Source organism: Aplidium turbinatum, chromosome 8 (genome assembly GCF_918807975.1).
Source record: "Aplidium turbinatum chromosome 8, kaAplTurb1.1, whole genome shotgun sequence".
NCBI lineage: Eukaryota > Metazoa > Chordata > Ascidiacea > Aplousobranchia > Polyclinidae > Aplidium > Aplidium turbinatum.
Genome location: NC_137479.1, coordinates 2,692,208 through 2,759,869, shown reverse-complemented (window position 1 = coordinate 2,759,869; position 67,662 = coordinate 2,692,208). Strand labels below are relative to the sequence as shown.

The 67,662-nt window shown below is 39.1% G+C and overlaps 1 protein-coding gene across 2 annotated transcripts; it reads left to right on the top strand.

Annotated features, from left to right (window-relative positions):
* The first annotated feature begins 30,282 nt into the window (after positions 1–30,282).
* LOC145775918 (protein kinase C epsilon type-like) lies at positions 30,283–66,948 on the top strand. Of its 2 annotated transcripts, XM_082587325.1 has the most exons (16): positions 30,283–30,586; positions 31,094–31,225; positions 42,716–42,767; positions 43,829–44,000; positions 44,278–44,312; positions 44,661–44,740; positions 47,848–47,983; positions 48,912–49,039; positions 49,716–49,755; positions 50,573–50,691; positions 51,240–51,407; positions 51,627–51,781; positions 64,773–64,911; positions 65,430–65,618; positions 65,685–65,825; positions 66,044–66,948. In XM_082587325.1, exons 1-16 carry the CDS (start codon positions 30,380–30,382, stop codon positions 66,266–66,268), a joined length of 2,118 nt encoding a protein of 705 aa, XP_082443451.1. In that variant the 5' UTR covers positions 30,283–30,379; the 3' UTR covers positions 66,269–66,948. The 2 variants fall into 2 exon arrangements, with proteins under 2 accessions (XP_082443451.1, XP_082443450.1); XM_082587324.1 differs by lacking the exons at positions 30,283–30,586; positions 42,716–42,767 and having other exon boundaries at positions 31,207–31,225; positions 66,044–66,947.
* Positions 66,949–67,662: the final 714 nt, after the last annotated feature.

Below are 67,662 nucleotides of genomic sequence, written 5' to 3'. Positions count from 1 at the left end.
TTTGATTGATTTGGCGCAAAGGGCTTCCTGATCTATTATGCAGTGAAATTCAACAAAGCTGCGCTTTAACTCCTGTTTTAGTAATTGAATAAATCTAACATGTTTCCCAATCAGTCGTTGCAGATACAATCTTTTCCATATCTATACCTAGCTCAGCAAATTCTTTCTTTAATTCAGCTGTGATACTGATAACGCACTACTACGGCTTTAGTTGTGTCAGACTGCAATATGGCAATTCGGTACGGTACTAGATTAAAATAGGGTGGGGGCTTATTACAAATATTTAGTGAAACATTTATTCTTTGCTGAAATATTTGTTTAAATTTCATCATTTTAAAAAAGACAAGTGGGTCACTGAAAATCTGTGATGGGTCACTTCGTGACCCGTGGGTCAGTGGTTCGCCATCTCTGGACTAGGCTAATTTTGGTAATGAGGCCTATAGGCCACTGAGGTAACGTTGTGCACCCCTGGTTAAGAAATTGAGGGTTAAAGACTTGAGTGACCTAAAAATTCTTGTTACACCATTAATTTAATTTGTTATTGCAATGGAAATATCATAATTTCAGAATCAAAATACTTTATCATCCCTACCGTATCTAAAAACACCATGTCGCTTTTTAAAAAATGGAGCATGGGTCGGGGGAGGGAATAATTGTCTCTGTGTATTTAACTATGTGCCTGTGTTGTCGATTAGAATTTGTTTTGTGGTGTTGTTATTGTGAAAATACACCTTTTCCATCACTTTTGGTGCTAATTCAAACCGGGCCTTATTCACAACACATGCATCTAATAAGGCCCGCTTGAGATTTTTTTTAATATTTTACAACCCCTTTTACTTAGAAACTTGTTTCATAGATATGTTGTTTAGATAGACCCAAAGTATCCTCATTCCAAGTTTCGTTCAAAATTTTGCAGTATTTAGAAAAATATTGAGGTTTGAAGATTAGCGGGCCTTATTAGCTTCAGGTACCTTATTCATTCCTTTTTTTTGTGATTCAGTCTTTCTACTCTTTTTTTGGCTCTTCTATGCTGTGATGAAATTTTCCAACTTCTTAAATGCCTTCTTTCATCCCGTCTTAGCTCGGTTCCGATATGCAAAAATTTCTTGGATCGTGTGCTTGGCTACCTCCCGCTTTGTTTTCTTTTGATCCTTAACTGGTGAATGTACATGACTGTAATCTTTGTGAAAGAACATCATGCACAGATGGAATTTTTGAGCCAGTGAGTTCATTCTTCACTGATCCAACCAAGTAGCCTAGATCTCAGACTGTTTTTTTTGTTTTTTTTGTACTGTAGATTCTGCCATTAGCCTAACTCTGAAAGTTTTGTTTTTTTAAGTTATTGCAATAAGGGAACGTTCAAATATTACGTAACGCCTTCGAGGGGGAGGGGGGGGGTTTATGCAAAGCGTTACGTTAGCGTCACATCGGGGGGAGGGGGTTCAAGCAAAACGTTACGTAACGCTTTGGAGTACGGAATGGTAGTTTTTTGTGCTAAATTCGTAGTGAAAAAGCGTTACATGGGGGAGGAGGGGATTGAAAAAAGCGTTACGTTGGCGTTACATGGGGGAGGGGGGGGGTCAAAAATTCGGAAAAAAAGCGTTACGTAATATTTGAACGTTTCCTAACATGAATTTACTTAGTCATTATATAATTTGAATCTTTAGGTAAACTTTTTGAGCTGTTATGTCAATAAATTATGCTTTAGTAGGCTAATAAGCATTTCCTAGCTCAGAATTATGCTTAGCGAACTTCTTAATCTTAAGCTCGACTGGTTAGGGCGAAATTTATACAAAACGACTGCTTCGCAGCGCCACCACTGGCGAAACTCCATATTTCACTGCTCTGGGACAACTTTGGTGGTGTTACGTCATCGTGGGTGGGCGTCGTTAGTGACGAATAAAACAAATGCTTTCTAGATGTAATTGGTGAATCACAGTTTGGTCGGAGTTAATACAAGCGGTTGCTTTTTTCAAAGATTTTTTGTTTTTTGCAGTTTAATAAAACTGTAGGCCTACTGGATACGTTCCTACAAAACCTAAAATATAGGCTACTTGAAGTGCAAAATGAAGAAATCGTACGAATCATCATTCATATTCACTATTCATAAATAAATAAAAGTTCTCTCTCTCATAATGTGCCTTCAGTTGGCCATTGAAATCTGGTGTAACGGCCATCTGGACTTGAAAAATTGTTTCGGATTCCCCAAACAATGCATGACGGCAGCACAATCCGATTGTTGCTTCCGAGAGCATCACCTTGTAGTATCCACTCCAATACATGCCTGTAAGCGACTAATTACTGAAACTGCCTGCAAGGAAATAAAATCACTTCTTTTAGTGTGCATTCTTTGGCGTTTAGGGTATTTTTAGCCTAATGTAACATCCTTACTCTTTTGATAGATCTCCTTTCGGTTTATTGCTTTTTCTCCAGTTCTTCCTGCTCCTTATAAAAAAAAGTACCCAGAACTAAAGGATGTAATTAAGTGTGCCTCGAAATCGGTCAAATTGGTAACACAGCTAGATGCGTCTTTCTTCAAGAGTTCTTTCGTCTGTGGCACTTCATGGCAACATACACTTTCATTGGGCTGGGGCATAGACTCGCACTTGTGGCAAACGCACCACCTACAGTTCCCAGCACGCCACTCATTGCTGGGAAGATTTAAATCGGGTTGGTGGTGTTAACAAAATCATCTCCAGTGAAGTGAAGAGAACATAGCCTATATGACTAGTTTTGTATGCAAGGCCTATGAGAGGGGGGTACGGCGTACCCTTGAGGGCCCAGGTCTGTGATTGTTGGGGGGCCCGTAAGTTGTGATTTTATAGTCTACGCGCAAACTGTTTGGTTAAAATCATCCTAAACGACTAAATTCAAGCATAAAAGTTGTTATTCTTTAGTCCTGGGGGCTGGGGGGGCCGTAATGTAGCAGAAGGGCCCGAAAAGGTAATTGAGTGCATTGCGGGCAAATTAGAAGCCCAAAGTGATGATTTAATGCTTTACGTGCAAAAATGTTCTGTTAAAAACACTTTAAATTAAATCATAAAACTTGGTTAGCCTATTCTCCCGTCCGGGGGTGGGGAGGCATAGTAGGCTATAGCAAAAGCAGGGTTGAGAAAAACCCGGGATTTTTTAAAAAGCCCAACCAGCTAGGTTTTTTTTAAAGCCCGGGTGTGTTTGGGCTTTTTTGTGTTTTTTAAAAACTATTTGAAAAATGTGGTTTCACGCTTATTTCACTCCAAAATGGATTTCGGAGTTGGAGCCGGAGTCAATACTTTCGGAGCAGGAGCGGAGCCGGAGTGAAAAAAAGTGACTTCGTTCACCTCTGCTAGGCATGTGCTGGGGAATGCAAAAGTTAATGAAGAAATGTTATTGGTCAGATGATTAATTTGATTATGTTTTAACAAGATGTTATGTTTGAGCCTTGGTAGAGAGCTTGACTTGTTATACCAGATCCATATAACACCAGTAACGTTAACGGATTTAACATTTTTTGTTAAACACACAAAAAAAACAAGAAAAAACTACTAAATGTAACGTTTTCGACACGACATACTGTCCTCATCAAGAATTATTATAGGCTACAACTAAGAGAAATAAATAAATGAATTTGAAAATTTTACATTAAAGCTGTAGCCTACAAGCGACACCTCTCAACAGCACCATCAACAACTGACACACGAATTCAATGCAGGATTCACAAATTGGCGAGGGACAGATCACATGATGTGCACAACACAAAACACCAAATAATAGTTTTATTGCAGCCTGATACTATTATTGCGCACAGATGTCCAATTCTGCAGTAAAATGTTGTATGGTGTGCAATAGCCTAAGCAAACATCACACTTTTTGCCCAAGACAAAGGGGGCCCGGAATGACTCTTCAAACCCTTAGTGAAAATTTCTCTCGTAGGCCCTGTTTGTATGGCCTATCTCACTTTCGAACACTTGAAGAAAACTTTGACTATTTTCTTCTCAGCACCTTGTTTTGTTTGAAAGCGCGAACAGATAGCACACGACACTGTCACATAAACAGCAATTTGTAGGCATTACGTCAACCATAACTTAAGGCAGGGCTTCCCAAAGTGGGGGTCGCGACCCCCAGAGGGGTCGCGTAACTAACTTCGGGGGTTGCAGAAAGTATACAAATTTTACACAAAGCACTGCATATTATCACTTATGCAAGATGCTGTGAAAGTTATTAACTATTAACAGTCGTGCACTCAATAGGCTACCCGTATTTTTTAAATTTATATGGCCTAGTGAAATATGAAATAGGAGTTGAAAATCTTCTTTTCTGCATTGTAAACGTGGATTTCAAAACTAAAGCCAATGCTTTAACAAGTTATTAGCGTTAAAAAAATAAGTCGTGAATTTTCCAACGGAAAAAGTGTAGCCTTTGTCCACCGTGTTTGTAGCCTAAAGACGTTTTTGGAAAGGCTTTTCAAATCATGCTATTTGTCAGGTTTGCCTGAAAAAAGGGAACGATTTTAATTTGTCCTTTCAAGGAGAAAACATTTATGTTTTTACATGGAAATCTAAAGTTGGAGCGTTCATCAAAAAATTAAGCATCTAGAAACAAAACATTAAAATGATTTATTTGAAATAATCTCATTTACTGAAAAGTGTTTGGCTAACAATGGCATGGAATCAAACGTTATGTTAAGCCTCTGGTTATCGACACTTGTCAAGACTGTTGAAAGAGCTTAATAGATTGGATCCAAAACCCATTTGGTTGGTTGGTTTTGAATCTTTATCCTGACAAAGCCTTGATAGGTTATTCCTGGTAGTTTCGCATGCTTGTAGAGGCTCTTAACACAGGGCCGGTTACCGAGATTTGCAGAGTGAAGTTTTCCGATTGTTGCCGGGAAATTATTCCATTCACTAGGTGCCGTTGAATGGAGAGCAGTCCTGAAATGTGTTGCTCAAGCGCACACCCCGAGAGTCGAACTTGCGCCGCGTGATCTTGAGCTGGGCGCGTAACCACTGAGCTAACCGGGCGGACCATGCAAAAACAAAATACCGATTACCTCTCTTTCAAATCTCAGAAAAAATTTGCAGATCTATCTTTTAACTAAGTTGTGGCTTGGATTTTCTGGAAAAATTTCACATTTTTTGGCTTAGCCTAACGTTAGACCGGAATATTCACCATTGTAGGCCTATATGGCTTAGCAGTAACCGCACTCCTGCCGTTTGTCTCCACGTATATGTGCGTGTCAGTGTTTTCAAAGTTGATAAAATACCGTTCCAGCGTAAAATACATTGAAGCTGCCTTGAGACCAGCATTGACAAATATCGAGCGACGGCTAGACTTGCTTTGTCGCAAAGAGCAGTCGCACCCATCACAGTGAATAAATGTGTTTACTTTTTGGTTGGTTTTGTTTCCAGCAGGCTACAAGGCCTAGTAAAGTAGTAGGCTTCGAGTACGGAAAGCTTGCTTTTAGTTTTCGTTCAAATTAAACCTTTCAATAAATATCACAAACCTATATTTGGCATTGTCTATCCCTTTAACCGTAAAGGGGGGTCGCGGAAAATTTTAGGAGATTAAAAGGGGTCGCGAGCAAAAAAGTTTGGAAAGCCCTGACTTAAGGTACTGTTTGTGCGATAGGCTACTGCTGTTACACTGCAAATGGCTATAGCCAGATTATGACAAATAAAAAAATTATCAAAATTGTAGCCGTACAAGAGTTTAGAAAAACTGCAATTTCAATTGAATTGAGATGTTGTTTGATAAAAATAAACTCAACCTATTTGATCTAAACCTGATAGTAATAATACGTTGACTTTTTCATTTCGGTAATTCTCATTTTGCACATTCTTTAAACCAACAGAGCCCCACACATTAACGTTTTGCAGTAGTCGTACCATACCTTACCAACTCACCACAGAGAAAGAAAGTATCCTTCCAATCCATGGTGACGTCACAGCTGTGTTGCCGTTTTTATTTTCGCAATTGAATGAGTGCCGGGTTCGCCGAAAGTGAACGAAAGTTTATAAGCGTGTAACTTAGTAGCCTGTTGATATTTTTTACGATTTGCTGGTCAGGGAAGTTTGTTAGTGTCATCTTTTTGGCATCTTAGCTAAATTTAGCGAATTTATTTTCCTGTCAGAGGCACTTTAACATCACAATTCCTAATAATGGCAACTAAAGTAGATTCTAACTAAACTAAATTCTACATCCAAATGTCCCAAAACCAGCAACTGATTATCTGAAACCTTGGCTAGTGCTGTAGCCTAACAAGCAAAATTTAAAAATACACCAACGCTGTAGGGAAAAGTTGTAGGCTATAATCAAAAGAAGCGATAGAGCAAGATCGTTGATCCTGAAGCCTATGACGATGGCATTTTACATCACCATGGACGTGTTAACACGTCTGTAACCATCGCCTGTAGCCAGGGCCGGATTTACCAATAGGCTAGGCAGGCTGAAGCCTAGGGCCTCAACATCCAGGGGCCTCGAAATTCGATTTCAAAGTTTGTAATTCTTTTAAAAACTTGACAAGTTTAAACCCTACCTAAAGTACCTATTAATATCAAGCTTTTCAGAGTAGAAAATTCTATACACAAGTTGCAAACAGTCATTATTACGTCGTTACTCGTTTGCATCATAATAGAGGCAATTATTGCGCGCTTTCTGCTGGAAGCTTCTATGTTAAAGTGCCGCAGTCTTCTCTGCAAAAAACAGTATAAAATAATCTAATAGTTTTCTTGGAGAATCTAGTGGTTTTTTTTTAAATTTTGAGAGTGGCAGCATCAACTTTCCTTCTGTTGTTAACGAAGAAGATTTAGATGATTTGCAGAAAGAATAGGGAGCTTTGCATCAAGCGTGCAATGCTCTGCAATCTGCATTATAGTGATATAACCTTAGCCCACCAGAGTTTTGGCTAAAACTGAAAATGGACAACCAAGATTTAAAACTTTTAAAGGAAGCGTATATGTGCAAGGAAGACTGTTTCTAAGCTTAATGATCACTAACTGCTCAGGAGAGAGATCTTTCTCAAGGCTCAAAAGCATCAAAAATAAACTGAGGTCGACAATGTCTCAAGTTGCATGATTTTGCTTTGACAAAAGCTAGAAAAAAAAATTTGGTAGCCTAGTGTTAGGCTACTCTATTTGAATGCTGTAACTATTTCTTATGTCCTCGTAAACATTGGCGTAGCCAGGGGGGAGGTTGGGGGTTTCAACCCCTCTTTTGGCACGCGTGCGACGTCACGATATTGAGAATGATGCTTTCAGTCTCTTTATGTCTCTAAAACAAAGCTTGCCTAATTTTAAACGAAACTGCATTAAAAGAGCGAGTTTTGCCAATACCAAACATTCAAATATCTCAGCCAGGAAGTAGTAACAAGAAAACATAGAGACTTAGCTTTATTTCCGAAAAATGCCGAAAAAAAACATGATCTTATCCTTTTGCCATGCCACCGGACGGTATCATTTCACAGGAATATTCATACCCACTTTTTTTTTTATTGAAAATGCTCTCAGAATGCACCAAATTCAAAGTAATTTTTCAAAATTTTCTGGGGGAGGCCTCCAGAACCCCGCTGCTGGGTGTCGTTTTAGGCAAATACGCCGTCAAAAAAAAACCCTTTCAAAATTCCTGGCTACGCCACTGCTCGTAAATAAACTTTACAATTATTGTAACGGTTGTTTGATCAGAGAAATTAAAATTAAAAGCAAAACTGCTTTAACTAAATTTTTATTCTTTTAATTAAAAGTTTGCACCCATGAATGTGGAAAATTAAAAGAACGAAGAGTTTAATACACTCATATTTTTAACATTAAGCAATGACATGTAATGTTGTTTAGAGAGAATTTCTGAGCTCAAAATAGGGAAGGGCCTCAAAAATGGAATAGCCTAGGGCCTCTTACGGTCTAAATCCGGCCCTGCCTGTAGCCTACATGTAAGCTACATGACAACAGTGATCACATAGTGGCGTATTCTCCATGCATGCATTGCATGCCTTACAATTCTGGTAGCCACTTTAACAAGTCGAAATTCTGCCACTGCGAATGACTACAATGCAACCGCCAACCAATCAGAACATGTTATAAGAGGCTACCGTCCAATTGTGATCCTTCTAGCACTCATCCAGAGAGTTAATGCTTGTTTTGAACTTTATTTGGTAATTACAGAAGAAAAAGAGCAATAAACTTAGCAGTAGTGGGAATCGAGCCCGCGTCAATAAAATGACTACTTTCTAGCCCTAACCTCTAAGCCAGTGGTTCTCAACGGGGGCGGTACCGCCCCCCGGGGGGGGGGGCGTTTTGATTTTGCAGAGGGGCGGTATGATTACCTCGGCTTAAAGGGGGCGTTTTGATTATTAGAATTACTATTTTATTTTCTATATTAAATTATTAGCATTCTGGTTTAACCCATCTACCGCCCAGCGTAACGATTCAAAGAGCTCGTATCTTCGTGGTAGCATATCCTACCTCATAGGCCTACCTGGTGGAAAAGGGATTCCGCTGTGTAGTTTTGTTACATACCAAACAGCGAAACCCAATTGACATAGGCTATCCATAAGAGGTAATCTTCGAATGTTTCTCACTGGTTTTACACCGGATGTTAAGAAACTGGCACTTTCTCACCAAGCCCAAGGTTCACACTGACTACCAGTAGTAGAAGTAGAATTAGAAGTAAGAAGTAGAATTCTATTTGAATAAGGACCTTCTGATGATCCCCCTTTTAGGGTAAAACAGGTTGTAAGCCAAGGGTTTTAGAGACTGGTAACTAGCCTATATTTGATGTAATTATACCGCTCTGCTTGGCATTGAGCACTTTTTGTGGTATTAATAGTATTTATTCTTTTATATTTGCTTTTCGCAATTAATCGTTTTTGTTTGGGGGCGGTAAAATTTTGCCAGTTTATGAAGGGGGCGTTGAGCCAAAAAAGGTTGAGAAACACTGCTCGAAGCCAACCAGCTGACAAAAAATCCATCACTTAATTTGCTTTCTATCATCTTCTTTTCACCATTTTTTACGTCACTTAAACCGTAGCTTATGATTGATTGGCGGTTTCATTCTAGTCAATTTCAGTGGCAGAATTTCAACTTGTTAAAGTTGTTGGCAACCTACAATTCTGATGAAATCAGAAATCTTTCAGGGACAACGAATTTAGGCGTAGAAATTGAAAAGGTTAATAGTAGAACCTCCTCGCTCTCTTAATTTCAATATTCGAAACAACTGTTCGTTTTCAAAATTTGGCAACTTTGCTGACCCTGGCAACCCTGCATGCTGAGGAGAGCAGCTCAGCATGCGTTGATAAAGCAATTTGCCTATTCGCCACTCTTTTTCCATACTGTGGCGCAAATGCGACCAAGGCATGCAGATTTGAAATTGCATGCAAAACAAAAATCACTATCTGGGGACAAGGTTGCCAGATTGTCCTTTTTAAAGCCAAATTTTAAAAATTTTGCCTTTTTGAAAGTGTTTGACCGGACAATTTTTGTTTGGCCTCTTGACATTTTTTAGTTTCCTAATTGGCATTTTTTGGCCTTCTTTTCTTTTGGTCTTCATAGTTTAAGTTCTTGCGGCTTTCTACTGTAGATACTGTAACGCTATACTGTATCAAAGTTTTCAGTCAGATTTCGGCATACACCGCTGCATAGCGCTTCAAGTCCGCTTTCCTGCAATACAAGCTAAAGATACAAAATTAAGACATTGGATTAATTCATGGTGCGTTCCAAATCTCATTTTTTGCAAAACAGCTCAAACAATTATCAGATCAGTATAATAAAGTACAAGAAAAGTACAGTACAAGTACAAGATCAAAGAAAAGTACAAGATCAGTATTACAAGAAAAGCTATAAAACCTAAGGCAAATTGGCAAAATTTTCCTGGGGGGGCATGCCCTTAGACCACCCTACACTGGATGTGACCCTCCCTCCATAACATGCATACGAAAATCAACCAGGATACGCCACTGTGATCACACCATGTATAAATCATAATTCCTTCCACATAGTGTAGGGCCAGTGGTTCTCAAACTTTTTTTTGTTGCGACGCCTTTGGAAAAGTTTTCTGGACTTGCGACGCACCAGCAAATAAAAGTTAATGAGGAAACTTATTATTAAAGTTTTGTTTGCTGATACAACAACAAAAAGCAATGCATATTATTTAATGTGACGTGTGGGCTTGTTTGTTTTTACAAAGTTCATTAAATCTTGGGAGAATTTTTGAAATTGCCACCCGCATTTTTCTTTCTGTGTTTATTGGTGATCGAAATTTGCTTTTTATCACCGCCAAGGCAGAAAATCCTGCTTCACATAAATATGACGTGACATATGGGATAATAATTCGCAGTGCTTTCTTCACCAAAGCTGGATAATCGCCATTTATTGAAATCCAGAAATTTGCCGGATTTCCTGAATTAAACATCCTTTTCAGGGAATTGTCTCAAGAAAGGTCAATGTAGGCTTCTTTTTCTTCTGCAGTAAAAGACAGTGGAGTAGGTTGGACGAAAGGATCACGAATCCATTCGTAGTTTGATAAATTTTTCGGGAAGTATATTTTGCAAATTTCGACTCGAGCTTGGACAAATGTTGCCCAAATATGCTTCACAAATTTGAAGGCAGCGTCATACTTTTCTTTTCAAGCAAATTGGACAAGAAAGTGAAGTATCGAGAGCTTCCAGACAGGTTTGCTATATCTTCCTTCCACAATAGCAGCTTTTTACCGAATTCTGCAATTTTATCTGAAATGTCATTTTTATTCGGCTCTTGCATAGAAATGTTCAGTTTGGCGAAGATATCACACAAGTAAAGTAAGCCAATTTCAATAAAAAATTGTTCTGAGCTAAACAATCTGCAAGTGGATTATTTTCTTGCTGCAAAAAAGCCTGAAGTTCATCCATCAATTCATAGAAGCGTTCAAAGAATTTTCTAAGCGAAAGCCACTTGGATGAAAATTAAAAGAGCAAACTCCGATGCGCTGCATTCATTTCTTCACAAAGTTTTTTGAAAACTCTTGACTTCAGTGGGCGTGTTTTAATGAAGTTAACAACTTTGATGACAACTGAAACTGCTAATCAAAGGATCAACCTCATCTTTATAAGATATATAAACTGAATTTCGCTACGAAACGAAACTCTTCTGCGACGCCCTTGGAAAATTGAAACGACGCACCAGGGCGCCGCGACGCACAGTTTGAGAACTACTGGTGTAGGCTGTGTTCAAAATCTCATCACAATTTATTTGCTTCTTTTTGTTACTTTTAACACTGTAGGCTACTTAGTGCAGATAGCGTGTCTTAGATATTGTGGACTCCAAAACACTAATTAAAGCTTCCTCTCTGACACTGGCTCCCATCTAATCGGAATGTTATTGCCAACAAAGTTTAATCGCTGCGGTTTAATCGCTGCACAATAGTGTCAAATTGTTTCCGACAAATGGAAGATGGCACCAACCGCTTTCTGTGAGTGCGGCAGGGAGGAAGATAATGCAGACCACACCATCTGCAATTGTGCCAGATGGTGTGCGCAAATGAGATGATCATTAAGCCAAGAACTAGCCGATTAATTGGTTCTACATTTGGAAAACCCATCTGCACTGCTTAGCTTGTACCCTATACAATTTGATAAAGGTCCACAGCTTCTGAGACAAAGACTAACCGTGCTCTTCAGTAAGACGATACGGTAGTTTTGTTTCATGGAGGCTACAAACGCGCCAATTTGTTTATCATCGCCGTATACTTAAAAACAACTCGCGTGACAAAGAAGTGTTCTCCTTCGCGAAATTACCTAATTATCGCCTTATTTTAGTTAACAGATTCGTCGGCTTTTGAGCCCCGAGAGGAGCCCTACGAAACCAAGCACTCATCCGGTCCCCCTCGGTGAGATCAAACTCACGCAGGAGGGCCCGTTTAAGCGTGGTGTAGGAGTTATCAGCGATTTCACGATCAACTACGGCGTCGGCGACCAGATGTAGCTTCTTCTTGGGTGCCGTATTTGGCCCTATTTCTAAAGAAACTCTCGACCAAAACAGCAGGTCTGTCTTGAAGAACTTCAGTGGTGGTGTGCCGCAAAGTCCTAGGGTGTCTGCAGGCACTACAGTCAACCGTCCGGGAAGCGAAATTTTTTTCCCACGAGCTTTCTGTCTCATTGATTCTAGTCACTCTGTCTTGCAGCCGTGGCCGTGGCCGAGGCAGCCGTGGCCGAGGCAGCCGTGGCCGAGGCAGCCGTGGCCGAGTGGTTAGCGCGTTGGGGTCGCAGTCGAGAGCCTGCATGTTCGACTCCAGCCACCGGCACTTGCTGTTGTTTCTCTGGGCAAGAAACTTTACGATAATTGCCTCTACCTAGTGATCGATTTCGAGTAATGGGTAGTACCAAATTTAAGTCATAAGTAAAGTAGACAACCGGAAACAGACATTGCCGTCGGCTGCAGCGTGGGTCGGAAGGCGTACACCGATGCATAGCGCTCAAGTCCGCTTTCCCGCAATGCAGGATAAAGATAAACAAACAAACAAACACTCTAAAAGTAAGATTTTCCGAAAGTGTTTTGAGAGATTGGTTGATTCAGATTGCGAAATAACTATTTTCCAATGATAACAAAATATAAGCTTTCCCTAACCCTACTTTTTTTGAATAGCTCTTGTGCACCGCAAAAATTAATTTAAAGAAAAAAAGAAAATTTGACTTCGACGGGCGTCGTACTCTCGTTCTCACGAACACTAGGAAGAGGATGAAGCCACTGAACCAACCGTGCCAACGAGAAAATGTTGCATTCACACGGTTTTAATACAAACTTTTACCAAAATATGCAAATGAGACAGAAATCTCGTGGGAAAAAAATTTTGCGTCCGGGGTGAGTCATCCAGACATGGACGAAGCACGCCATGACGCCCTAGTCGCGAGCCACGTGTGAGGCAACAATCTAGGACGGCAACTAGCCTACAAGTGATGTGAGTAGGCTAAGTGTAGCGGACGTCGAATAGTTCAGAGCATCCGCTCATAGCTAGCTGTATTTTATTGCTGCAACATACCGAGCACATCAGTGGTGGGGATGGTCCGCGAATGATATCTTGATTTCTATAGGCCTAAGTATGATTTTATTGCAAAAAAACAAATCGTCAGGGCGAGTTAATTCAGAAACGTTACAACCAAAAGATGCCTAGCTAACCGGACGTGATGAACTAATGAAGAGCATGATTCGGAACAATCCCACCACACCTGAACTGGTACCAATACCATGACTTTCAAGAAAAGGAATCCATGGTGAACTGACTAAAAAAATGCACAACCCAATGACAAGGAAAAAAAATAGCTTACTGAATCTGGTTTAACCTTGACGCGTTGGTTTAAGAAAAACCCAATGTGATTGGAATGCTCCAAGCGATGCTTTTAAGCGCAATGTGGTATGCGGCAGATGCAAAACGATAAAAAAGACATAAGACTAGGGACTAGGCCTACGTAAGTAAGACTACGTCTAAGACTAGCATATATATATATATATATATATATTAGGCTGGCGCAAAATCTCGAAAAAAAAATTTTTTTCTTTTAAAATTTTTCGTCAGTTTGGAATGTTGTTCCTTTTGGTAAATGTATCTCCTACACCAAATTTCACAAAAAAATGTTAACGTTTGACCCTGGTTCACCTGGTTTGAATTTTTTCAAAATATCGAGTTTTCGCTTATCCCTGAAACTGCTCACTCGCTATCTTCTAATGCACTCTAGCATTTTAATGGACACAATAAGAGGCAGTAACACAAACTTGTAGCAAGCAAAGTGGTTTAATTAGTAACTTCATGAACACTGACACGTGTATTACTCTCAAAATGTCGAATTCTACCACATTTCAGACATGATTTTCTTTGTGCACCCTTCACGTAGTAAATATCTACTGCTTTCAGTTTCTTGAATCATTTGACGATGTTTATCGATTTTCATAGGCCAACAAAACTTTTTTTTATATAAAGGCAGGACATGTGAGAGTCATTTTAAGGTATTTCGAGGCCCCTGATTCTGAAAATGCACTAATTTTTCTCGAATTGGCTTTAGTTTTTGAGTTACAGCAAAAATATTTTTTTCGCAATTTTGAGCCCCTCTCGATTTAACGTCGTGTCGTTTACTACATAGACAAAACTGGAAGTAATCCCAGGCACATTTCTGAGTTATATAAACGCTATTTGGAACCAATCACGTTGATTACAACCCAAACAAACAGCTATTTAACGTTTACTGGCCTAGTAACAATCAAAATATGATGTGAAGTAAGCCTGAGGATACAAGATGTAGAATATATAACTTGTGTTTTGCATTAATATATTTGTTGACTTCAACAGTCTCAGACTTACTAAGTAAGCTACTAAGTACAAACAAAATGCCTACATTGTTTTGCTTACCGTAACAAACTAGGCAAATAAGCAAAACAAAGCTATCGATGAACAAACGCAACTCTTGGCCTACTGAGCAACACCCATCAAGGTACGAAGGCCATTTATATAATTACAGAATACAAAGTTATGTTCTTCAATAAAGTAGCTGCTTAGAATTTTATCCTTGCTGCGGAAGAACGTAATCTTGGCCTTGGAGTCAAGAATGCCATGTTGATCGAGATGAGGAGCCAAGATTGCAGCTACCACTTTTGATAACTAAATCTTTAACTACTACAGTAGGTGGTAGTAATGGTTTTGAGAAAAAAACTTGACCTTGCTCCAAAACATTACTAAAGGTAGGCTATTGAGGTTACTCTCAGTCATGCCCGTTTTCCTATTGTTTCAAGAAAATCACCACTTGAAACTAGAGAGGGCAAACAAAAAACAGAAACAGCAACGTCCAATCGTCCATGCAATGACTGCCTTGCACACTCCATGTAAACATGATGTTCCAATTTCCTTCGAACATCCTCACCGTGCAGAAGTATCAATTTTCATGGTGATTCCACGGCTCTCTTTATGCCATGGCACTCTGAACTTCTTAGCCTTGAGCCCAGAAACGGGTTTGAGTGCAATGTTTGCATACTTTAGGAGGAACCCAGGACTTATCTTGATCACCCAGCTTCATGTCAAAGTAATAATAATAATGCTTGTTTTTATGTAGCGCTGTATCTATCGCAGAATGCGTTGGTCCTCTGCGTTGCCTCATGCAGCAAAATATATCTGGGTTGTTTGTACAGTATCCTACTTGTCAAAGGCATATTTTATTAGCCTATATGCAATTTATTTAGCTTATAGACCAGAAAAAAACTTCTTGCAGCAAAGACTTGGCCTTAGCAAAGGCTTAATAAAACTTCATTTGTACAAGTATCCAGTTCAGTAGGACAACCTTTTCAATATAAAGCTGCATTCATAAGCACATGACTTTCGGGATATTTTTCTTGTGATGTAGGCCTACTGATTCACAACTGTTTTCATTGTGTATTTATGTCTCCGTTACGTTAAACACAGTTCATTTCAACCTTTGCTTGCGTTTTGAACTTTCGTGCAATATGAACCAATTGAACTAGACAAGTGCAATTATGACATCATAATGGTAAACAGGGCTGAAAATAAGTAATTTGCTAATTGAAAGCTTTTGAGAAACGATTTTAAAAATATTTTCATTGTCGAATATCTCGAAAACTAGAGCCAATTCGAAAAAACTAAGTGCATTTTCGGAATCAGGGGCCCTGAAATACTCTAAAATGACTCTCTTGTTTTGTGCCAAAAGTTTTTTGTTGGTCTATGTTATAGATTCACTGATTGCGAAAAGACTGTAAAATTAACTAAAATGACTCTAAAAGCATGCACTATTAGTGACTCTCAGACTTGGAGTAGGGTGAAGATGTTCCACGTGGAAGTTAACAGAGGAACTGACGTCAAAATCACGTGATCAAATTTTGAGAAATCCTCTCTTCAGATATTGCTAAACCACTTCGAAATTTACTAATTTTTCAGAAAAAGTCAGAATTTCTCCTTGGGTGAACCAGGGTCAAAGGTCAAAACCCAACAAAAATTTTTGGTTTACAAATATCAGTGAGCAAAATGGAACATTATTCCAAACTGACAAAAATTTTAAAGAATATCAAGGAAAATGAGCCACCCTAATATATATATATAAAAAAAAAAACAATGAAAACTATTAATACTACAAAAAGTGCTCAATGCCAAGCAAAAAGGCAAAGCAGAGCGAATTAAATCAAATATAGGCCCAGTTATTACTATCTGAAGCCTTTACAAATTGTTTCACCTAACGGATCATCAGAAGGTCTGAAAAAAACATGCAAACAATAAAGAATCGATAATTCTGAAAAGATATTAAATATTACAACTGTAATTTAATCTGCCAAAAAAATCTCTAAACCTGTACTTCCTGAGAAGATATTAAATATTGCAACTGTAATTTAATCTGCAAAAAAAACCTCTAAACCTGAATTCCTGAAAAGATATTAAATATTATAACCGTAATCCAATCTGCAGAAAAAAAACCTCAGAATCACTAAGGACAACATCCATCCGCCACGACAAAGCTTCAATCAATTTGTCCCAATGGAAACCAAACAACATGATGGCAACATCTATGACATCACAAAGAAGCAAAATGCATATGTGATGATCAGCGCAATCTGTAGTAATCTGAACAAAATGAATAAAAATTGTTTTTAACCCTGTAAAAATTAAATGAGATTTATAACCTGTAAAAATCAAATGAAAATTAATTTTTTTTAAATTATAACCTGTGAAAATCCCAAGGAATTGTGATGATGTAACCTGTAGTAACCCGAACAAATGAAATAAAATCTGTTTATAAACCTGTAAAAATTAAATGAGATTTATAGCCTGCAAAAATCAAATGAAATTTAAAAAAAAAAAAACCTGTGAAAATCAAAAGAAATTTATTTTATTTTGAAGTACTTGAGTTTAAATTTGTTTCTATGACGACATTTGCCGACCAGTTCCGAACGCTTGTTCAAAAGGTGGCCACTATTAGCCTTCAGAATGGCCAGCTTTTCAGCCAAACATAGGCCACAATTGTTACGACCACCTCCACTATAAGGCCGAGCACAGCTGTGGATGGACCAAGTTATTTTAGGGTCAACACCCTTATCCTTAAGGTCCCAAACCGCCTTAGATAGCTCGGTGCTGTTTCGTTTAGAGTAGACCTATCCATGAAGGTACATTTATGGTTGGAAAAACGTTTTTTAAAAGTAGTTTCACAACAACCAATGTAATTGAGAACCTTCGGGCTGTTATCAATAGTAGCTTTGTAAACAACGGCCTTCTGCAAGCATTGCCCATTCAAAGGACAATCTGGCCTCACCCTACAATTGCAATCAGGCTGCGATGGTACATTATCAGCCTGCAATATTGCTTTATTGTGGGAGGATATGACACTTGCAACATTCGGAGTACAACTGTAGCTCAGCTTTTAGGTTTGGTGGCCGTGCTTAATTTACTTTCGTGTACGTAACCTTTAAATTTGCATCGCATGCACGTTTTAAACTTTGTAGTTTTGCCACCTTTTCCTTTTGTTGGTTTTGTTCCCGTTCACTATTTGTAACTTTATCATTGCTGTTGTTTTCCGACAAAGAAAAATAAATTGAATTGAATTGAATTGAATTGAATAATAGTATTACGGTTGAATATTTTGTGCAATCTATGATGGGGTGGAAAGTGTATGGAAACAAGATTGAAAAATTCCTTACCAATATTGCTATCAACCTGCAAGCTGAAAGGAGGGTTAAACCATAAAATTTTCCGGCTCCTTTTCCTAGATGTTCGTAAGTTATTAGCCTATAATTTACAAAATCCAGTCTAAAATCAATCATGTCACCAATTCTGCTGCAGAATTTTGGTCATCTGGCAACTCTGATACCAAAACATTTGATTTTGATGGTAGGCACTTTTACATCACCCACTCGTCGAAGAGCGCCTGCTTTTCAATGTGAAATTGCTTTGTGTTTTGTTTAGTCACAATTTTCCTTATAAACTCCATTGATTGCAGTCATTAAGATCCTTCTTGCACTCAGTTCAGTTGCAGAAGAAAAAATAGCAATAGCAGAGGGTGGGAATCGAACCCATGAAGTCGAAATTACTACTCCTCTGCCCTAACCATTAGGCAACGGTGGTCGTGGCAAAGCATTCAGTTAAATTTCTTTTGTATCTAAATTTTTCGATCAGAATATCACGTGTCGAGTCACATGACTGAAATCAGCTGAATCGCGAGTGAACATGTCACGCATGATTGCTTACCTCTTCGACGAGTGGGTAATGTTAAAGTGCCTACCGATTTTGATAGCAGAAAAGCAAAGTAGAATTTGTCAGTAGTAGTAATTTGACTTTTGTTTTGATTTGGTTTTGAATCTTTATTCTCGGACTGACAAAGCCTTGATAGGTTATTCCTGGTAGTTTCGTATACTTCTAGAGGTTTAAAACATGAAATAATTTCTTATATGCTATAAACGATCAGAGAGAAAACTTTCCAACTGGACATGAAGTGAAATACAGAGTGCTTACTTTTATGTGGAGCTACCAAGCTTAAAAGAAGAATATGAATTAGGTTAGGTTACAGTATAAATAAACGTTGGCAGTGCAGCCGAGTGGTGAAAACTTCTGTGTGATGTGTTTAAAAGAATGCGAGTTCGACAGGATACAACCTAATTCGTACCATGAACAATTCGTACCGACAGTTCGTACCTTGAAAAGATCAAGAAAAAAAATTAAAAAGAGCCGAAGTCGCTGATCGCAGTTTTCGCAAACATTTTAAAATTTTCCGCAAACAAACAAAACTCTTAGGATCATTACCAGAAATTTTAAAATGTTTGCGGAAACTCCAATCAACCCTAACCCTTTTAAAATGCTTGCGGAGACTGCAATCAGCGACTTCGACAAACTCTTAAGATCATTACCGGAAATTTTAAACGACGCAAAAATGTAATGCGTTGTTCGGCAAACACGGTCACATCCTCTTATGACGAACGGAAAATTACCCAGAGAAATTCTCAGATTCCAGAAAATTAAAAACTCTAATTTTATTAGGCTACTCATATTTGAAAAGACCATATTTGAACCATGGCAACAAGCAGCTAGGTGGGCACCCGCTACTTTTAAAGTTGCGCATTACGGTACCCGTTACTGCTACGACTAAAATAGCACGTGCTACCCGATACTAATTTACAAAATTAGCGCGCTACCGCTAGGCTACTTGGACCAAAGAAGCGTGCGCTACTGCTACTTCTTCCGCTACTTTTGTCTAAAATGACAGTAGGAAAGACTGTTTAAGTTCTTAGTGAAGCAAAAATGACCTTAAAAACGAATGTTATCATTTGTTTACACTGTCATTTTAACGTCGTTATAGAAAACACATTCTAAGAGAAATTTAATGTTACGCATCTTTCAAAAACACGATCAAACATTTAAAAATGAGTCACTAAGTCCTGCCTGCTTTGGCTTAAGCACATCTTTTCCAAAAGAGAAAAGTCTGTTCTTAATTTTGGGTCTTTTGTTTAAATGTTTGGGTGGCAGCTGACTTTGGTGACCTTTTGGTCTTTCGCTGCCATCCTTGTTGTGCGAATTATTTGTGTTTATTGTGTTTTTGCTTTTTGTGTCTTTCTTTTTCGCCAACAAAACAAAAAATAAACTGAACTGAACTCTCCACCGCAGCACTGGAAGAAATGGGGGTGTTGTATTTAATGAATATCTATGTTTTAACTTGATATTCAAAAAGCTCAAGGCAAGCCTTAAAGCAGCCGGCGGCCATGGCTGCTAACTAGTGCTTGAATGACCGCCTGTGCTAGCTCCTCCGTCGGCCAAATTTGGCCGCCGATTTCTTCTAGCCAATTATTTAATTTTGCAATAGAATGATTGTGGATTAAATGTCGAAAATATGTAGTATCAAAGAGTGACATAGAATTAGGTCAGCGCATCATAGTCACTACTGTTGTATTGAATATATCCAGCTGCGATCACCAGCGCTGTAAGTCTTGTTTGCAATTCCCGATGTTTATTTTAATGAAGTGTTAATCCGAAGTGCTAATTTACATTGGCTGGCAATATTATTGTTTTTATATCGATTCAATGTTGTCGGACATTGAATCGTTGTTAAAAAGGAGAACTAGGTTAGTTGACATCCGTGGGTAAAACACGTGTCTTCATAGTTGAGAACGCTGTGGGTTAGTGACTTCACACCCTCAATGGGGACATCATAACGGAATAAATGGTCAGGTTTTATGAAAAGCGGTATGCAGTCATAGTCGTCGAAATAGGGTAGGCAGGGTGGGCGACGCCCACCCTGCCGTAAAACGAGGGTGGGCAAAATATGTTTCGCCCACCCTGTTTTCATGACACTTATGAAGTGTTTGTTACAATTATTTCCGTTTTTGTTACATGCTGAATTATCCAACCAACTGCACCGCAACTTCTTGTTTTACGGTATGTCTCTCGCTAGGTATTCGACAGAACAAAGCAATTCCACAACAACGCTGCGTTGAAAAAAATGTACTACTCACTGTAGAGATGTACCGATACCAATATTTTGGCCGATACGGATCCCGATACCGATATCACTTTTTTAGGCCGATACCGATACTGATACCGATATTTTGGCCGATACTTTGGAGTTACAAAAAGAAGCAATTTTGGTATTTGCAAGGAATTATATCAAATGCTAAGTTTTACCTTATTTGCATAAAACTATTAAAAAAGCTTTCAATTGCCTTAATTTATTAAAGATTCAAGAATCCAATCTCAACCACATTGTTGTGTCATAATACTAGTAGGTTTAAGTAATGAAAGGCCACCATAATTGAGGACTGGGGTATGAGGAAAGAAACATTACATCATAATTGGGGTTTCTGAAAAATTAATATAGTGTTTGCGCAAACTCTCCAAATAGGCCATCATAATTGATAATAAGATGTAAAATATAAACCAAGTGATTTGTGTAGTCGTACAAAAACTATTCAACAAGTAATGTGCAACCTAATGGCGCTTGCCGTTCGGTTGAAAAGCTTTTGCCAGGCCAAGACTACCCAGGTAGCAAAAATGTATACTTTTGCATCGTTTCTACGTTGCTAAACAATTAAAAAATCCGTGTAACTTGGTTGTTTTTAGTAAGCTGGTTCTATCAGTTTGTGATTAAATTTCCACCTTTCATTGTAATAAACCCACCAAGCTTAAACAATGTCACGGCAGAAAAGTAGGCTATGCTTAAAATGAAAGCAAACTAAGAATCCTCACTAAACTAATCCAAATGGTCTTGTTGCGCCTAAAATGACCAAGGCCTATGAGAGGGTGGTACGGAAGGTACGGCGTACCCTTGACGGCCCAAGCCTGTGTTTGTTGGGAGGGCCCGAAATTGTGGTTTTATAGTTTACACACAAAAATGTTTGGCTAAAACCATCCTAAACGACTGATTTCAAGCATTAAAGTTGTTATTCTTTAGTCCTGTGGGCCCGTAATCTGGCAAAAGGGCCCAGAAAGGTAATCGAGTGTTTTGCAAGCAAATTATGGGCCCAAAGTGGTAATTTAATGCTTTACATGCAAAATGTTCTGATAAAAGCACCCTAAATTAAATCATAAAAGTTAGTTATTCTGCTGTCCGGGCGTACACTAGCCATTTCAATTCTTGTCGATGTCAATTCTTGCTACAAAATGGCTGCCGAGAAACATATAGTTGATTGGATGGTCTAAATGGCTAGCGTGGAAGCTACACCGTTATGGGTAGCGAATCGCAACAGCTCGCTGTAGTGAGTGCTCAGCCTTGTGCTGATAGCCGGGAAGAACGCTCCTTTCTTCACAATGAGGTTGTCATCTTAGGCGTAACAAGACCATTTATTGATTAGTTTAGTGAGGATTTGTAGTCCCATTGCTTTCATTTTGAGCCTACTTACTCTGCTATGACATTGTTTAAGCTTGGTGAGATCATTACAACGAAAGGTGGAAATTAAACCACAAACTGATAAAACCAGCTTACTAAAAACAACCAAGTTCCATGTTTTTTTTTAAACGTTTAGCAACGTCAAAACGATGCAAAAGTATACTTTTTTGCTACCTGGCTGGTCTTGGCCTGGTTTTATCCTCTGCTGAGAGTAAAAAAGAAACACAAAGAAAAGAATGATGAATATTGGAGAAATTGAGTCTCCTTCACAACTTAAGAATCGAACAACGCAAAACTGCTGAAACAAAACGTTTTGTTTGAGTGAAAGAATCACTGTAAGCAAACAATGCCAAAAGGTGCGCGCATGAAGTCATGGGAGTGTGAGGTATCAAAAATTTGAACAGGTTGTTATTTTTCTACATCAATGTGGTGTTAGTTACTACTTTAAAAAATTTATGTAATATCTTTGCTTCTGCAGAAAATCCGCAGCAAACGCCTTTTTTACATGTTTAGTATCGGCCACATAATCGGCCAAATTTTGCCGATGCCGATACCGATACTCAAAAAATGGCCGATATCACCGATACCGATATATCGGTACATCTCTAACTCACTGCATTGTTGTTGCTACGGCAACTGCCACACGCTGGCAATTCCTGGTGAGAGAAAGCTACGTTTGATCTTTTCTCCGAATGGCCTCACTTTCGTTACGTCACAGTCAAACTTCAGTTCCGGGTCAGCGTAAGGGAATATGAATATGACATCATAATGAACATGACAATAAAATAACCGATACAAACTAAAGACGTACTGAAACAATCGTTTTTTACAAATCTTTGCTTTTTACCAGTGTTGTACGTTGACGGCGTTAACTTTTTGTTGACGCTGAGGCTAGCGCCGTCAGTTTATTTTTTAGTTGACGGAAGTGATAGTGCCGTCAAATATTTTGCCGATTTTAAGCGTCACGCGCTATGCGTCATTTTTTGTTTTCATGGAAAATCTCGTTTCACAATGTATTCTGGCCAGCGCGACTCATCCGAATTACCCGCTTTCGCGTTGGTTGGAATGGTTACCTGGAATACAAGCGGAAGAAGTTCGCCAAATGTTGATCACTCATACCTTGAGCAGTAGGCTATCGAGAACGAGGGATCAGTGAGAGAAAGCGAAAAATCAATGAATGTCATCGCGGAGGTTGAAGATACTTTGTTTGTTCTATGCCCCTAAAAAGAGCGATGCTGGTGCAGTGGACCTCGTTAAAGAATGTATATATGCTAAGCCATCACAGCACGCTTGGAACAGTGATAGGCTACCTTTCCGAGTAAACGTTTTCAAGACTTGTTTTTGAAATACAACACCATCCAGCGCTGCTGTGGAACGCATGTTTTCACTTGGAAAGAACATTATGCGTCCCAAACGCAGCAGATTGTCAGACAAACGTTTTGAAATGCTTGTGTTTCTACAAAGAAATAACTAATAAACTAAGCAGCTAATTACAATACACTATCAAAACATAATACCTGCTCTTTATTTATAGCTATTGTTAGCCTAAACTTGGTTGAAATGCTTCCGGTTTGTGAGACCGTGGCTAAAATAGCGCTGACGCCGTCAATTTCTTTGAGAGCTGACGCAGGACTTTACGCCGTAAAGTTTTTAGGTAATTCGGGCTGACGCTGACAATTTATTTCATTGACGCGTACAACACTGCTTTTTATAAATCAAAATGCAGCAAATCCAAACGCACCACTTTAAGATAACAGGTCACGAGACGCGCTTTTTAGGTCGCAAAGGAAAACATAAAAGAAGTTTGTTTAGTTTAGCAGCGCTAATAAGATCGCAAGGAGCAGGAAAGCAAACATCAAACCTATTATAGCTTAATTGCTGCAGCGACGCTAAACGCAGTCTTTGCAGGGTTCGACCTTAACTTTTTTTTGCATTGGCCAATGGCCAACCGGACCAGTGGCTCACCATTTGCACTGGTCCGCATGAGATCGCACTGGTCCGTCCCGTTTACTGATAAAAACAAGATTGTCATGGGAAGCACGAGGCCAACCCAGAGAAAACCACCTTAAAACGACAATAATGAATGGTTGCAATAACATGGAAATATACAATGGCAATAACAGTCACAACAGTTTATCTAGGCAAGACATTCAATCTACGTTGAGTCTTCAATCTACTTGGGGCTCTTCTTCAATTTCTGAATCCAATGAAGATGATGGCGTATGAGCGATCTTTCCAGGCTAGATTGGAGGACAGGAAATCATCAGCCACTCAGCAGTCTCGTCGTCCAGGACCCTCAGACCATGCGCACCGTGTGGAGGCCGGTGGGTTAGGCAGTGGTAGATGACATGGTCTGCGGTCTGTTCCGTGACACCACACTCGCATTCTGATGAAGGAGCCAGGCCCCACTTGTGCATGTTCGAACGAAAGCGGCCGACGCCAGTTCGCAGGCGGTTAAGCCTGACCCACGCAAGCCTGACCCACGCAAGCCTTGCGAGGGACATCCCTGGTGGACGGGGATCGGCGTCGGGTATGAAGTCACAGAGCGTGGAGGTGTGATTTTGCCGCTCTGTTTTCCACATGTGGTTCGTCCAGTGTGCCGCACTTAAACCAAGTTCTTCTGCGTTCTTAAGTAGTTGTTGTGCGGCAGGCACAAAGGGGCGTCTTGATTTCAGCCGCTGCTTTACATGTGGTGGTCGCTTGAATGTTGCATCTGAATCCGATGATGGGTCATAATCGGAATCTGATGACGGGACGATCACGGGGTTATAATCAGAATCCGATGTGTGTTTGTCTGGCCTTGTAAACACATAGCCAGTGTCGGGCCTTCTTGACCTCACAGATGAATCGTTTGCCAGCCATTGATGTATGGCAGGTTTGGGGTCGAAACTAGGCTACCAGAGCTCACGGTACACGACAACTGGGCGAGACAAAGTGGGCGATACCCACTTGGGCGAGACCAGGTGGGCGACGGAATCGAAAGTTTAGCCGTTCGGAAAAAATATGACTTTTAATTTTTACTTTAAAATACAATGATTGATTTGTGGAAGGGAGGCAATGAGAGTTCTCACGCTGAGTTTCACGAAGCATTAGAAGCAACATTTTCATTATTTTTTGTAGCCTAGTAATACTAATAGCGCTTGCTGTTTGATGTTAATTTGCATTGTGACATCATCTTGACACATTATTTTGCAATTTGCGGCGTCAGGGTTTATCGTGATTATTTTGCAATTTGCGGCGTCAGGGTTTATCGTGAAGCTTAAGAGAAACCCCTCAGAAAAGAAACAAACGAAAGGTCAAAGAGTGGTAGTAAGAGTAGCCTAATTGTAATCAAAGAGTTAGAAAGGAAAATGCCGCAGAGAGTTGTTGCAGCAAAATTTGATGTGGCACAGGCGCAAATTTCACGGATATGGAAGGCACGGGAAAAGCTCTTGAACAACCATCGAAACAACAACATCGACAAAGCTCATCTTAAGCAAGTAGAAGTTGTGTTTTATTTCCAGCAAACACAACTTCTTCTGTCCATCTTTCAGACCAAGGTATCATCAAGAATTTCAAACATCATTATCGATGGAGTATGTTGCAAAAACTTCCGGTCACCATCGATGCTATTAAAAACGCTGCAGCCACCAACATAGCACGCGCAATCTGTTTGTTTTTTTTTCGCTGAGACTTTTCGGTCATTTGTCCGAATTGACTTGTAAAAATTTGGTCATTTTTTATTTATTTCGGTCATTTTTTCTGATGAAAATATTTCCTTTCAAGTAGCTGATACAAACCAAAATTTGCACTTTCTGACTCGCTACAACATTAGCCTAAGTTTCGCTGAGAAACGTTGTCGTGTTTTACCTGAGAAAAGTTGGAACAGACAAATGTTTCTTCAACGTTCATCAGCGAAACTCAACCTTGCAACACTTGGCCGAATTGACTATATATTTGTTTGCACATTTTGACCGAATTGGCTAGGCTATATTTTTTTCGGACATTTTTCTAAAAAATCGGTCAATGACCGAAAAAAAAACAGCGCACAATTAGTGTTCTTGACGCTATAAATCGTAGTGCGCGGAAAATCCAATGTCTCATAGAGACTTGCCATTAACTTACATTTACAATGTTGTATGTGAAAGTACCAATAAAACTTTAATCCGAATGCTCTAGTCTAGACGCTGCGTAGCCGCATCAGCAGTTTACAGAACACATTGTGACTGACAGTCATTACTAGGGCCATTTTGTTTATGACCTAAAAATTGAAAAATATGACTTTAGTTTTAGATATTCTGTCAAAAATTTTATTTTAAATGATTATTTTTAGAGCATCAAATTTATGCTAATCTCCGTAGTTAATGATTCGTATGTAAGTTTTTACATGTATTTTAAACAATGACACACTCGAACAACTAACAAAAACTTCTGTTTCGCTTAAAAATCACTACAAACATTCAATTGTCTAATGCATGTACCTACCAAACCAGCTACTTAGTAGTTAAGATCTCACCACTGGCTGACCTAGTGACCTACCGCAAGTGTTTATAATATTCAGAGACTGGATTGTGTGTTGCAAAATAATGTGTCAAGATGATGTCACAATGCAAATTAACATCAAACAGCAAGCGCTATTAGTATTACTAGGCTACAAAAAATAATGAAAATGTTGCTTCCAATGTTTCGTGAAACTCAGCGTGAGAACTCTCATTGCCTCCCTTCCACAAATCAACCATTGTATTTTAAAGTAAAAATTAAAAGTTATATTTTATACTGACAAGCTTTGATAACGGTTAGAGAACGTTCATAACTGACTTCAACCACTCTTTGGCCATTCGTTTGTCTCTTTCCTGAGAGGTTTCTCTTAAAGGGCGGGGAAACCCAAATTAACTTTACGAGTTTTTTTGTTTCAGCGTGATGTCATTGTGTACAACATGAGTTTTAGCAATAAAAAAATCCAAACTTTGTTGCCCTCGTCTCGCTAAGGCTGCTTTTGTTTGATACCCGTTTGCGAAGTATCGTTGCGCATCAAGCTGTGATTCTGTTCGCTGTGACGTCACAAGGTACATATAGTTGTGGCCAAAAGTGTAAGACCATACTTGATTTATGACGATTTTTGCATTACTTCAAAATACTGCGTCAGATATAAGATGATGCAACTGAAACAATATATGATGCAGTATTTTGAAGTAATGCAAAAATCGTCATAAATCAAGTCTGGTCTTAAACTTTTGGCCACAACTATATGTACCTTGTGACGTCACAGCGAACAGAATCACAGCTTGATGCGCGCGAGACCTCGCAAACGGGTATCAAACAAAAGCGGCCTTAGCGAGACGAGGGCAACAAAATTTGGATTTTTTTTTGCTAAAACGCATGTTGTACACAATGACATCACGCTGAAACAAAAAACTCGCAAAAAGTGAATTTGGGTTTCCCCGCCCTTTAAGCTTCACGATAAACCCTGACGCCGCAAATTGCAAAATAATGTGACAAGATGATGTCACAATGCAAAGCGCTATTACACAAAAAATAATGAAAATGTTGCTTCTGATGCTTCGTGAAACTCAGCGTGAGAACTCTCATGGCTTCCCTTCTACAAATCAACCATTGTATTTTAAAGTAAAAATTAAAAGTCATATTTTTTCCGAACGGCTAAACTTTCGATTCCGTCGCCCACTTTGGCCGTCGCCCACTAGGCTCGTCGCCCACTTGGTCCGTCGCCCACTTGGCTCGTCGCCCACTTGACTCGTCGCCCACCTGGTCTCGCCCAAGTGGGTATCGCCCACTTTGTCTCGCCCAGTTGTCGTGTACCGAGAGCTCACGTGTTGTTGTAATTACCCCTTTTCTTACGATTTAACACCGTCACGTGATGTTGCGATTGCTTTCTTCTTACGATTTAACACGTGATGTTGCAATTGTCTTTTTCTTACGTGTTTTGTTGTTTGAAGAGAAGCGCAAACGAGAACCACGCATTCTAAACGATCAAACAACATAATACAATGATATTTTCGCACTGGACAATCGGACCAGTGCGAAACGATTTGTACTGGTCCGCGGGGAACTCGCACTAGACATTGGCCAGAGGACCAGTGCTAAGATCGAACCCTGTTCTAAGTCCGTGCGCGGACATTTTGCCGAAAGGACATTTTGCCGAAAGACATTTTGCCGAAGCTCATTTTGCCAAAAGGACTAATTGTTTGTGAATGATATTTATGTTGCATTAGGTTATGTTAATACGTATAGTATGTTTGTATAATTTCGGCAATTAGTCTTTTAGGCAAAATGAGTTTCGGCAAAATGTCCTTTCGGCAAAATGTCTTTCGGCAAAATGTCCTTCGGCAAAATGTCCTTTTGGCAAAATGTCCGGGTACCTCTAAGTCAGTGGTTCTCAACCTTTTTGTCTTGGTGGACCTCTTTTGGTGTCTTCGAAGCGGTCGCGGACCCCTAAAAATTTCAATTTGAAATTTTGGTATATCGCGTTTTCTTATGGAATCATAATTATGTTACATAAGTTTCAAAGCAACACACTTGAAAGAATTTGCTGAATTCGCAACGCACTTGACGATTGATGAGATTGACGAAATTATGTTATGACTTATGAGCTATATGTTGGCACACAGGATCAAACATCGGTAAGCTATATGCTCATTTGATGTTTTTCTATAACTTTTATCAAAAGTTAATAGAATACTTGCGACTGTTACAAAGAATTTCTCCCTTTTTTCATTTGAAATCAATATTAATTCGTTATAATCACAGTCAATGCAAAACTGTGAGTGGTGATAGACTGCTGACTAACGTTTGTATTTCTAAATTAATCATTGATCAACAATCTGTTGTTATAAAAGAATTTAGTTGAACATAGCCAACATAGCCTTATTAAAAGGTTTAAGTAATTTATATGGTATTTTAGTTAAGAAACCAAACCTTTGTGCAATGTCCTTTGCAATTTCAAACGACGCACCAGTGCGTTGCGACTTACAGTTTAAGAATCACTGTAGGCTAATACATAAACAAAGCACAAACAATTTTTAAATTTCTTAATTTATCCGTCATGTTGAAACTCGGAAACTTTTGCGGACCCCCGGCAATCGCTTCACGGACCCCTTGGGGTCCGCGGACCTCCGGTTGAAAACCACTGTTCAAAGTTTACATGCAGACGGCGACGCAGGAAACATTAACAGTTCAAAAATAAATTGAGCAAACAGTTCAATTTAATAGTTCAACCATTTTTTGCTAAATTTCATTTCAATTTGTTTTTCTTGTAAATACAAAATTCTCTAAATAAACTGAAGACGTCCTTGGATTTACAGAAGGATTTTGTTGGATTACAGAAGGATTATCGTTTGATTTTCAAAAAATTGCTGAATACGAACTAACCGATATAGACTGCAGCCGAATAGGGAACTAGCCCAATCGGACTAGCCGAATCGGGCTGTAGCCGAAAAGGATAATAGCCGAATCGGACTAGCCGAATCGGACTAGCCTAATTGGACTAGCCCTATCGGACTAGCCGAAACGGGCCATCCCGCAAAAACGAGTAGGCTCTGCTTTCTCGGTGTATTGCGGATGGCCTTTTATGACTAGCTAATCCATCATAGAAGGCCATTTGTAACAACAATGTGTACGTCACAATGTGTACGTCACAATGTGTTCGTCACAATGTGACCGTCACAATGTGACCAGTTATTGTTAATCGGTCAGTTATGCCATTTGTGAAAAGCGTTTTGCAGAGTAGCCTACTTCTCAAATTAGCAAAATTTTATGTTGTATAATGGCTTCTGGAAAGAAAAGAAAGATTGGTGATTGAAGGCAGAATGTTCCAGAAAGATTGGACAAAATTTTGAAATTTTTAGTGGCACGCCAGTGTTATTTCTCATTTTTTGTGGCCCGCAATACTAAAAAGGTTCCCCACCCCTGGTGTAGAAGTACCGTAACTCCCATTGATTCTTAGCGAAAAAATTCACCTTTGTTACGCTGTTTCAATGTCATCAATCGTTGAAGCAATGTAAAAATCGAAAGTTTTCCTGCTTGAATGGAAGTTACAGGATACAGTATTTACATTTTCTAGATACGCGCTAGAATGCGCGGGAAATCATATTCTCGCAACAATTGTTTGCGCTATGCAATGACAATTTGTATCACTAGTTCCTGTGTTATTTCTCGGCGGACAAATATGACCGATCTAGAATCTAGATGGTACTTCCCGCGGACACCACATGCTGTGACGGCGGACATGCCGGACATGTCCGCCGTGAATTTCTAGGCCTGTATTCTTTTATATCTTTTATATTATTTATTTCTTTTTTTAAAGAATATCTTTGAACTTCAGTATCTTTTACTAGATTTAAATTTACTATCATTTGGGATGAGCGATCCAAGGTATTTGAAAGAGTTGGCTTGTTTATTGAGTTTGTTTGAAATCAATGTATTGAAAGTAGCTTGTAAACGGTAATTTGATTGAATAATATGATTGATACGCTAATAATGTTTGCAGGTTTGTGCATCATTGTCATTCATCATGTTCTGTTAAGTATGTTGAAAACAGAAATTCAAGTTTATTTAAGCAACTTAGACATTACATAAGAATATTTTGCAATGTCTGAATTTACTGGATGTGCACGCATTCGAATTCTGGAAGCCATTGATTTGAAGCCAACAGCTTTTTCAAAGCGATTACCAGGAAGTAATATCTCAACCTTGGATACATACGTTGAAGTTAGCATAGATGGCCACATTCTTGGCAAGACACCAGTTAAATCAAAAACATTATCACCAATTTGGAAAGAAGAGTTTTCTGATAACGTAAGTCATTTGTTTCTGTGCTATATATTTTACAACAGCGTTTGAAAAGCATTTGGAAGCCTGCTAGTGCTAAATCGTGAAATACACTGCTTTTTGGCAACAATTTTTGAAATAATTGTTTGGTGAAGGTATGGAAGGCTGTTAATTTTCATTCATCTGCTTCTATTGATGTGTCTGTTCATGCGACGCCGAGTTGTTTGTTGTCTATGCCTAGCTGTTGCCATTGCCAATATTCATAGATTGTGTTCATATATATACATTATATATACAATGCACTAACTAAGTATATACTTGGAATTTCCAATGTGATGTGTATTGCTTTTGTATTGTTTACATATAAATTGCCCATTGATTAGTCGTTTAAGAACTTGTTGTTTGCGGTATGACTTTCAGTCACTGAAAAGAAAATTCAAGAAACGTAATAATGGTAAGTTTACTCAGTTGTGGCACTTTAAGTTTTACTGCATTAGTCCGTTGATTGTTCTGCTAATATGCAAAAATGTTTAGGTTCGCAATGGACAACTTATTGGCCTTCGAATATTTCATGTTGCATCAGTGGAAGATGATTTTGTGGCTGATTGCCAAATAACTTTCAAGCACCTGTCTGAAAAAGGAACAGACCAATTCAATGAACTTTGGGTAAATCGAATGTCTCATTGCTTACCTGCGTTATGTCAACACACACGCACTGAAGGAGAGCTCAGCCTTTTGCTAATTATGCTCTGCTGCTTTACTTAGACACCAGTAGTTGATTAACTTACTTTCACAAACGGAAGTAACTGGTCGTAAATAGTGGTGTATATATAACAGAAGCTGAATACAATAAGTTAAATGCCCATGCAGTATTATCATCATGTGCCTTCTCTGAGACGGGTCTGCTACTATTTGGTAAGTCCGATTCGGTGAGAGCCTTTTTCGGTAAGAGCCCTATTCGGTGATTTTTTTGAAAATTATCGGGTACCGTTGCCTAATTATCAATTTAGGGATGTGCCGATTACAGAATTTTTGCCGATGCCGATTCCGATGCCGATTCTTAAATATTTGCCGATTCCGATGCCGATACCGATTCCGATGCCGATTCTTTGGTTAAATGATTAAAGCTGCTTTTAGTTGGCGCTTTACAAGTGGTTGCGATTTTGTTACAAGTTGCTGCCTTTGAAGTGTCTAAAAGCGTTCACTTTGTCGCCTGCTCTAGACAGCGTGATTTTTACGGTACCGTAGTTCTTTACTTCTTGCGCGCTACAAAGTGTTGATAGACACGCGTTTTATTTGTCGCGGAAATCAGTCAAAAGAGAAAAATCGCCATCGCTCACAGAGTGCAAAATAAACGTAGCTTAACGCAGTGTGCAAAATATTATCTTGTGCGGTTTGCAGTATTTTTCTCGCAGAATTCAAGAAGGTGCCAGAAACAAGAAGAAAAAAAGACCAGAGTGTAAAAGAAAATGAACGCAGCGGTATTGAATACACAAAAATCTTTAAAAAAGTAACACACCAGCCTTGCATTCAAAGTGCATCAATAGGCGAAAAAGAAAAACATCTTGTGAAGAAATTAGTATTGTTTTCGAATGCAGAGTTGCAGCCAATCTTGTTGCTTAGCAAACACGTGAAGATTACCGGGTAGCTGGTTTGATTACGTTTGCGCAATCACACGATTGTTTGTTGAACGCATTAAGCGTTATAGGCCTATATAATATACTTGGAGTTCACTTCTCTCTGCTTAGTAACTTAACATTAAGCAACTTTCAGTGACTACGAATTTTACAACGATTAAACAATAATTTCAAAGAACATTTCCGCTTTTTAATATTCAAAATTAAAGACACGTAAATTAAAATGCAATAACATCAACTTTTCTCCAGTTGCTGCAGTAAGTCTGGTCCGTTGAGGCGTAAAAATGTTGCCACCTGTGCTAAAAGTTCGTTCGCTTTCGATCGACGATGGTGGTGACGAAAGCAATTTATTTGCAATTTTTAACAATGATGGATTTATGTAGCCAGTGCGGGGATGACGAAATAAATTAAGAATTCCCTTCCGTTACAGAACTTAAAGCAGGTGATTGATACAGGAGAAAATAATCGCACAAGAACATAATAAATTGACGTCTACAATGTTTAAAAACAATGACAACTTCTAACTGTACACGATGTCATTTCTCTTTTTGCTGCGCTAAAAATGTGTGCATTAAGGTATATTCTACAGATCAAAGAAAACTCCCTAATTTTGCCGAATGCCGACTAGAGCTAGGACAGCATTTGGCTGTAACATAGTCCGTTTCATGGGTTGAACAAACAATCGAGTGATTATTGCGCAAACGAGGTAATCTTTTTTCACGTGTTTATTAAGTGACAAGATTAATTCACTGCAATTCAGCGTCTGAAAAGATATAACTTGCAACTTCACACGTTGTTTTCCATTGACGCCCTTTGTTTTTTTCTAAAGCGTTTTGAATCTTTCAGACAGTTGCTCTCATTTTCTTAGCAGTTTATACTCCCTCGCTTTTTCTCTTCTTGCTTTTAGCGCCTCGCATACTGCAAGATAATAACTATTACGTAATAATCTATTTCTCCTGTAACTTCTAACCGTTGTGTAATCATTCAACTTTTATATTTTATCTGGTCTGATTTTCTCTTTGAACGTTTTTCGTCATTTCAAAGAAAGAAAGTATTTTGATCTCGTGCCTACTAAACGAAAGTTTACAAAATGGCGTACAATCGTCATAATTTAGACTACCGCTCTCCGAATGCTAGTTGAGGCTGATGCGGTTGTTCAAAGAAGCCGTTCTTTGATCGGTATTTCCCCGCGCTCGCGCTACTTTTGATTAGGAAACTTTGATAAAGAATCGGCAATTTTTTTCCGATTCCGATTCCGATGCCGATTCTCCAAAAATTGCCGATACCTGCCGATTCCGATGCCGATTAATCGGCACATCCTTAATTATCATTGCTGCTTTTACATCGTTTTAACGTCGCTAAACATTGAAATAAGCCCGTAACCCCTAACCCTATAACGGCAATGATAATTAGGCTATGGTACCCAATAATTTAAAAAAAAAATCACTGAATAGGGCTCTCACCACGTTCGATAAGTTGCATTTTTAAGATTATGCATTTTTAAGATAATGTGTTGCATCAATGTACAAATGAACTGTTAGGCTAACTGGGTTCTTGGAACAAATCGAAGGGCTTCTGTGAATGTTTCCCAGTTTCAACGTATCCTACTCCTAGTCAGCAAAGTTCTCTTTTTACACAATTTCAACGTTTAGCGATGTTAAAACGATGTAAAAACGGCAATTTCTGCTGGTTGGGATAACTAGGCTACGGTACTATATACCCAATAATTTTCTTTCAATCCAAGCTGTAGGCCACACATTTGGTTAGCCTTTTCATTCTGTTACTACAATGTAAAAAGGAACTGTTAGGCTAACTGGGTTCTTGGAACTAATTTTTGCTGGTAGGGATAACCGTGACCCGACAGTTTATCGAAAGACAATTTATCGAACGACAGTTCATCGAACGACAGTTCATCGAACGACAGTTCATCGAACGACAGTTCATCGAACGACAGTTCATCGAACGACAGTTTATCGAACGACAATTCATCGAAACGACAGTTTATCGAAACGACAGTTCATCAAAACGACAGTTCATCGAACGACAATTCATCGAATGGGCTAGAGGCTAGGAGTTAGGGGCTAGAGGTTAAGAGTTAAGGTTAGAATTAGGGGTTAGTGGTTGGGAGTTGGAGTTTAAGGGTTAGGGGTTAAGGGTAGGGGTTAAGGGTAGGGTTGGGGGTTAAGGGGTAGGGTTAAGGTTAGGGGTTAGGGGTCCAGTGGTTAGTGGTTAGGAGTTAGGGGTTGGGGGTTAAGGGTTAGGGTTAGGGGTTAGTGGTTAGGGGTTGGGGATTAGGGGTTAGGGTTAGGTTTTAGGGGTTAGGTTTTCGACTAACTGTTGTTCCAGGCCCCTAGCCAGCAGGGAGCCAGGGAGGCCTCGCCCCCCTTAAAAACAAATCCGCCCCCCCTAGCAAAATCCAAACATTCAAGAGCAACAGCTACATTTATAATGATTTTGCCCATTTAAATTTTTTCGGCCCCCCTTAAAAAAAGTTGGCCCCCCTTGCTTTGCGGTCTGGCTACGGCCCTGTGTCGTTCGATAAATTGTCGTTCGATAAACTGTCGTTCGATAAACTGTCGTTTCGATAAACTGTAGTTTCAATAAACTGTCGTTCGATGAATTGTCGTTCGATGAATTGTCGTTCGATAAACTGTCGTTTCGATAAACTGTCGTTCGATGAACTGTCGTTCGATAAACTGTCGTAGTACCAGGGATAACTAGGCTACGGTACCCGATAATTTCCTTTTAATCCAAGCTGTAGGCCACACATTTGTTGATCCAAACTAATCATTTTAACTATTCAGAAGTATTAACTTAGAGATATAAACATGATTTTTTTTTTAACATTTTAATTTTTTTATTTTCCCTTCATATCTTAAATTTTTCTGAAGGTGTTGCGACCGTGCCAAATTTCTTTCAACTCAATAACTTACTTTGGTCACAAGAACGTTTTAACGTTCACGTTTTGTCGCTTCTACCTTTTTCTACACCTTTGCTGTGTTAACGTGTATTGTTTTTGATATCGTGATCAGAAATAAAAACAACTGAACTGACATGACAAATTCAAGCACGTTTTAACGTTCGCATTTTGTCGCTTCTACCTTTGCTATGTTGACGTGTATTGTTTTTCATATGATAGTCAGAAATAAAAACAACTCAACTGAGCTGACATAACGAATTTTAATTTAATAGTTCAAACATTTTATTTTTATTCCTTTTTTGCACGATTTTAACGTTTAGCGATGCTAAAACGATGTAAAAACGGCAATTATAATTAAGCTACGGTACCCGATAATTTCCTTTCAAAAATTTCAAAAACTTGCCAAATAGGGCACTCGCCGAAAAAGGCTCTTGCCGAATAGGGAACTCACCGAATCGGACTAGCCGAGTAGTAGCAGACCCCACCGAAACGGGCCATTCCGTCTGAGACAAAGGTTGGTTGTCAATTGTTTTCACACGTCACTTTCTTCCACTTCGCTTTTTGCTTCTCTGATGCTTCATTAGTCAGCTGACTGTTTTTTCATCATCTCCCCAAGTTCGTCTCCTTCCTCTGCACCTCTTAATCTTTCCTTCCACCATACCCTCTAATAATGGGAGCAGGTCTTTTAGGCGCAGACAGTTAGGCGGCATTGGCGCGCACACTGTGGCGTCAGGCCAGCGTTTTTTTTTTCGGTTATTTATCGGTCTTTGACCGATTTTTTAGAAAAATGTCCGAAAAAAAATATAGTCAATTCGGTCATAAATGTCCGAAAAAAATATATGTTGTATAAGCTACTTGAAAAGAACATACAACCGAAATAAATCAAAAATGACCGAGTTTTTTCAAGTCATTTCGGACAAATGACCGAAGAGTCTCAGCGAAAAAAAACCCAGGCGTCACTGTCAGGATATTTAGGTGCGAAGCACTGTGGCGCCCGTTCATTTAGGTGCTATTCTAGTAAAGTCTGCACTCTGCAGATTGTATCTGCAGAGTCTGCAAAGATCTGCAAGATCTGCAGATCTTGCACTCTGCAGATCTGCAGATCTTACACTCTGCAGATCTGCTTAGCAGGTAGGGTAACGCTTTTCACACAAAATGTTATATTAAACAGAAAAAATATGTTGTTTTGTTAATGCATGTGCTTTTATTTGTTGTCAGTCATGGCTTCAGTGAGTGAAGCTGCTTTATCCGGCAATGCTTTTCACACAAAATGTTATATATATTGAACAGAAAAATATAATGTTTTTTTAATGCGCATGTTCGGCATTAGAAAAACAAATGTTGTTGATTGTAGGGACCCTTGATGAATATTCATTGCTTGTAATCTTGTGCAAAATTGATTTATTTGTTGTTAGTCTAGGTTTGCGTCGGCGAAAGCTTTATCAATAAATTTATCAAGTTTCCGAACATGACTGAGTTCACTTTTATTTAAGTCAAATATTAACTACACTAAACATCAGTAAAAAATATACTGCAGCCTATATTCAAGCGGTAGCCTATATAGGCTTGAGTGAAATATACCGTAGCGTAGAAAATATACCGTAGCCTATATCGTTGAGGTAAAACCAAACCGGGTTATGTCCACTTTTAGTTTTTTTTGTTTTATTGCAGTTTCTCGGTTTTTGAACATAGCTCTTTTCAGCACTCCGGGTTTGCCTTGTATGTAATCAAATTCAAGGTGAAGCTATGGACGTACTCCCAAATATCTCGCATACTTTGAAAGCAAAACTGGGCTATGTGCAATTCTGTGGACATAGCCCTTTTCTAGCTTGATAGCATAAATAGGTCTATGTCTAATGCTACCATAAATTATGGACATAATCCCCTTATTGTGGAATCGTGCCAAGGATCTATGTTCAATTTTCCATTCAGGTCATGATGCAAATTCAAAAAAAAAATGCAAAAGATTCTAGAATTGTAACATATTTGAATTGCCAAACAACATTCGTGTGAAACTAACTTGTGCAGTGCACCTGAATTAATATGGTATGATAACTGGTGTATCATCGTGCATTCATGTTATTGTTAATCCTTCCTTTTCTGGTCAGGTGGTTAATGACCAGTCTGGTTGACAGTCACTATACTGATATTCCTGCGCTCATGGTTCGCTTCTTGCTCAAGTCACACTTGTGGTAGAGTGACAAAAAACCTATTGCTACATTAAGACCTTAGCTGATACAAAGCGACATTTAATATAACTTATCAAACAGTTTTTTCTTTGTCAATTGTGAAATGGTATTGACACTAAAAACTTCACTTGTCCCAGATGGCAATTTAGGTATTAATAGAAGCTGCATTTCTCCTTGATAAGAAGGTAGTACAGCAAGGCATTTGACACTTTTTTTTCGAAGTGTCTTACTGTCTATGAACAAGCGCCACTCTTGAGCTCTATATTGTGGTACTTCCATTTTTAGCAGAAGCCCTTTGATGTCTTTGCAGTAAACAAATTCATCTTGTTGGCAAAAATATGGAAGCAATTCGTTTTCTCTAGCACGGTAAAATGTTATGGAAGCTCCGATTCCAAGACAGTTTTTGTCTTAAAGTCGACATGCCAACATTTCTGCTGCTTCTTTGGATAGGCTAAGATCCCTGATGAGATCACTCAGCTCCTCCCTGTCTGAATGTCTCTGAAAATAGCTGAACTACACGCTTCCACCGCTGTTACTTGCAGAACTTTCTACCTCTTCATGAAACTCATTATACTCCATGGCCATGCACTTCCTCACAGTGAGGAACAGGTCATTGAGCAGATTCTAAATCTAGGTAATTCGAACTGCTTTTCTTGTGACGATTAAACCCCTGTATGTCTACCAAACAGAAGTACCGTAGCAGTCATTGAAATGGCTTTTTGGTTCTCTCCGAACCATTGGTACACCAAAATTAAAATTTTTAAGTGTACCTTTAGTCCACTTTCTCAGGCTTTCTACACATGCTTTGCAGACAATATGAGGTGCCCATGGCCTATCTTGGTCACCAAGTTTCACTTTAAAACTTAGCAAACGTTAAACTTAGCTAATTTTCTCCAGCCAAAATTTGAAAATATTGATATCTCAAAAACTGGAGCCAATTAAAAGAAACAGATGTTAATTTTAAATTCAGAGGCAAAAATTGCCCAGAAACCGTTAAAATATCTTCGGCACTCGAAAAAAAAATTTTTGTTGGCCAGTGCAATTTAAACACTGTAAAAGTAATATCACTATATCATTTATCCAATGCAAAACAAAGCATAGTTATTGCAATCTGCCCAGGATTACACTTACGAAGTGATATGCTACCATACAGTATATTTCTGTTTGAAGGCACCAGCTCTTCACCACAAACACAAATTGTTGAAATAGGCTACAAAACTCCATTTGCAGATGGCTACATGATTGCAAACAATGCCATGCTCTTTCAAAAGCACCACATCAAATCCAATCCTGGCAGTGTAATGGGCTATGTCCAGTTTTTGTCTTACAACCGGTTGTTACTTTGAGAACCTCACTGGGCTATGTCCAAAAAAGGGGTGTAAAAAAATGGGGGGTGGCACACAATTTTGAAAAACATCTAGTTGTGTGCAAACCAAGGAGAGCATGGTATGGTTGTAAGTATGTGGCACTGGTGTTTGATCCATTTGAGATATCAAAAATATTCAAAAAAATAAATGTTTTTTTGCGTTTATCTCAGTTTGATGATTTTGGACATAACACCATTTGGTTTTACGTCAACGACATAGGCTTGAGTGAAGAAAAACTTAGTTTTCCGTCAAAACCCGGACTAGGTTTTGCCAAAGTTGAGCTGATACAATCTGCAGACTTTACTAGGAATAGCACCTAAATGAATGGGCGCCACGGTGCTCCGCACCTCAATATCTGAACGCCACCGTGTGCGCGCCTATTTGACCGGCGCCTAACTGTCTGCGCCTGAAAGACGTGGACCCCAAATAATCCTCAATAACCAATTGATTCCGTCTTGCCGATCCTCTCAAAATTTGTCCCACAAAATTAATCTTTTGTTTTGCTAAGTCGTTTGCCCATCTATCTTGCACTCCTAATCTTTTTCTATTTGCTTCGTTATTAATAAGTTTTTTATATGATAATTTTAATATTGTTCTGTAGCACCAGAGTAGAAAACTGTTAGTTTTTTTTGTGAATTTTTTTCTTGTAGGTCCAACTGTCACTTCCATGTAAATGACATAACTCATGATAACTGGTTGGATATAATAAGATAATAGTTTCAGTATTAATTGCAAGTCTATATCTCTTGTATGGTATGTGTAGGTAGTAGCCTGTTCCAATTGTTTCCCTGCCAGCTTAATTTTTTATTTCCATCGCTGTTTTTCTATCAACACTGTTTTTGTTTTCTTTAAATTTAGTTTCATTCTGTACTTTTTTGCTGATTTCATTGGTTTAGTTCATCCTTTCCTGCAAATTTGCCTCTGTATCAGCCAGAATGACAGTGTCATCTGCATATCTTATGTTGCTCACTATTTGTCCATTAAATCTGACTCCGTTTCTGTCCACTGTTGTTATTGATTTTTTGATTTTTGCTTCGCCATATGAATTAAATAATGTTGGTGAGAGTATGCACCCCTGTCGAACTCTGTGGGATTGCTTCTACCACTTTGATTTGCTGCTGTTATATGTTTTTTATAAGTCTTCTTTGGACATTAAATTTTTCAAGCAATTGTAGTAATTTGGTGTGTTTTATCCTGTCAAATGCTTTATTTACTGTAATCGATATATAATATGCAATATAAGTGTAGTTTCCTTTTTCTATTCTACGTTCTCTAATTGTTCCAAGGGGGAAGATTCCACTTCTTGTTCCGGATTCTCTTTTAATCCTCCCGATTTTCATCTGTTTGTTGTTGTATTATTTAGGTTATTCTTTTTTGATAATATGTAGCAGAATTTTTCTGGCGTGTGATATTAGACTTACGGTATAGTCCTGTGTTCCTCACATTTCATTGTTTTGTTACTTTTCGTCTTGGGATTAAGATACTATAGTGAAGTCATCCGGAATTTCACCACTGTTGTATATCTTGCTTATTAGCTTCATGTTCTGCAATCCCCCTTCTTCCAATTGTTTGAGAAGTTCGGCAGGAATTTCATCTATCTCACTTGATTTTCCATCTTGGGAGGCTTGCTATGACATCTCTAATTTCATTTTCCATGAGTTTTGTAGTTTTAGTTTTTGCTGATGATATTTGTTCATCATCATATATTATAGTTTACATATTCTTGCCATCTGTTGCTTATTCCTTCTTGAGTTTGAATTACTTGTCCATCTTTATCAATCAGCCTCATTTTTGCAGTTGGAAGTTAACCTTTCATTTCTTTTAGTTTGGTGTACACTGTACAGTTTCGGCGATCCCATATCATCTAGATTCTAGATGCTCTAACTCTCTATAATTTTTTCCAGTATTCTTCTTTTGCTTTTCTACACATTTGTCAGATCTTCTTGTTTAGTTTTTTGTACAAAAGTGTATTTTTTACAGGTAATGGTCCTTTCAGATTTTGTCTTTTTTCGTTTTGTTTAGTATCCACTGTTGCTTTTCCTCTTAACAATTTCCTCCGCATATATTTTTAGCGACTTCTTTTATACAATTTTTTATCTTATTTCTATCTGTATCTAGACCAGGGGTCACCAACCTTTTTTGCATGCGGGCCACTTTGGCACTAAGGAGAGCTGTGGCGGGCCGCACTAATAAAATTTTAGGTAGGTTGACTCTTATGCTAGAAATGAACGCATTTCGTACCCAGTATTCAGTGTTGCATGTTGTTACTATTTATCTTAGAATACCGCAGCAACAAAATTAGTCGAACAACGCTACTGCCAGATTAAGCTCCTTTAACAACACTTTTGACTTCTTCAACAATGTTTAATAAACGAGGCCACTTGTTTTGCGCACTTGTAGCGAGGCGAACCGTTTCATTAGAATATTCATCGCCAAGCAAGAGTGATGTTGTCACTTAGCTTCACAAAAGATATCTTGCAATTAACAGTTTCAGTAACCAAAGAAATGTTTGACACATCGCGATACAGGCAACAACAGTGACCTGCAAACATATCAGCGAAAAATAGGCTCCAATGACAGGGAGAAAGAAACCAGGCACCATGAAACAAACGCTTGTAGAAATCACCAAAAAAACGTTTCTATCGTAACTCATGAACGGTGTTCTCTCTAAAAAACAATGAGTTGGTTTTTCATCTTTTTGTGAGAGTCTATAAAACCGTTTTTCTTGATTATTAGACAACTGTCACTTGCGGTGCTTATCAGCATGACAAGAATTGTCGATTAACAACATTTTGCAGTACCAAACTAAATATTTTCGTAATAGCCTACAACCAGAAGTTGTCTTATGAAAATACAACCATAATACAACCAGAAGTAATACAACCAACACCTGTCAGAAGATATTTCATTTTCTTGATACAACCAGAAAATGTCTTAAAATTTATATATAATATTTTGCTAATTTATTATAAATTTAGTTGGCACACCGGCCTATTTTGCTAACAAAAACTTGCTTAACGGGAACACTGCTCGTGAAACACAATAACGGTGAAACGCACACTAGTGTTTACATGACATTTACAAACTTAAAATATGCAACCCTATGTTCACAGTCAGGGCCGTTGACAGGATTTCTCGTGCCCGGTACTAATTTATTTTCGGGCCCCCTTCATCTACAAAGTTATGAATGTAAAGGTTGTGTACAAACTTTTATTGATGTGTTGTTAAAATGAGGATGACATATGTGTTGTTAAAATGAGGATGACGTATGCAAAGCGAAAATATGCTTCCCGGAAAGTATTTTTTACCTTCATGCTCATTGACTCCTCAAGAAAGGTATTTTGGGTTATACTTGTACGCTGATACCTTCCGCGGCCGCAGCGATACAGCGTGGCGGGCCGCCATTGGGTGACCCCTGATCTAGACATTTCTTTGCAAGTATATTCCAGTTCTTCTTTAAAGTTTTTCCATTGTCTTCCAGCTTGTTAGTGCCCCACAATGAACGTTTCTTTGTTTTTTTCAATGCTTTCAAATTGTTTTTTATTTTGCACACCACCACGTTAGCATCAGAATCGCAGTCTGCACTTGTTCGTACCTTTGCATTGATCATCCCAATCATGTGTCGTAACATACTCATTAAAATGTAGTCTATTTGATTTTTTGTGCTTTTATCTGGCGATCTCCACGTATGCCTTGAGTTTGCTTTTTGTATATCTTGTTGAAGTCCATGCAGTATCCACCTTTCAATGTGCAGATGAGATGTACCCAGTGGTGAGATGTCCTTGCGACAGGTCGGCCGTGACAGGATGTCTGTTCCTGGTGGGAGACTGTAATAACTCTTTACCCGAATGCTGTTGTTGGTTATTTCTTGTGTCTGTTGTTGAGGTTACGCTTCTCAGAGATGTCGCTTGCAATGCTGGGATAGCTATTTATAAAACTCTTAGGATTGAAGTCGTTGCGGCTCGTGTCAAACCTTGGCACTGGCCTCTGCTGTACGCCAACGTACTTGTTAACTGGGAAGTTATTCTCAAATTGCTTTTCAGCTTGATTTGGAGCCAACAGGAAGGATGAAGATAGCCGTGCAGTTGCTCCCTGGTCAGTAAGCAATTAACACCACTTCTTTCTGCAATAGATAAGATTGTATCAATCAAATTAGTTTTATGAGTAAACAATTTAAATAACGCTCGTTCAATTGATCCCCTGTGTCTTGGCTTTTCCACCGCACGAAACATAGGGGTGTTGTTTATCTTGGTCAAACATTTACCATCACCATGGAACCGATTCACTGAAAATTTTACCTGGACGCCGAAGTTGTTCAGATCCACCTGCACGTTTAAATTGGGGCGACTGACATCGCTCTGTCTTGGCTGGAGTGTCGCGAGTTATTTTAACATCACATTAATAACTTTATACCAACTTTGAACGTTATGATATTATATTGCGATACCTAATACTTTGTGAGTTTGTGGTTCTCTATAACACGATCTGCTCACATCTCATTACTTAGTGTTTATATTGCGACATTTCAAAGAAAATTGTTGTCACTGATTCTATCGTTGCCTGACTGCGCTGGGACAATTTGATGATGTATAGTTTCCTGTGAAATAGCCTGTTGTCTTGACAAACATTACATAGTCTTGTAGGATTGCAGCACTGTAGTACCGGTAGCTGATTCATTAAACGATCAGCGAAACACTTACTGACTTATCTTTCTTGGCTTTTTATTAACCATTACTATGTAATGTGATAAAAATAGTTCACTAGTGAATGTAACATATATTTGAAAATTTTTTTCTTGTTTTTTAATCGCTTGAGTTGAAACTGTGTTTCGTATGAGTCAGGAGATAAATTGCAAATACTCGGAACTAGCGCATGAAACTGTTTAAAACCAGCGCGTGTCGTACCTGTGAAGCAAAAATTATGCCTCGTATGTATTGCTCGATGTTGTGGTATATATACAACAAGTTATGGTGTATGTCTAGTGTACAGCTGGTGGGGCCACGGGAAAAATACCTTCTTGTTCTGGAAACCAAGCTCCTGACTCTACTGCGGCCAACAGGTCGGCGATCTGACAATAAAATTTAACCTGTTTTTTATTTTGCGGAGTGACGGAAATTCTAAAAATGTTTTCAAATATTCAGTTATTCAATTCTCAGAACCGGATATCCGAAACGAACATCTGACCAATCAACGGTTCCGGACAAAAGAACGCAAGCGCGGTCGCAGGAACGCGATGCGGAGGCGAATCCACAGAGTGAGCGGCCACAAGTTTCTCGCCACCTACCTCAGGCAACCCACCTTCTGTTCCCACTGTAAAGAATTTATTTGGTAAAAAAATATGTCATAGAGGGATGTTGAATCCACCCTTGTGCTCCTCGAAGTTTGCTTGCGTAACATGGCAGAATAATCCAAGCTTGATTGTACTCTGAAAACTGCAATAACGAAGCACAGTATAGCACTAACTGCTTTCTACTGTCTTTGCTACGTTGCTTTTCACGCTCTGTGTGTAACATGGTGAAGCTAAACATGTCAGCAAACATTCTTACTCGAAAAGTTGCGTTATGATCAATAACTTAGCCGGGTGGTAACCTGTGTGGTCTTGCAGGGGTTTGGTCGGCAAGCAAGGATACCAATGTCAAGGTGAGGTTGTGCATCTAAATTTATTCAACAAACAACGTCATCTCATCTTTTGGTGGGCTGCCCCAAGAATCCAGTGACTCGCTAGTTTTCCAGGAACCATCACATGCACTTTATGCAACTGTCTGTGTGACAAAGTTTGATTGTTTTAAAGAGTCCTTGCGTACGGTGATGTCATTGTTGATCAAATGTGAAAGGAATGTTATGTACCTGGCACTGTGCTAGATGTAGTGGACTGCTCATGATCTATCGTGATGTCTTTAACGTAAACTGTTGCCGCGACCAACCATGCACTTTGTAAAACGCTGCACCTGTACTTGTCATGGTTCTACAACGAGTGTAAATTTGCAGCTTGCACCTGCGTTGTCCACAAACGATGTCATTTGTCGGTGATCAAAAAGTGTCCAGGGACGAAGACAGAAGACATACCGGTAAAGAATTTTGTTTTCTTTTTTAATGGGATTTCGCAGTCGTTCATGCGTGTCTGCCCACAAACCCGTTAACCAAAATACTGAATCTTATATCCAAAGTCAATATGGGAAGAAAGCATCAGGTGCTGTGGGCTTGTTAGGTTACGTCATATATACCTGCAGTTGACACGACTTTGCTGCGGTCAACGAAGCATATTGTGTAGCTAAAAGTAATGCTACCTCCACAAAAAGTATGGTTTTATCTTCGTGCAGAGGAAGGTTCTTTTGACGCATCAATAACCCACAGATCAGTTGCGCTCATCGGATACACACTTTTCTTAGTGGGGGTGGCTTGAGCTGTGCGCAAAACATGAGGCTATTTATGACGGTTTTTTAGAACCTGACTGTACACTAGGGTGTTTCAAAAACTTTGACATCATTGTACACTGTACAGTTTTGTAACTTTGCCAATTATCGTTTATACTATCTCAAATTTTAACAGTATAGAGTATACATAAAATTGTATCTTTTTTCAGGCGTTTTTAGATGTAGAAATGCCATACAATGGCGTAGAAAAAGCATTCTGTGTACTGGATTATGCTAGAAAACAGTCGAATAAGACAGTGCAGCGTGCATTTGCGGAACGATTTGGCAGAAATGGGCCAGATCCGTTTATTCTGCACAAGCAACCTTCTTTTTCGAACTTTTTATGCCATGTCCAAATCTGCTTTTCATCTGGCCCTTTTCTTCCAAATCGTTGCACAAATGCACGCTGCACAGTCTTATTCGACTGTTTTCTAGCATACTCCAGTACACAAAATGCTTTTTCTACGCTATTGTATGACATTTCTACATCTAAAAAGAAAAACCCCTGAAAATTAAAGATAAAATTTTATGTATACTCGATGCTATACTCTATACCAGTGGTTCCCAACCTTTTTGACCTTGCGGCACCCTATCAAAGAGATAAATAGTTTGCGGCACCTAGGGATGGGCAAAATAGAATACCGAATATAGAATAACCGGTTGTAGAGTCTAACCGGTTTCAAAATGCATATGAAATCGGATAATTGAAACCGCTTTAACGATCCACTTCGTAATAGTCCGTTTGATCGCAACGAATTCGCTGCAGCGAAAGTAGAATTGTTTATCGATTCAGTGCGATGCGGCGTCGGAAAACGCACGAGTTTCATTGTTCGCATTAAAGAGATCTTTCTTGTCAAGCGCTTTGTAGTCCTCACAGTCTTGCGGAAGTGTAGTACGAAACAGCTTAATCCGCTTTTTAGGATTTTTCTCTACTTCGGTACCACAAACCTAAGTTGTTTCTGGTACAATACAACAGTTGACTTGCCTTCGCTAACATCGTGGGCTTCCACTCTCGTATGCAGGCAACGTCGACCACAGGGTGTGCGAATTAGCGACCCTCCCTGCTGAAGTACGTACGGGGGCTTTGTCTTAGCTTTTACTGTACTGCCGCAGAGCAAGGGGGGGGGGCAATTTTTTTTAGGGGGGGCCGAAAAAATTTAAATGGACAAGATCATTATAATTGTAGCTGTTGCTCGAGAATGTTGGGATTTTGCCAGGGGGGCAACAATTTTTAGGTGGGGGGGCGAGGCCCCCCGGCTGGCTACGGGCCTGTAATACCGTACATGCCAGTACATTGACATGGACGACTTGTTGAGCTGTGGGATTGAAGATGCTGCTTGCAGTAGTGAAGATGAATCAGCAAATTTGGCTTCCCCTGCTTCAGAAATAGATACATATCTCACGTTGTTGAAAGCATTCACTACATCTCTTCAAAACGCCCTTGTTTGATGGAAAGCAAAACAAAAACCAATTTTCTTGTTTCTGTCAGTTAGTTTCAAAATATTTTTGTGTACCTGCTACATCTGCTTCTTCAGAGAGATGTTTTTCAAGTGCAGGTTTAACTGCCACCAAGTTGAGATCTCGTTTGACTGGTGAAAGTTACACTGCGATAAGCAATTTTTGTGATGTTCATTGTTTTTGTAAAGTCATAAAAATCATTAAAATGTGTCGATGGTAAAAACTGTCAATTATTCTAGAATACATATCTGTATTCTATATTCGGTTTCAGTATTCTAGAATATTCTAGAATAGCTAATTATTCTATTTTGCCCATCCCTAGCGGCACCCTGGCAAAACTGGATCAATTCTATGAGGTTTCTGTATTTCAAACAACTGTATGAAATAACACAGAATGAGTTGTACAGTATAGCGCGCGTAAAATAATGTTGTTATTCAAAAGTCAGTGTGAAATTTGGGCTTGACTTCTTGCACAAAGTCCCTTAATATGTGGGGGCACATTCGACAAAGCCACTCGCATTTCTTCCTCGACTATAAGCAGTCGTTCTCGTTTTTAGTTCGTTACGGAAAATCCACCCTCACATAGGTAGGCTATGGCGTGGAAAACTGCAGCAAAAGCACAATAGCTTTCTTTCCAACGCAAGGATATTCATTTTGAATTTTTATCCAGAAGTCGTGGAGAGGCATCTGCTTGTACATAAGCTTAAAATTTCCATCGTTACGAATGTCAATTAATTCTTCTTCTTCTTTAAGTTTCAAAACAATATGAGAGTCCAGTAAAAATCGATTTCTCGATTTCTTCGCAAAATAAAATCATGAAACCTGGCAATAATGATGCGTTTCAAACGCTTTTATGGAAAGAACAGCAACGAGTCAAAATCTTTTTCACGCTGTTTTTCCTGGACGAGAAAACATTAGGCTACCGCAGACTATCAACTTACCGCCAGCGACTTTCCCACTAAGCGACTCTACATAAAGGAGCCGGGAATAAGTGCGAGACGCGAAACTTAATACGCACTGAAACTCGGTTGGAAATGAATAAATTCCGCACTTAACGGGTTAAAGTTAAAATAAAGAATGGGCCGCAGTATTGCAATATCTCGCGGCACCCTTGAGCATTGCAATTGGCACCCCAGGGTGCCGCGGCACCCCGGTTGGGAACCACTGCTCTATACTGTTAAAATTTGAGATCGTATAAACGATAGTTGGCAAAGTTACAAGACTGTATAGTGTGCACTGATGTCAAATTTATATAGCTCATACTAAACAGACGTGGAAATTTGGTTGGTTGTCATTGTTTGCAGGAGAACTCTCTACTCAGTCGCATCAACTTTAACGTCCCACACCAATTCAGAGCGCATAATTATCAATTCTTTACGTTCTGTGACCACTGCGGCTCGCTTCTCTATGGCCTGTATTCCCAAGGCATGCAATGCAAAGGTAAGACCCCCTATAAATTATTTTCAAGATAAACGCAACGCTTTTAATCATTTTCGACGTATGCAAAAAATACTCTTGCAGACTGCACTTGTCCGCATGTGAGCATCACTGTCGCGTGCACTACTGCACTTCATTGAGCTACAGGCTCCATCGTGATCGACAACAACTCTGCCGTGTTCAGCTTGTTGTGGTAATGTATTCCACCAATGCTTACTCTGTTGTCACTTGGTTGTGTCGTCATACATACAATACTAAGTCATGCATAACCTGTGTGACGCTTTACATCCGGGTTATTGTATTCTTCAAGTATTATTCAGGAGATTGGCGTACGTTGCGTGGGTGGAGCACTTTATGAAATAACCAGGCACTCCTCTACCTTTCATGGCATGTATTGTATAGGCATCTTGTATGAATCACCTGTTGGATGGCTTGACTGTTGAACGAGTTTAGAATGAAGATAATAGGGAACTCGTTTAGACCGAGCCATGCTCAAAAAGGTTGTTTCGTTGTGGCTGGATCACTCAGGTCCAGCGTAGTTAGTGAGTCCCTGGGGATGTAGGCTGCTGCTCTATGCGGCTGAAAACGCTGTCGCTGTTGACGACACGCGAGTTATGAAACGCTAGGAGCGGTTCAGTGACAATTCCATTGCTTTTATTTTCTTTGGCCTGGGACAGAGGCACATGGGACAGAGGCACGTGGGACAAACGATTAATTTGTTACGCTGTCATCTCCAATCGTTATGAAACAGTGCACTGTCCGTTGTGCTACCTCCCATTGGCATTGTCACCAGGTGTGGCGACTTGGACCTCACCTGACGTGATGTGTTTCTATGCATTACGTCGTATGGCCATCATGCATCAGCATCTTCTTTTGTTGGTGGGGATAGAGTGCTTATCTTTTGTTTTGCTTCGTTGGCATTGTGCTGCAGCATGCAAGTTGAACGTTCACAAGCGATGCGCCTCTAACATCGCCAACTCGTGTGGCATCAACGAGAAGGAGCTTTCCAACATCCTCAAGCAACTTGGGAAGAAAGGAGGAGCTGAAGCGCCGAAGAAGGTGAGTTGTTATTAAGAATGTTTGAAATAAACTGGCCTTTGAAGCAAATGCCTTCAACCAGGCCTATGCTCGAGTTAGTCGCGAGGACATTCCTGATAGAAAATATTTTTTTCATCAAAACATTTTTTTGTATCTAAACAGCAGTGAATTTCATCAGGATTCTGAATATGGTAAAACTTCGACTCTAAGTTTTTTTTAAAAATGGGAAAACTTTTGCATTTTTTGATCATATAATGTGTAGGGTTTTATACAAGTTAAGCACATTTTTAGACCAATTTATAAAGGGCAGTGCTAAAATTGATATTGCATCAGGAGTGTTCCCTTAATGTAGAACAGGCTACTTTGCATGACTGCGTGGTTCACCGTCCTTTGTCTGTCATGTGGCGCTGACTGTTGCCGCATACATAAGGAAAAGGAAGTGAGCGCTTTCAAGGGTAAAAAGACGAACAGCCCGTGCGCACTTTCATCGTTGAATAAGTGTTGCATATCAAGCGGAAAGCATCCTATTCCTTTAACGTTTCTATGACGTTGCAATACTTTTACCACTCTATTGACTAGCCGCACCACAAGCATTGTGCGGTGATAATGTATCATACGACCAGTTTGTTATACCAAGTTGGATCGAATGGTTAGTTCCATCTCGCCCGCCTGTCAAATTCGGTTGTTTGTTTTTCAGTCGACCGGCTCTGTGCGGATTGAACCAAGGCTCTCTCCAGGTAAGCTGACTTCTGCTTAGAAAAATAGAAAGCACAATTGCAATCTCATTTACTTTTTGCCGAATCTTTAGTTGTGCTCCGAAATATAAGCCGAGGGTGAATTTCAATGATACAGATCTGTCCCAAACTGGGACAACATCAACAGCCAAGCTTTAAACGGCGTTTTGTTGAATAAAACAAAAAAAATACGCCAGATTCCAATGTTTGTTTCATTGTGCAACGTTGTGTGTTGTTTTATTTTCGTTGTATGTTTTCTGTTATTGAAGACTTTAGAGCATTTCAATATTAATGTTATCCCAAATTTCTCCTGTGTGGTGCACCGTATGCTTATTGATGGTGAGCTGAATATCAGTTGTCTGCTCTCCGATCTTCATTGGCATCATTGGTCGAGTGTCGATATCGTCGGTTTGACGCCCGCCGTGGGCATGCGCTTATGTCTTTAGCAAGACACTTAAATGGCGTATCTAAAAATCTAAAAGGTTGCAATTGGATTGACTTCTTTTCCCCGCCCACGTTATATTTTCATCCACTAGAGTGACTAGACACAAAACTGGATGCAAACAAAATTGTATGAATGTAAAGTTTCTGTGTATGTGCAAGTAGTATGCCATACAAACTATTCTACAATCACCCAAGCACCACAACGAACCCTGATAATCATTAATCAAAGTTGGGCCTGCTTCGTTCTGCTTCTCGCTGAACCGTTTAGTGACTTTGTGGCCTTGCTAGGTTCACACATAGCGATAAATTGATGTAAAAGTGTTTTGAATCGCAAACTAACCCTAACGCAAACCAACCCTAACCCATTCCCACGCAGAGCCGGCCAACCTAACCAGAGGTGTGCTCTCCAAGAGGTTGCTTGCTGGAGGGAGGAAACACGTCAAAGCTTCAGACTTTCATTTCATTAAAGTCCTCGGCAAGGGAAGCTTCGGAAAGGTGAGGTCATGCTTCAATTTCAGGCAATGACCTTTGATACGACCGCGTTATGGTTGGATTCGTGTGCGAGTGGCTGCTTCCACAAATAGGCTTCCTCAGACAAAAGGAGGAACATAAATAGTTTTTTAGAAACTACTGGTCCAGAACAATCAACACAAGGAGAAAGTTGTTTCGCCTCACAGGACGCAAATAACTTGAGAATGGGGCTTTATTGAGTGGACTAGCCTACATTTCCTCACGCGCCCTTACACCGTCCCGTGTGGTATGACTTGGTGTTTAGCTCCGAATCAGATTTTCAAGCAAGTAGTTTGTCATGTGCTACACCGCGTAACGTCGTTAAGGTTCATTGTAGATTGGGTCACGTGATAATGTTCTTGTCGGTGTGGTGTGAGATTTTGTTCGATTTTTTATTGTTTCACGGTTTGGGTTTGATGGTGTTTGGTGATCAACTGGGTTTACTTCACGTTTTGTCCTCTTTACTCTTCTGAAGATTTTGTATTTCATCCTGGCGTGCTATCGCATGATATCGACTTCTCGAATGTTCACAGGTTCTACTTGCCGAGCACCGCGGATCCAAGCAGGTTTTTGCAGTTAAGGTGCTCAAGAAAGACGTCATCAGTGCCGATGATGACGTTGAGTGCACGATGACGGAGAAGCGAGTTCTTGCGTTGGAGCATCCATTCCTGACGTCACTGCACTCTGCCTTTCAAACTAAGGTGAGTACACAGATGGTTCGTAAGTGCACAGATGGTTTTCTTGCTCACCAACCACATGCTACTGTTGAGCGGTAGGCTAACCATGTATTTCGCATTCTAAGGTTAAGATTGACGCAAATCATTTGGTGTAATGGACCAAATTAACTACAGTTAATAGACCACCGTATATCATGCGCTGCAGTCACTAACCCTTTCGCATTGTTGGGTGCTTTTTTACAGGAGCGGCTCTTCTTCATCATGGAGTATGTCAATGGCGGGGACTTAATGTTCCAAATACAGAAGTCTCGAAAGTTTTCGGAAGAAAGATCGAGATTCTACTCTGCAGAGGTTATTCTAGCCCTCATGTTCCTGCATGATCATGGAATCGTGTATAGGTTTGTGTTTGTCTACTTATTCAGTAAAGTATTATCACAATTGGATTGCTCAATGCCAAGCACAAGGTTAAGGTGTGGTGTGCAATTATGTAATGCTCTGGGTTGGCCGCGGATCGATGGATGATTAGCTGGGCACTCCGGCAAAACTCTGCCGCTTCTTCACCGAGCTTGCAGTAACGACAAATACATTCTTCATCTCTTGGGACGGTGGCCGCTGCGAATCCTACTTATCCTCACTTGTTCTTTGCGAATCAGCTTCTCTTTCTCCACGCGATTGAATCGTTCTCATATTAGATCTCATACGCCGATGCTGATAATAGATCTCTGTTAACACTTGTGTTGTATGGGAGGGCATTGCATTGTACGTTTTATTGCCGTCTTTGCTAGCTGCTGCGTAGTGCAACCCCCTCTCTTGGTGTTCTTCGGTTGCTTTCCTCGTCTTTTTATTCACTTTGTGATTAATAATATTCCGCGATGACTTGGGTAGTAAGTGCCACAGTCTGATTTATGAAGAGTTTGAATTAACTTGATAATCTCTCTTTTATTGCCATCTTTTAAGGGAACTGAGGATTTTTGTTCTTTAGTCATAACAGCGCTACCTTCATGTCGGAAACGCACGTACCTTCTTTCCACTGCAAACGTCAATTAAGAAGTTTAAGGCTTTCTTCATTACTTCATGGCTATCTAGAGATACGAGCCGATTTGTCACATTCTGCATAATTTGCTAATTTTTGGTGACTGTTTAAATGAATTTTTCTAAAAATTATATTTTAACGTTTACATGGACGAGATGCACTGTGGATTTATGCCTGGGAAGGGAACAACAGATGCTATTTTTATTTTGAGAAGGTTGCAAGAGGAATATTAGGACAAGGGAAAGAACTTGTACATGTGCTTCGTGGACATGGAAAGGGTATTTGATAGAGTTCCAAGAAGAGTGATGGAAAGGGCAATGAGAAGAAATACCAGAGGCACTCGTGCAAGCAACAATGAGTCTTGATGACTTTGCAAGGACGAGTTGGATCTTCCCTTACGAGCTTACGCTAAATCCCCACGTCCCAAATTGTTGGACCCAAGAATCTTGCTCCAGGACCAGCACTCTCCGTGATGTGTTGACTCCGCCAATTCAATGGTGAGTGTCCAACTTGGACCTAACATGCTGTGGTAACGGACGACTTGGATCTGAGGTCGTATTGGATGTGCCCTCTCAGACGAGTTTTCGGTGAAGGTCAGTGTACGTGTACACCAGGATTCTGTCCTCTCTCCTCTAATCTTTGCCATTGTGATTGATGTGATTACCGAATGTGTAAGAGAAGATGCATTGACGGAGATACTGTACGTCGATGATTTGGTTTTGTTGAGTGACACAATAGAAGATCTGATAGAGAAATTTGAGATGTGGAAGGAGTCGCTTCAATGTATTGTAAAGGTATGCGTGTCAATATCAAAATGAAAAAGGTCGTAACAAGTGGAACGGGAAATTACAATGACTAAAATCGAACTTTTTGGTGTATGTGGAAAAAGAGTAAGGGAAAATTCTGTTATGTGTACGAAATGCAGAAAGTGGGTGCATAGAAGATGTGCAAAGATGAAGAGAGTGACTTGCAGATCCGGAGATGGTTTTGAATGTGAAAGATGCAAGAAGATTGAAAAAGGAATGGTTGGTCCTGTTGAAAAGCTGAATGACGAAGTTGAATCAGTGAATGCCTTTTGCTATCTAAGAGATAGATTGAATGCCAGTGCCCAGTAGACCGTTTAATTTTTCGGATTTTTTTTTTTTTATTTGTGCACACCCCTTTAATCTTTGCATTTGCCTGAAAAAACTCTGGCAAAATTTTGGGTGAATCCACCAACATTTAGTGACCTCTCACAGTGTTTTATGTTCTCATAATTGGGTCATTCCATATCAAAACGGCCAATATGAAGATATCTTGTATATTAGGGTGTCCCACTTTTAGGCGACTTTTCAGGAAAATTAGGTTCGGGTCAAATTCTGAATGGATTTTCGTCACTGATTTCAAAAATGACGTTATTTTTTCATTATGACGTCATCTTGATGTGCCAGCTAGCGGATTTTTGCTATTTTGGCCTTTTCACGAATATGGCAAGAGCTAGAGACTTAGAACTTGTGCCAAAATGACCGGAAGGGACGATTTCCTATTTGTTGTCAATACAATATGAAACGCTAACTGCAACAGAAAAGGAGTTATTTTGAAAAAAACATGTTTTTGCTCATTTTTGGACAAAAAAATGAGAAACACGGCAATTTTGCTATTGTTAAGTTGCTCCACCTTATTTAGCAATTAAGTACAGTGGTAGTAGTAGTGATACACAGTCTTGAATGTCTCTTCCATGTAAATGAGATTTATTTTACACACGCAAAAAGCTTTTTGAAAGGCAAAGTGAAAGGCCCCAATGCATACGAAGATGGTGGTTTGATGAAAATAATTAAGAAAATATCAAAACTTAAGCCCCAACATCTGAAAATCCGACAATATTGTAAAGTTTCCATCACAGCTATAGCCGCAAATCATTTAAAAGCCAAGATCTTATGGTTTTCTGAGCACAAGAAAGAAGCTAAGATTCATCTTTTCGGAGCGACCATATGTGTCTTCTTGCTATGGCAGTTCATTTAGTGATGAACGTTCCAGGAAATTTAAAACCCCTACTTTTTTTTATCAAAAAAGGGTGTCCCATGCGCGTTGAATAACAACAGCGAGTGGTTAGCCTACTTAAGATTGCTGATTTTTGGGTATTGTGTTGGGCCTCAGGATATCCCTAAACTTCAACGTATGGTTTCTTTTATTGTTTGTGTTTATTTGCCAGCATTTTTAGTCATCCATCTTAAACCTTCCGCTGCTGAAGGTCCCTCAATTGGTACTGCTTACAAGAGATTTATTACTTGCATATAAATCTGTGGGTGAACCAGTATTCAATGCTGTTCTGAAACATTTCGTTAAGCATTCATCCCAATGGTTGAGCCCTAAAAACGTTGCTTTAAGTTCTCCACGCTGAAGCTCCGCCTTTTGCTGCTGATGCGGCAAGACAGAAAAGTTTTCCAAGAAACGTTGATATCGAGCAGACGCTTTTGAAGCGTGACAACTTCAAAGTGATTTTTTTCTCCGAAGAAAGTATGATGGCTCCATGCATTGCATGTTTTTCATCTCTATCAATGTTTTTGCGTATGATCAACAACAACAATCGAGGAACAGAGCGCTTTATTGGCAGACTGAAACGCGTTGTGAACGGCGTGATTCGAGATGACCAAGACGATTTGGCCAAAACAGACTTGCGCATTTGTGCTGCTTTGCACAGTATGGTGTGGTAAATAATCCCATTGAACTGTGTTGTGTTGTTGAATGGTGGTTTTGTTTGATAGATCTTTGAACTAAATGATCAAGCGTTTAAAGTTAGCTAGTATTAGTAATTGCAATATGCATGTAAAAATCAATGCTGAGGTATGTAATCAATTGTAAATACAATATGCTAGACCAGGGGTTCTTAAACTTTTTTTTACCGCGGACCCCTTAAAAAAAATTTTGGTTTGCGTGGACCCCTTTTGTGGCCTAGTCCGAGAAACTTTTTTGATCAGCATAAATTAGACATACTGTAATTAATGCAATAAAATTAAAATGAATTGGTAACAAAATTTATGTTTTATTAAATTTAAGAAATAGCGGATTGTTTTTCAATATTTTAGATTCAATTTCATTACGAAAAGGATGCTGCTGTTTGTCTTCAACAAGAACATGAAATTGTGGCTTCGTCTTAAATTGCGGCAAAGACAACAATGTGGAAAGTGACTGCGATAACGATTCTCTGAAAACTCCAAACTAGAAATCATCAGCGTTGTTTGAACAAATTTTTTTGAAAAATGTATTCCATTTTTGAAATTATACGCTAACATTTCCAATGGGCCTTCACGGACCCCCTAAAACTAGTCCGCGTACCCCTTGGGGGTCTACGGACCCCAGTTTAAGAACCCCTGTGCTAGACTAACTACCACTGTACTTAATTGTTAAACAATGTGGCGCAGCACAGCAACTTAACAACCGAAATAAAAGCGTCACAGTAGCAAAATTGCCGTGCTTCTCATATTTTTGTCCAAAAATGAGCAAAAACATGTTTTTTCAAAATAACTTCTTTTCTGTTGCAGTTAGTCAAAAGTGAGAAAAACTAACTGGTAAAGGTGATCAGGTACTATGACACTTCCTCAAATGGGCGATCAACCTAACACAGAAAGCAATCATTAAGAAAATAAATCAATAGTTTTTTTTCAAGTCTAAACCTTAAACCATTTGACCAGGTTAACACTCACAATAGTATTTCAAAAATTTTCTTAGTATAATTTATGTTGTGGAACCGGTTTTCTTCCTATAGGATTCATCAGCACAACTGGATCGAAACGAAAAAAAAAAAAAATGGTTTAAGGTTTAGACTTGAAAAAAAACTATTGATTTATTTTCTGTTGCAGTTAGCGTTTTATATTGTTTTGACAACAAATAGGAAATCGTCCCTTCCGGTCATTTTGGCACAAGTTCCAAGTCTCTAGCTCTTGCCATATTTGTGATAAGGCCAAAATAGCAAATATCCGCTAGCTGGCACATCAAGATGACGTCATATTGAAAAAAATAACGTCATTTTTGAAATCAGTGACGAAAATCCATTCAGAATTTGACCCGAACCTAATTTTCCTGAAAAGTCGCCTAAAAGTGGGACACCCTATTGTATATGGTACCTCTCAGCTTTTGCTGAAAAGTTGTCATACTATGCCTGAGGCCACCAAACAAAATAATTCTAAGTTTTAGATCAATATCTCAAACGGTTTTACCATGGCAGCCATTTGAATTTCGGGCGGTACCCTTATTTTTGACTTGGAGGGTAGCGAATAGCAATTTCAGCCATATTCAGAGCCCCATAACTTTTATTGTAATTGTGGTAGAAGACTAAAAATTGCTGTGCTAGTTCATTATAAATTATACTACACAATTCAATAGTAAAAAAACAACATCTCTTGATGCATAAGTGTTAAGCTGGGTTTAGACTACGTGCGTTTTCCGTGCGTAAGCACTCCGACAATACGCATCGCTCGATCCATCACACGCAAGTGATTGGGACCGTTTACATTGCGCGCGTATTTCGTACGTTCGGTCTCAGACAATCGCAAGCCGTCGCAAGCGATCCGAACTGAGTGGAAGCTGAAGCTGTCGCAACGGATCCTAGGTCGCGTATTTGCTAAGTCAGTCTAGGTAGTTTTGCGAAAAAACACCGAGGTAGGTTAGTTTTTTGTGAAGTATTGATAGAAAAATTGCTTTTCACATCAAAAGTGATTTGTTGGGCAGATTTTGCTGAAGTTTAGACTTTTTGAAAGGGTTTTATTGTATTTTTAAGCAAGATAGATGCCTCTCAGTAGTGTTTTTCTTGGTCAAACTTAATTTATTTTTCATTCTTCAAAGTTTAGGCCACCGTTTTAAACTTTATTTTCGATAGATTGTTGCACATAAAAAAAATCTAGGCTATGATTATGAAACTTATGAAGTAAAACCAACCAATCAACCAGTGATCACCATGCTTATGTCATTATGAGAGGCTACCATAACCAGAAGGTGAGTAAAATGACTAGTTGACTATCAAGTTCCTACTACCTAAATGTTATTTTAAAGTATGAAGCTAATGATCATACCAAATAGCCTGCCTATTCTATATTTGGAAGTGCTGATTATTTCACTGTAAACCATTATGGTTTTGCCACCTTTTCTTTTTGCTGGCTTTATTGCTGTTTGGTTTTTGAATCTTTATCCTCTGACTGAAAAATCCTTGATAGGTTATTCCTGGTAGTTTCGCATGCCGGTACTTGTAGAGGCTTTTGACACAATATCGCTTGATTTGCGTTTCAACAAAGAAAAATGAATTCAATTGAAGGCATATTTAACATTTAAAAGTCATCGCAAACACACAAACATGCTAGGTATGTCCAGTGGCAGATCTATAAAAATATTTTGGGGGGGACACCAAAGTTTAAAACAAATGAAAATTTGTAATACAACATAGACAATGCAAAAGTTCTGGGATGCTTGCCCTCCATAAAAGTTTACCTTGCTTTGGTGACGTTTCGTGCACTCTAAGACCTAATAATGTATATTTTGTATCAAGACACACACTTTATTATATACGGTATTTGACCAAGTTCATTAAAACTGGACTTCTGTAGAAGTTTGTATCACAAATCTTGATTTTAAATTGAAGCTTTGTTTTAAACATTATATTTTTATCATGGCCACAAAGAATGATTGGTGTTTTGAAAGTTTGTATTGTGCTGTGTTGGCTTTCAATAGAATTTTGAAAATTTGCTGAGTGGTCCAAACTTCCCTTATAGTGTAGGCCTACATGGCACATTTCACCTCATACATTGAAATAGGCCAAATTAATTGTCAACTAGTTGAGTGAGCAATGTGTTTGTAGATTACTGCTATGCCGTACCTAATTATACAACCTAGTTTATATTGGTTTGTTGTAGGATGATACTTCGGCCCCAGAACCTCATACAATGATGATCTTATTCCAAATGCATATATATCTTGAGCATACTGCATAAAAACAAAGTGTAGCTGATAGTTGATACAACTGCCATTATTACCAAACAGTGCGAACGCTATTTTGGCTTGTCCATTGTTCTTTGTAGACAAAATAAAGTAATATTCCTTCTCAGAGGTTTATAGGCTATGTCTCTCAGTCACATTTCGCTATGAACATAAAAACTGCATTTATGTGTATCTTCGTTGATTGTAATTTCATTTGTTTTGCAGATATGTTTGTGGTCTTATCGGACTCATGATGATTCTTCTGCTGTTGAAATTTGAAGTCTTGCACTTTCTACATCAATATAAAGTCCATGATAAAGAATTTGAACTGCATAATCATTGTACTGTCATAGACATATACTATATCAGAATTAATACATTACACCTATTCTAGTATGATACAATATTTCAAAAGTATACATGTAGGCTTGAGGTGTACATTTGCTTATAGCCTATTTCATTTTGTTTTTGTATTTCAGTTTTGAAGTTATGGGTTTTTATGGTTACTTTGACTATGTGTTTTATTACAATCACTTTTAAAATTATGTATTCTGAAGTCATTTGTTCTTATGATTACTTTGGCTGTGCATTTCATTACAATCACCCTTAAAGGAATTTGGTGGTAAGAACACACACATAACATATCATGTTATAGTATGTGTTCTTAGGCATTACAATTGATTTGACAAAAGTATAATATTAACTGACATTATTCCATACATGTGTGACACAAACATGTCAATATAGAATATTATAATTGCCATCATTATGCAGATTAACACAAGAGAATTTGTTTACTGAAAATTATTTGTTGTGATGAATAACTGCCATTGCTGGCCTATAGATTTGTTGATAAACAGCCAAAAATTGTCAACTATAATGGTGGTTTATTATTATCAACATTGCTATTACAAAGAATTCTTTGTCCATATTTGTCATTGTTGTGACTTTGCAACCTTTTTAATTCTGTTAGTGCTATTTTATTTGCTTCTACCAAATTTGTAGCATCTACTTTTTTCATTATTTGTGCATAGCCTATAAACAAGTATAGCCTACAGAAAACTGCCAATATGCAAAAATACTATGTAAGTTTTGATTCGCTGGTGACAAATAAAGTTGAATTGCATTCAGTTTTTTTTGTTTTAGCCTATTAATAGTTATGAAAGCAGAAAATAAACAGCTATTAAACTATAGCCTGTCATAATATCAGAAAATCTAGTCCATCACAAATGGTAGTGATCTGTGAGATCTCATACACCCTGTATTGTATAGTGTATATTTACACAAATATGCAATTGCATTGCTCAGTGGTTTACATTGCCGGCATTTTTAGTGCTCTTTATGCTGAGTGCATATAGGAAAGCAATTTTTAGCAATAGACTTGTGGTATAGTTTCAACTTTTAACATTTAAATAAAGAAACCAATCTACTAAAAAGCCAACAAAGAATTCAAAGTTATTCCTCAAAGGTTATAAAACAAGAAAGGTTGTTGAACAAAGATACCAAGGTCAGGGGCAAAATGGTTGGAATGCAAGGTCAATCTAATCAAAAAATATATAGCCCAGAAATAGACAGTTTAGTTTTCGAAGTGTTTGCTAAACATGAGTTTAGAATCCAAGGTTATTCTAAAAACATAGCTTGTCTAAAAATTCCAGTGGTACACTCTTGGTGTTGGTCCACATGTAACAAAGTTTATTTTAACACAAGAACCCACTCGGTGCAATTAAATGTATCTGGCATTGCTTTAAAAATCTGGATGCCACTCTGCACTCCATATTGATAAGTAATTTTTTTTGGCTTTTTCATTCGCAATATATGACCCTCAAAAGTGTTCTACTTTGATATCATTGTGTGCTAATAGCTAGTGTAGTCTAGAGTTCAATTACTTGTGTTATGAGCTTGTTTCTTTCTGTGAAAGTCATTTGTGCAGAGGAAGTAAAACTCAACATGTATTGTAATGATCGCATTGACAGAACTGAAGTGATGTCAACTAGATCAGCTGATTGACATCAATGTAGGGGAATAACCTATATTTTCAAAATGACGTAACACTGTACGCATGAAAACCGCAAGTAGTGTAAACGCGAGCTGTTTGAGACAACACGCACGTAAATCGCAACGCAACAAAAACGCACGTAGTCTAAACCCAGCTTTAGGTGGGTCATGAAAATTCTGTTTCTTTGCCTCGTATAAGTGTTTTTTTCAATTTTCAAATGCTTCTACCACCCAAACCAATCAAAATATTTCTCTAAAACTTAATCATTTGTAATGTTTGGAAAATTTTCTTCTGCCAACTTGAATTTGGGAGTTGTGGTGCCATTAACAGAGATCTTATGGGGGTCTGAAAACCCTATCAGGCAGAAATGGCCCTTTTTTACCCCTATGTTTAGAGCCCCAAATGACCGTGTGGGTATTTTATGGTCAATTGGACATGCTGAAATTTATACCAGACAAACACATTTATACATTTATTCTTTCATTTCATGAAATAAAATCTTTGATTATCAAACTCCTTCACTATTATATAAATGTTATGTCTTTAAAATGTAACATTTTGGTCATTTTTGGCAAATAATCTCCTTAATGTAGGTCAGAGAAAATTCAACAATGATTTATCATGAAAACAGTGAAAATAAGTAGGTTCTATGCTTAGTGATCATAAACATTGGAATGCTGACACTGTTGACCATTAATTTATGTTCAATATAATGCTTTCACCTCTTCTCACCCATGAAAAAGTACCCACCAAAGTTCAGACCCCCATAAGATCTCTGTTAATGGAACCACAATTCCCAAATTCAAGTTGGCAGAAGAAAATTTTCCAAACATTACAAATGATTAAGTTTTAGAGAAATATTTTGATTGGTTTGGGTGGTAGAAGCATTTGACAATTGAAAAAAACACTTATACGGGGCAAAGAAACAGGATTTTGATGACCCACCTAACACTTATGCATCAAGAGATGTTGTTTTTTACTATTGAATTGTGTAGTATAGTTTATACTGAACTAGCACAGCAATTTTTAGTCTTCTACCACAATTACAATAAAAGTTATGGGGCTCTGAAAATGGCTGAAATTGCTATTCGCTACCCTCCCAAGTCAAAAATAAGGGTAGCGCCCGAAATTCAAATGGCCGCCATGGGAAAACTGTTTGAGATATTGATCTAAAACTTAGGATTATTTCGTGTGGTAGCCTCAGGCATAGTATGACAACTTTTCAGCAAAATCTGAGAGGTACCATATACAAGATATCTTCATATTGGCCGCTTTGATATAGAATGACCCAATTATGAGAACATAAAACACTGTTAGAGGTCAGTAAATGTTGGTGGATTCACCCAAAATTTTGCCAGAGTTTTTTTCAGGCAAATGCAAAGATTAAAGGGGTGTGCACAAATAAAAAAAAAAAATTCGAAAAAATTAAACGGTCTAGACTGCCCAGTGGTGGTTGTGAAGCGGCAGTGACTGCAAGAGTAACGTTTAGTAATTCAGAGAGTGTCGAGAGTTGTTATGTGGTAGAAGATTTCCGTTGAAAATGAGAGGAAGAATTTATACTAGCTGTGTGAGATCCGCAATGCTGTACGGAAGTGAGACATGGTGCTTATGGAAAAACGAATTGGCGATTTTAAGAAGCCTGAAAGGGCGATGGTGAGGGCAATGTGTGGTGCGAAACTGATGGACAAAAGAAATACCGAAGAACTTATGAACTTGCTTGGGTTGAATGAGAATGTTGATAAGTTGGCGAAAGCGATGGAGTGAGGTGGTATGGGCATGTTTTTAGGAGGGGTGAAGATGATATCTTGAGAAGAGCGCTGGAGTTGCAAGTGGAGGTTCGTAGAAAACAAAGAAGACCCGAAAAAACGTGGGAAAGACAAATTGAGGAGGAAAGCAACAAGGTTGGGTTAACAAGAGAGGACGCTTTAGACAGATCGATGTAGAGGCAGGGTGTGAAGGCGATTGCGGCACTTGGAGGTGAATCCGGCCACCCTCGGTAATGTCACCGGATTAAAACTGGACTACTACTACACAATGAGTTGTGACACTATCAGACGTTGAAAAACAAAGACAATTTGATTTTGAAAATTTCAGTCAGACTGTTGATTGCTATTTAACAGTCTAACTGAGCGTTGTTCAACTTACTTTTTCTCTTTAACTTACTTTTTCTCATTTTCTGCTACTTCCCCAATGCAACGAAAATCTTTTATATCATTACTACGGCCATTTTTATTTAGACCCAAAAGAAAAATTTTGACCGTATTTTTATCAAATTTTGACCTAACGAAATTGCTTATTTGTAGAGGCCACAGTTCTTCCTTGAATTGATACCAGTTACCCAAACATAGTATTTTGTCGATTTCAGATCCAAACGTGTTCAATAAAAGGGGCTTGTTCACTAAAAGTTTGCCTTGATTGCGATGCTTGTTGTCGCTCCAATCCAGCTTGACGGAGTTTACTTTTCCTGTGGCTTTCAACAAAATACTTTTTATCGCACTTCACTATAAACTCGCAAAAATTGCACCTTAACTCACCCCCGGGAGTTGCATTAAATTCATCAGGAAAATCTCGACAAATCTGTCTAACTTTTTCTGAATACGATTTAGCTTGCTTAGGCATTTTTGTATTACAGAATGTCAGTAGGCTATTCCTAAAATCCAAACTGTTGTTCTTCGAGAAGAGAAGACCACGTTTGTGAAGAGGAAGTGTTTTATAAGAATTATTTAAATACGTAACAATGAATAAACAATGGACAATTTGCGATAAAAGTTACTGCTTATCTAAGTGGGCATTGTGACATATTTCCTGCTTTTATGGGTTAATATGGTTTAATTCTGTCGCAGTTCCTGATTTATAATGCTTCTACGAGGATTTTGACAAAAATTACTCTCCAGATACACAAAAAGTTTGTCAAAAGCCATAGTTTGACAAATTTTGGCTTTATTGAAAATTTTGACTTTTTTGTCAATTTTGACTTTATTTTGACCTATAAACTTCTTAGAAACACTCCCCTAGGTGCTGAAAACAACTTTATTTTTTGATTCAAGGACAGACGAGGTCCTTAAAAAATTCTGACTTTATTGAATTTTGCGGGCCCTAATCATGACGATACAGCAAAAAGTAAAAAAAAACTCAGAAAATATCAGTCAGACACTAACTGTAGCAGTAATCAAAATGTGACAAATCAGGTCGCATCTCCAGGTAGCCGTGATTGCTTTTATTTCTGCTTGATACGAATAGCACAGCTTTCCTGCTGGTAAACTTTGACAGCTCTCGCTTTTGTGATGACGACCCCGCTCTACTGGTGTTGTCGACTCGTCAGTGTAGATTGTTTTCTTGAACCTATTGCTTGGTCTGGTGAGGTTGGTCAGTCAATCACCAACCACAATTGTGGTTGGTTTTTCCGAAGGCTCTGAAATTCAAAGGCTTGAAGGTAAGTGTGAGCAAAACAAAGCATTTCATGCCAGTGAAAATACCGCCAATCCAGGCAAGGTTGCTCCTTGCTCAGTATGCTGGAAAAGAGTTAGAAGCAACTCAATAAGATGTAGTTACTGCAATGAATGGGTTCATAAAAGATGTGCAGGAATTAGCCAAAGCCTAGTTAGAATAAACGACTTTGAACGATGTCAAGGGAAGATAAACGAAAGACTCGAAGAGACCGTTACTCTGGATGGGGATAAATGTGGTGGTTGAAATGTTCTGCTACCTAGGAGATGTCCTGAGTATGGATGTGGAAAGGGTTAAGATTCAGCAATATCAAAAATCAGAATGGGTTGGGGAAAATAGTCAAGAATATGTCTGGGATGCTGTGCGGAAGAGTGCTCTCCCAGAAAATAAAAGGCAATGTTTGTAAAACATGTGTAAGAAGTGCAAAGTGTTGTGGAGAACAGAATGGAAACAACATAAATGCGAATGCTCTAAAAAAAACTTGGCGAAAACAGATTTCCGTTCAGGAAAACAAATTTAACCCCATCAACCCGAAAGCATGGTGAAAGGGCTGCAAAAACTGGTGGACCCCTGCTAGCGGCGCCAGGTCTCATCTACTGAAGAAGGGATAAATGGATGATGACAAATTCTCCAAACAAAGAGAACTATACTTTTATCTTGTTTTCTCAACCCCTATTCTTCGTTCTCTGTGGTAATATTCAGGGGGTATACCAGTTGCAATTGTTGGTAGATTTGCTTCTGCTAGGACGGCCTCTCGGGGTACGGTACACACTTGTCCAGTAATTGCCCGGCCTTGATCTTGGGTTAAAAGAGGTTGGGCACACCTGTGTTGCTGTGAACTGCAAACTATATTTACTTTAATATGCCCTGCTTAGGTTTTTTGCTTGGCATTGAGCACTCTTTGTACTGTCATGTTGACTATGCCGTCAAAATATGTTGTTAACTTTGATTTGCTGAATGGCCACAGGGACATCAAATTGGATAACATCTTATTGGACGGTGCAGGACATTGTAAGTTGGCAGACTTCGGCATGTGCAGGGAGGGAATATCCGATGGCATGCTAGCCACCACCTTCTGTGGCACCCCTGATTACATCGCGCCTGAGGTGAGTCCTGGGGGTCTAACTCTTTTGTTTGTATCATTGTCAAGCTCGTGTATTATTTCACTTTTTCTTTTGCGCCTACTAACATTTCGGTGGATTGTAATTATGATTTGCGGCACATATTTACGAGCAGGTGTGGAACTGGCGAGGTGGATTAATGGGTAGAATGCCTGCCACTGAGTTGACAGTTTTCGATTGGAAACCCTGTCATGTCATAACAATTTTGTAAAAGTGGCACAAGTCCCGCATGCTGCTCAGCATTCAGCACCGAGGGTATGAAGTAATATTGTAGCGCTCTCGCTTCTTTCCTAGTGCGCTGTCACTTGAACACTGAAATGCATCTGCAATGAATATACGTTATGTCAGGCCACAAATTATTTCTACCGTGCAAACTTTCGCTTCCCAATCAGTAGCGCCAGCCATACTCTGCGTGATCGTTTTCATCTTGTTTTGCATTTGCGTACGTTATAATCACCGTTTCATACGCACCTTTAATTCAGATATGTCGTTGAATTTTGAAGATCTTGCAAGAATTGGATTACGGGGTGTCGGTGGATTGGTGGGCGTTGGGGGTACTCATGTACGAGATGCTAGCTGGCCAACCCCCATTCGAGGCGGACAACGAAGACGACTTGTTCGAGTCTATCATGAGCGATGACGTGTTGTATCCTGTGTGGCTGTCTAAGAACGCGGTCAACGTCCTGGAGTCGGTAAGTATGCTGCAAGGTCCGGATGTTGCATAGATGGATCAACCACTCACGCCTCCTGTGTTGCAGTTCATGACGAAGCATCCCTCGAAGAGGTTGGGATGCGGATTGGAAGGGGAAAGCGCCATTCAGCGACACCCGTTCTTTGCGACGATAGACTGGGAAGCTTTGGGGGAGAAGAAGGTGTCGCCACCTTACGTGCCCAACGTGGTAGGTACCGGTTGTCGTGGTGAACTCAATGCTGGTCATCGGCGGTGTCGCTCACGCGGAGACCTCGAAGCGATTCAAGGCTTGTGCCCTGGTCACGTGTTCATCACCACTAAACATTGAAAGTACTCCTCCTAGTGACCTTATTGTTCCATATAGATGCGACTTCACGTTGTCATGTCAACAACTTATGGAAGCAGTACAACGATTTTTATTTACAGAGAAGTGCTTATGACGTCACCAACTTCGATGCTGACTTCACGCAAATGACCCCCAAGTTGACCCCGATACCTCAGCAATCCTTGATCAACATCAACCACGCTGACTTCAAAGGATTCACCTTCATCAACGCCAACTACGGGCAGTTTGCAAGCAACATGAAGTCCTCTGATAAACCCTCCTCATCCCCATCCACCACTGTCCGATCTGTGATCACTGACTTGTAACGGGCTGTTCTTGGACCCATGAACCTTTCTATATTTATTTAATTTATGAAATTATTGTGAAATCAACTGTATACTTCCGAAATGGCTGCTTTTTAATCACAATGGTTTGTTTATTGCGTGTAATCACGTCATTATTGATTTCGCATTCTGTATTATGGCTCAGCTTCCGTAAAACGACTGACATCACCCGAATGCTTCACATTGCCTTTGCTGACTTCAAGTGGTCGTTATGCACTTAGTCTACACTGCCCTCTACTGGCCTCGCACTTGGGGCATCACGACACATTGTCAACGATATTGTTTACCTCTGTGATGTCATTCGTGTGTATTTTGTACTCAAATCAATATATTTTGTTGCTGTTTTTATCAACGTAGCACTTTTCTATGTGTGTTTATTGCTGTGCTTTTTCTATTCCATGTGCTACCGGGAGGTGTGGCCAGTTGCTTTACTGAACCAAGATTCTCATGTAGGATTGCAACGACGGTTTACCACCCATCTGCACTTTATTGGGGAATAACTTTGCCTTTGCTATTCACCTTTATAATTAACTATCAATGTACGGTATTACCGCATTCTCCCTTGTCAGGTTTCAAGTTCATTTCTTGATTTTTCGAGACAAAAATAAAACAAATTGTTGATTTTCTAAAAATGTCTTCACGTCATTGCAGCACCACTCAACGCTATGCCCGAACTGCTTCCACTCTTCATCGATGATTCGTCGAAATGCACCAATTTGTCAAAATTGCAAAAAAACAGGCAAACAGTTTATCAATACGGTGACTTCTTCCTGTTACTAACGTCTGCTTTCTCGTGTCGGTTTAGAACAGGGTCTGGCAAGGCGGTCTTTGGCAGTCCGCCCCGATAGCTCAATTGGTTAGGGCGTCACTTCTGGAACGAAGAAGCTTCAAGATCAAGCGGCGCTGGTTCGACTCTCGGGGTGTGCGCTTGAGCAACGCACGTTGAGGACTGCTCTCCATTCAGCGGCGTCTAATGGATGGAATAGTTCCCCGGCAACAAGACTTCAACAATCCGAGACTTCACTCTGTCAATCTCGGTTACCGGGCCTGCGTCAGTGATTCAAAGCCTCTACAAGTATGCGAAACTGCCAGGATTAAGCTCTGCAAGAAGCTTTCCCAGTTCAAGGATAAAGATTCACTCAATATGATTTATATCTGATTTTAACCAAAATACATCAATTCATCAACCAAGAACACTTTAGGACGCTGTACGATATAGGGAACGTTGGAAAATTTTGCAAACTAAGCATCTATTCTACATCAAAGATGGCATCAGCTATGATACTGTAGTAACTGCTAGGGAACGTTCAAATATTACGTAACGCCTTCGAGGGGGAGGGAGGGTTTATGTAAAGCGTTACGTTAGCGTCACATCG

What these genes read in the sequence shown, in the direction of transcription:
- LOC145775918 (XM_082587325.1), top strand. Translation starts at nt 30,380, where the DNA reads ATGTCTGAATTTACTGGATGTGCACGCATTCGAATTCTGGAAGCCATT. An exon ending in ACCAATTCAATGAACTTTGG is followed by an intron (nt 31,226 to 42,715) that starts GTAAATCGAATG and finishes ATTGCTTTTCAG; the next exon opens with CTTGATTTGGAGCCAACAGG. An exon ending in CCAAGGCATGCAATGCAAAG is followed by an intron (nt 47,984 to 48,911) that starts GTAAGACCCCCT and finishes ATTGTGCTGCAG; the next exon opens with CATGCAAGTTGAACGTTCAC.